We start from the raw sequence: 72,089 nt of genomic DNA on the forward strand, positions 1-72,089 counted from the left end.
TATGGTAGAATACAGCCCAAGGGTCTGGGGGAAGTGGGCCCAAAAGTTTAAATCCAATCTTCACCTAGGAAGGGTCTGACATTCTGGTGTGGGAGATATGACACATGCATCAACTGCAAAGTGCCAATGCTTAGCACAGGTACTGCACGGAATCCAAAGGAAGGAAAGCTGTGCCAACGTTTGGGGCAGAAGGAATTATTTTCAAGAGAGGCAGAGCTCTAGCCTAATCTTCCTTGAAGGCTGGGGGGCCTGGGTGGCTCAGTTGATTAAGCGTCTGACTCTTGATTTCAGCTCAGGTTATGATCTCATGGGCTCATGGGTTCAAGCCCTGTATGGGACTCTTCAGGGACAGTGCAGAGTCTGCTTGAGATTCTCTCTCTCTCTCTCTCTCTCTCTCTCTCTCTTTTTCCTCTCTGTCCCCTGCTCATTCTCTCTCTCAAAATAAATAAATAAATAACCTAAAAAACATCTTCTTTGAAGGTAAGAAGCTAGATTGGACCAGTTCTTGGGATCCTTAGAATCCTAAGATTAGAACGAATCAGAGACAATTAATGTTCATGGTACATAAAGGCTCCACTCTAATAGGTATAACTATAATTATTTGTACCATGAATATTAGTAGAATTTATAAAGGACTTGTGTTTCTAGTACAGATATTTCAGGATAGTTAATTACAAATTCATTTGACTAATTGTATCATACGGGCTAACTGCCTTGTATGTGACTCAATAACTCATTCTGGTGTACGTAATTGTTTACAAATAAATTGAAGATGATTGCTGAAACCTATTGCTGCTAAACCATTAGGATGTTATTTCTTGAACTTCCAGTAACCATCTTCTCACCATTGGTCATTCTGGGGTGGCACATGGGCAATTAAAAAGAGTTAAAACAGGGGGTGCCTGGGTGGCTCAGTGGGGTAAGCGTCTGAGTCTTGATCTTGGCTCATGTCATGATCTCACAGTTTCATGAGTTCAAGCCCTGCGACTGGCTCTGCACGGACAGTGTGGAGCCTGCTTAGAATCTCTCCCTCTCTCCCTCTCTACCTCCCCCTACCCCGCTCACACTCTCTCTGTCTCTCTCAAAGTAAGTAAATAAACTTAAAAAATTTTTTAAAAATTAAAACAGCTATTTGGCAACCATACAGAAGTCCTCTCTTGCCATGCCACCAACCTTTTTGTTTTTAAACTGGTGGATAGGGAGAAGAGTAGATTTTACAGTTCTCATAAAGCAGCTTTGTTATGTTGGGCACCTAGAAAATTGATAAGGACGCAAACACAACCTTCTGCCTGGCAAGTGGCAGAGAGATGAGCGGGTGTCCCCTCCTTGCAGTGTTCCCCAAAGGCGACAGCAGAACTCCCACTGGCCGTTTTCAGGGTGGAACTTAAAGTGTGTCAAATTTAGAAATAGAAACAGAGACAAAAGGCTAATTTCACGTAATTGAGCCGTCCCAGATCTGCAGCTCTGATAATCGCTAGAAAGGGAAAGATTTTAAAAAATCAAAAGAAAGAAGTACAATGGGAAAAGGCTTACTTAAAATTAATGTCACACCTCATTTTCAATTAGTCTCTCATGAACTTTGCCTCACTCCCACACCCGTGCTTGTATATGCTGAAACCTGCAGATGACCATAAAATTAGTTTACATAAAAACGCTAATTAACATACACCGCTGGAGGATAACAAACCCATCTTTTCATCTATTTTTAAATTCTTATTGTGAATCCTTAAAATATGCCCCATTTTAAAGCATCACTGACTCAATTTTAAAACATTGCCAAAACCTGCTTTGCTAATCTGCAAACTCGATAATTCTACCCCAAACCTCAGCACACTCAGCAACAATTTAATAGCAAATATCTCTAGTGGGACCTCGTATTACTAAGATTCTATTACTTTTTATATTACACAAAAAGTGCTAGTACACTCTAAAATATTATAAATAGTTCAGACCGGGCAATGCTTGTCAAAATACGTGGAAGTTTATTTTTTTGCACTCGGTAACCTGGGATTTTTATCTTGTGTGTTTATAATCTATAATGTGCCTCCCATAATTAGTATGAAATGTAGATTACCAATCAACTTCCTAAAGTTTCTGGACATTTTATTTCTGTTAATATGATTACTAAGGGTGATACGTTGTATGGTTAATAACCCAATCCTGCTACTAAATGCAAATTCTAAACATATCTTAAAATAATTGCATAGATGCCGAAAATGGGCTTCTTTAATTATGTTCTTCTTAGACTGCTAAGCAGCCCTTTTTTGATTAAAGGCGTTTGTGTTTATGGTTCTTGAAGAGGTTTAGTTTGAGGTTTTAAGAGACAGCTATTAATTTGGTGCTTACTTAATAGATGTTGTAATACATCTTAAATGACATATAAGAAGTATACATCCTCCTTTATTAATACTTCATATCTTGACAGAAGTCTCTGTAAAACTGTTCAGTTTTTGAAATGTTCGAGTTTTTTCATCATTAATATTAGTCCAACGAGAAGTATATGAAAGTATGTCAATCTATAAATACAGAGGTCTTTCCATATAGAAAAGATTTTATAAGGCTCCTGTCTTTTCAGCGAATTCATGCTAGTTCAATTTTTAAATTGACCTTTCCTCATTTATTGTGCGACCACGATGCTATTTATTTATTTATTTGTAATAAATACTATTCACAATGCAAATCGGCTTTTAATAAACAATTCACACTCTTTAATAGAGATGAATTGCAATACGCCACTTTCACCACGAAGCAAATCCACCGCTGACATTTGCACCAAGTGGGAATTGACGTGCTTGGCAGCATGGACCTATCGGTTTCCCACGCTGCACAAAATGTCCCCAAGGGTCACAGAACGTCTTTCTTTTGGCTCAGCTCTCTGCCCCTCCTCCGCCCTTCCCTGTCTCCCTAGTATGTTCTATCGCTTTAAATTCCCTCTCCACATTAATATTGTTACTACTCTTCTTTTAAAAGCATTTACAAGGAACTATAGCTGTCACAGGAACCAAAATACTCCAGCTTCTTTTCTCCCTGTAGGCGGATCCAACCAGCCAGCCAAGTCGTAAGGAATGGCTCCTTGATGAACCCTGACTCAAACAAAGGAGGGTTAACTGGAAATCTTACATTTAACACACAAAGCGCATCCCGAGCCCTGGAGTGGTCTTGCTCACAGGAATGGAATTTTCCACCTTCCCACTGAGGGAAGCAGAAAACTGCTCTGGGTTCCCTTTGGCAAACGTGCAGCCCTACTTCCTTACCATTTCCGTGGCATAATCTGGACTGTGCCCCAGAATGGGATTGACTGAAATGCAAAACCAGGAAGGCACGCTTGGTCTCTGATCCACTAGTCAGGTGCCTGGAAGCGACAAAAGTCAGAATAGCTTTCGTAGGTTGACAAGCAGATGCTATCCTATCAATTTCTTATGCAAACAGTTCTGACAAACCCAAAACCCACTACTGTTCCAAAAAGGCATTTTTGCTACAGGTGTAGTATTCAATAAGCTTGATGCCCAGTGGCTTGGAATCATCAAAATTCCAAGGTCCTTCTTTTACAGACACAGAAAATAAGACACAGAGAAGTTAAATGATTTTCCAAAATTTGACAGCTAGCTAGAATGCTCCTGCTTTTCTTTATAGGCATTTTTTTTTTTTTTTGGATGAGACTTCATCAACTTTACTGGTTTTACAGCTACCAAGTAAATTAGACCACAAGTGATGATTGCAGCCAGGCAGGTGGGGGCAGAGCGAACAACAGTGTGCTCAACTTTGGTTTCAGAAGTTAATGGGGGTACCTTTATGTTGTTGTTAATGAAAATACCTGCGGCCTGAATAAAAACTGTTGAACTCAAGGTTAGCCCCCTCATAATGAGAGTCTCTAAATTCTGACTCCAAAACCAAGAAAAAGCCATGTACCTATAGATCATGATTTGTGGGGAACCGTGAAGAGGGGATACATGGATTAACACACAACCAATGCCCCCCAACTCCTCTTCCTGGTTATTACCAAGTCTCACAACCTATGAGTGTTTCTCCAAATTCTCTCTCCTCCCTCTAAAACTCCTTCGAGGCATTTATCCACTCTCCCAGGGATGCTTCTGCTCTCGAACCCTGCCCAACTATGTTGCTTATATGAAATAGGCGGTTCTTCTCTGGGCTTCTCAAATCTACATTTCTTTTTTTTTTTTTAATTTTTTTTCAACGTTTATTTATTTTTGAGACAGAGAGAGACAGAGCATGAATGGGGGAGGGGTAGAGAGAGAGGGAGACACAGAATCGGAAACAGGCTCCAGGCTCTGAGCCATCAGCCCAGAGCCCGACGCGGGGCTCGAACTCACGGACCGCGAGATCGTGACCTGGCTGAAGTCGGACGCTTAACCGACTGCGCCACCCAGGCGCCCCTCAAATCTACATTTCTACTTTGTGTGTGTGTGTGTGTGTGTGTGTGAGTGTGCGTGTGTGTGGGTGCACGGGTATGTGTGTGTGATACATCCTTGCTACCTTTCTAATCTTGAGTCATATAAATAAAAAGAATATTTTTATATATTTTCAAGCTTCTATAACTAGAGCCGATGTCAACTGTGACAGTAACTAGAATAAATGGGTTGGCTGTGTCATGGAAAGATTTTTCGACTGGACTAGAGAGAGGATAATCTTTCCCTGTCCTGGTCCTCAGTGTCCACCTCCCCGCCCCATCCCCACCAGATTAACAGAGGGCATATTTAAGTTATTAAAGTTATTTCCTCCTACTAGTGACATCAGTTATGATGGAAGATGTTCAAGCATCTCCCTTCTGTAATGAAAAAGATTAGAATCTACTGTTCGTGTCAGAGGATATTTATGAACTCTCAGAGTCCTGCTAATTATACCATGTATACAATTCTATATAAATGAACCAAGCAGTCAAAACGTCCAGAATGATACTATAACCAAATAACAATCTGTTCAGCTTTAGGTGCTTCTTAACCCTGGAAGTGACCCGCAAGGCTCTTGATTGAGCCTACCCAAAAGCCTCACATGCGTCTGCCCCTTCACATTCCTTTGGTTAAACCAGTCAAGTGTTAGATCAAAACCAGCCCGCGAGGAAGTTGTTCAAGAGTTAAGTATCGATGCCAGAGATAGAAAAAGTAATGAAGACATTTTGGTTGTAAAAAGGCATTTGGCTTTCTGCCATTGGCCAATTTCTCCATTCAGTAGTGACCACTGAGCCTTCCTTATCTCTCTTCCATTGTTTTTCTACTTTTTTCAGGAATCATATCAGTTCTGACAAAAAGAACTCGAAATGGTCTGAAAGGTTTTCATTAGGCGCTGAGGATACAGCTGTTGGTGCGTAACTCAATTCTCATACCCCCAATCCTGGCTCATCAAGGGGAGATGCAAAGTGTTGTGCTATAGGTGTGTAACAGCAGGTGAGAAAGAATACATTTTAGAAAGGCTTCATCATGAAGTATCCAAAACTAAGGTAAAGGCCCCCAAATCTTAAACTCTTCAGAAAACGCAAATGCAAAGATCTGAGATTTGGGGTTCTGAAGGATTTTGTGACCACCACATGTTACTCTATTTGACAGATAAGAATATTGTCAACTGAAAGGGCGAGGATCATTAGTTCTCTGAGATTTTTAAGAGATTAAAATGAGAAAGAGGAAGCATTAATTGGTGCCATTTTAAAAAGTAACCTTTTCTCTGCACAGATCTTCTTATATAAGCCAATTTCTAGTTATTGTATAAATATTAATGCCATGGATCTATTCAGGAAAATAACCATGCTAAGTTACAGAGAATATCTAGTAATGCTGACTTTTCTTAAATACTAAACTGTCAGCTTTTTTTTAAGTTTTTTTAAAAAAATTATTAATTATTTATTTTTCGAGGGAGAGAGGGCAGGTGTTAGTGAGGGGGAGAGAGAGAGGGAGAGAGAATCGCATGAGGGGCAGAGAGAAACGGAGAAAAAGAGAACACACATTGATAGCACGGAGTCCAAAGCGAGGCTCGAGCTCACAAACTGTGAGATCGTGGCCTGAGCCAAAGTCGGATGCTTAACCGACTGAACCACCCAGGCACTCCTAAACTGTCGGTTTTTAAGGACCAGTGTCTCAGCAGAGAAGGTGCCCAGGCTCCCTGACAACTTCAGAGCAGGACCAAACTGGGAGGGCTAAGAACATAGAGCCTCTATTGCCTTCTCTGACAGTCTTTTCTGGAGGAAGCAACAGAATCCTAGGAAAGAAGCAACCTCGGTCCAGTTTTAGATCTGCCACTAAGCAACTGTATGGTCTTGGGCAAGACATCCAGTCTCTCAGTCTTGATTTTTATGTGCAAATTAAAAACTTTAAAACCCCTAAACACTTCCTTCCAGCTCTGAAATTCTGTAAATTCACTACGCAGAGCTAGGGAGTGATCTCATAATCGCCATGTGTGTGCTCAGGGCAAATGTTTGGTCCAAACACAGAATTAAGAGGGCAGGAAGGGGTTAAGGAGGTAAGCATGTTGGAACAGCAGCTGAACATAGGAGGGCCCCAGCTCCTGTGTATTTCATGTAGCCATTTTAGTGACAGGAGCGGTTATAGAGAAAGGCGTGTCGGTTTTCCAGGCGAAATCAATAGAAACCAAGGTATCCGACTCAAGAGTTCAAGAAGATTGGAGAGAGGAGATGGGCAGGATGAGGATGACAGTGATATGGGACCACACAAAGACATAACTCAAGGGGCACGCACGAATAGAGAGATCGGCCCAATACAGTCATGCCTCTGTCATCTACTACCGGCATGGAGAATTTTCAAACTTCTGGCTCTGGAATTCTCTTGTGGCAGCCACTATTGTTAAAAGAACCCACGGCCATTTCCTTCTCTCCCTGCTTCCTGTCCCCCTACACCAAATCTCAGGCCAGCATCAGCTGCAGGTATATGGGGTTCCTTCTCAGACCCAAAGTGCAAAATCGAAGAATCCCATGTTGTATTTAACACCCGGATGTTAATTTTAGTGTTTTGTCCAGGGCCACAGCTACCTGGACACAGATTATACAGCTGGCTTTCAAAAGGGAGTAGCCGGGTGATGTCGGTGCTGGGTAAACCAACACTCCATGACTGCCTTTCTACTCATCGTTTCAACACAGAAATGACAGAGGAGGGGAAAATGAAATCCACTTGCAATGAGGAAGAAAGACGGACACACAGCTAGCCACACACTCCTACCTCATTCGTGAAAGGAGGAGCCTAGGGTAGCAGAAACCCTGCCACACCACCCAGACGTGGCAGGCTGGAGATGCAGGGCCGGTTTGTTTATGGAGTTTGATGGTTTGCTCACTTAAAAACATTTTTTTTCATGTTCATTTATTTACGTGGGTGGGCGGGAGGGGCGGAGAGAGAATCTTAAGCAGACTCCATGCCGTGTCAGCACAGAGCCCCCGACACAGAACACCCCCCCCCCACCCCCGACGCGGGGCTCGATCCCTGGAACTGTGAGCTCGTGACCTGAGTTGAAATCAAGAGACGGATGCTTAACCGCCTGAGCCACGCAGGCACCCCTACTTGCTCACTTCTTAATGAAAACAAAAAAGTGGCATTTTCTGTGATTTCTTTGTTTTTGTGGTTTTTCAGAATTAAAAATGTATTACTTTCATTGTTAGAACACTAACCCATAAATATCCAGCTAGTAGTTCAAAGTATGAATTTGATAACTACTATTCCTAAGAATACATGAATTTCTTTTAAAACATGATATATAAAGTAATATATATATGAGTGTGCATATATATTTTAAAGGAACCAGTAGTTAGCATAGTATTTCAGAGGAAAAAAATTGTGAATATTGATTTCTTTTTCCTGATGAGATATTACCTGGGAACCACAGCCAAGGTAGGACTCTTTAGACTACTTTATTCTTAACCTTTCTTCACATGTAAATTCACAGACATCAGACTATAAAATACACTTGCTGCTTCTCCCAAGGGACCTGAAGTCTGGTACAAGCTCTTATTTTGAAAATGAATGGTTCTTATACCGAAAGCACTCCAAAAATTCTTGGGATAGCCCATTCACGAGTTCAGTCATATTTACAGACCATTAAGTCTTCCTGTGTCTAAAAACAGACTCTTTCCTGGTGCCGTTTAGTGAAACTCACTTTCTTCTGCTCTGTCCAGTGAGGTGAAGAAGGCTAGTTGCCCAGAGGTTAATTTTGTCTCTCTTCAGCCTCCTCTTCTCCAGGATAAATAACCCACCTCCTTTCCTTGTGTACATAGTCTCCAAGCCCTGTCGTCATTTTCCTCTTTCTCTGCATGAATTCTATGCAATTTTCATACGTATGTTTTAAGTCACAGACGCAAAGTGTAGTGTTCAAATAAGAACCCAACCTACGATGAATTTACACAAGGATTATTTCCTAGCTACACATGGTCCTAACACAGTTCAAGATAATATTGCTTTCTTAATGCCATCACTAGGTTAATGACTCGTGTATTTCTGGAATACCAGGTCTTTTCCAGCCAAGTTTATGTCAAATTATACTCCCCCTATAGCCCTTTCTCCTACCACCAACTACTCCCCCAAAGAAAGTCACTGTTAATAAATTTAGATGTTAGTTCTTTTAGTGGTTTTCACTGAAACTTCAAGTAAATAATATATCTACACCTCTTTCTCTTGATTTTTCAACCTTAGGCAGTCAGTAGCTAGTGACTTCTCTACATGAACGATGAAAACGTTCACTCATTTATATGCCTTCCTTCTCTATCTTCTCCCCAGTTTAGGTTAGTTCATGATATTTTACTTCTTCAGTTGAGGAGCTGCATACTTTTAAGTGATATAATTATACTTTTAAATGTATACTCTTAAATGATAGGATTATCCCTCCATTCCTGGATCCAGCAGGTTTACAAAATATTTATTGACCTTGGTACTCTAAAATAAGGAAGTTAATACAACACTCTACCTCCGGACATCTGTTAGGGTACAGCTTTTAGACTGCCAAAGTTTATAATATTTACATTCTGTTTTATAAATATTATGACTTCTGATACTATTATTATATAAATATTATTTATTGCAGATGCAAGAAAAGGGAAATTAATCCTAGGTCACCAAACCCATACTGTTCAAGATATAGTGCTCTAAGCATCACCATCAAATGGATTCTCTATCCTTAAATGCCACCAAACCCTTAAAACCATGCCACAGTTTAGTTTACTTCTTATTTGAGTCCTGGCTTTTTGGCAGTTTTAAAAATATCATGACTGGTTGCAAGCAGTTGAAACTGATCAACAATGAATTTGTTGAAAGAATACGGTGTAACTCTCAAAATGAAAAGAAAAGCTAGGGATGAAGCAACTACAGGTTTCCAAGATACTAGATTATGAAACTACGGAGAGAGCTCACCAATTCCTGGAAAAGAGCACCTGATTGGCCTGCTTTGGATCACAAGCTAGGGGCAGAGCACCTTGACTGACAGTCCCGTCAAGGTTACATGCAGTGGTGAAGAGTGGTTCTCAAAAATAAAAGCTGGGGCACCTGATGGCTCAGTCGGTTGAGCATCCAACTTCAGCTCACGTCGTGATCTCCTGGATCATGGGTTTCAGCCCCTCACTGGGCTCTGGGCTGACAGCTCAGAGCCTGGAACCTGCTTCATATCTCCCCTTCTTTCTCTACCTCTCCCCTGCTGGCAGTCTGTCTCTGTCTCTCTCTGTCTCAAAAATAAATAAAGATTAAAAAAAATTTTTTTTAATTTAATAGAACAAATAAAATAAAAGCAAGTTAATATCATCAGAACCAGAGAGAATAGAAGCAGAGTAAGCAAAAGAGTAACATTTATTATGGACAATAACACTTGTTGCATTTTAATTAATAATTTACATAGTTAATTGTTTGATATTGTCCTTCCCCATCAGGTTTGATGTTCCACGGGGAACATAAAATCCACATGCTTAGCACAGTATACAGCATATATAAGCACTTACTAAATTTTTGTTGAATATTGTTTTAAAAAAAGAAATGCCAAGGGTTTCTGGCATATGCTGCATAGACTATCTGTATTCCTTTATTTTAATAACAAATACTTTCAGATGGCTGAATTACATATTAAAGTAGGAAACACTCTTTCCAAAGTTTTCTATTATAAGTGTTGTATTTTAAAATAAAATCACCTCTCAAAACCTCTAGACCATGGCAGGACCCCACGATCTTGTCCACTTCCAAACAACTAATAGTATACAATTACCTGATGCAAAGAACTGGTCGGTAATTTGAATTTTCATTATGCATTCAGGATGCAACAGCCTCTGGATCTCTGCAGCTGGATTTGATAAAGTAGTATTTAAGACCTGATCTAATATCTCCTCTGTAAATCTCCTTGCCTTCCCAAGGAATCAATCCTTCTCCCCCACTCCTCTGTGTGCCACTTTTCCCAGTTCGTAACAAATTCAGTGAGAGTTATTTGTTTATGTACCTGCCTCTACAGCTAAACTATGAGTCCTGTTAACAGAAGAAAGTATGTCAGATTCATCTTTATATCGCCAGTGCCTATCACAGAACTTGAAAGTAGGAAGTATGTTTAAATGTTCATTGACTCTGAATCACCATCAAGCAAGAAAGTCTTTAACAAAGAAATAGAATGAGTTCATAGAAACACTAGTCCAGACTCTAAGGAGAGATTTCATCTTCATTTAAAATAATAAGACCAAAAAAGAAAAGAAGGAAAAGAGGGAGGGAGGGAGGGAGGGAGGGAGGGAGGGAGGAAGGATGGGGAGTTTTAGTTCTTTAAGTTGTAGAGAAATTGTAAGTTATTTTTCAAGTGAACCCATTCACGGATTGGCCAGAGAGGTATAATGTCTCTAAATCAAATGATGACAAAAGCAACAACAAAGAACGCAGAAATTCACCTCTCTAAAATCTCCATTTGTTTCTATCAATCAAGAAGAATGTTAATAAGGAAGTTTCAGCAGGAGTCACTAATTCCTCACCAATGTCAGAAATTTAGTTTCACTTTTCAGAAGCTGCTCGTGGCCATGCTTGCAAAATCAAAACTGTAATTCGTCTCTAGACAATACCTAATTATTACTGATTACTAAGAAATAAGTCAACAAAGATATTTTCCTGTTTACATTCTTATCAGACTGTATCAGAACCATCTGTTTTCAAGTTTGTTGGTTGCTGGGGGTTTTTTTATCCCAAGGGATAAATACTCCACATTGTTCTCCAAATATATGCATGCAAAACTGCCTCTTGCTGCACAGCTGCAATGTTCACTGAAACATTTGGGTAGGGGAAAAAAGAAACACATATTCTTCTGGGAAAGAAAATGAAAAGAAAATTTGATATCTCACTAAATTCACCTTCAAACGAGGGACACGTCTGTCCCATCTCTAAGTACCATCTCCTCACCTGCATGGGTAACTATCGATTCTGTTAAAATATATGTGTAGCTTTAACACATTAACGTAGCACCAACCTAGAAAACATAGTAAAAGACTCTCTAACATGAGAAAGATCCCGCAATTTTAAAACAAATACTATGTGACCTCTTTGTTCCATTGTTCATCAGCTCTAATTTCCTGTGATACACACGATAAATTTTCCTTCTTTAAAGAGAGGCATAATTGTTCCATTGCCAAAGAAGCAAGAGTAGGAGATTAAAATTGTGGTATAGACTGAGTTGCTACATGGCTTCGGGCAAGCAATTAACCTTTGGCGTCTCAGTTACTTCATCTGTAAAATAGGGATAAGGGTTTTAGCACAGGTGTGACGCCTGGACTAATTACTATAATTAGCATTATTGATGGGAAAATAAGGTTGACCACTAATTTCACATCTCATGCTAACATCCAAGATCATTTCTATCTCCTCTACACTGAATCACTTTTTTAAGAAGTCTGTAAAAAAAAAAAAATGATGACAAAAGCCACATATGGAGGCTGGGACAGTACAATTACAATGGTCCATACTCACATAGGCATGTATCCATTAAGGTGGATTATGTTTTGGTCATCTGTATTTCTCACTTAGATGTTTTCTACACTTAGACTAATTATGTAAACTACAAAAATACAAGGAAACCCCACAAGATACCCATTCAACAGGTAACGTGCACCTGCTGCAAAATGCTCTCCAGCTCGTTGGTAGGCGACATGATGGCAAGTACTATAGTGGTTTCGGCTTGAACTATAGAAATTAGGGTAAGTGAAGTCAAGTAAAAATATACACTGAAGACCTCGCTCTTACACTATCAATACTCTCTACTTCCTTGTGCATCATCTGCCTTGCAAGAACCCCAGCTCAAACAGCCAGGACAGAGGACAGGGGTACATGAGGTGCCACCTCTACCAGCATGGGAGGGAGCATTGAAGCTGGGTACAGTAGGGGGTCCTTACACAAGAGCGCAGATAATGACTGTGCTCTGCGTCAGGGAGAGAGACGGAAGACAAAAATGGGGATTCCCTGGGTTCTCATCTAGGACTCCCCCCCATTCTCACTACGTGCAGCTGCTTTAAAAGAAATTACCTTTGCGTGTTGGCGAAAGTGGCAACGAACCACAGAGGGAAACATGAACATTAGAAAGTGCTCCAAAGATCGGTACTCAACATTATGACCTCTGCATCCTTTTGTGTAAACACGTGTTGTTTGCAGATCCAAAATGCCTCTCCATGGCTTCCGATACTAGGATTTCTCACCGCAGAGAATTCTCTTTTCTTGAACTGAGTAGACCTCAAGCTCCAAATCTCCCGTGTCTTTGAAGAAGTTAGCCTCTCGACAAGTCCTTCATACTAAGGACTCTATCCCCTGCCTCCATACTTGCCTCAAAATTATAGGCAACAATTTCCAAATTGGAACACTGAAGCTGTTGCCATTTTCATACTCTCCTCACCTATCATAGGCAACATAACAATTAGCATTTTAGCAGGACTAAAACTGCTAACACAACTTCTTATGTCCTACACCATTAAACTCGATTCGAAATCCCTTCACGATTAACATTCATCTCGCTGTATCGCGCTTGAAGGTTAATAATACCCACCATCTCCGGAGAATGGGGGGGGGAGGGGAGGGGGGCGAGGAGGAGAGCGTAAGCAGGCAAAGAGGAGCCGCGGAGGCGGCGGGAGAGGGAATTTCCCCTTCAGTCCACTAGAGGGTGGCTCGGCAGGCAGGACGCCTGAGACCGAGGGAGGCACGGCTCCCTGTCTGGCTCGCCTGCCTTGACTTGGTAAGATGAACAACATTAGTATTCATCGTTCTCTGTGCTTCACTCTCCGTAGGTTTTAATTTCTAATAAGCCCCTTCACAAATGCCAGAAGTCATTGTTGGCTGGGCCAAAGCGCGACGGGGGAAAAAATATCCACCTACGATATTAGACTGCTTAAAATGACATCCCGTCTAATTCTTCTCCATCAACACTGGGTAAGAGAAATACATAACATGTATTAGCAGAACCTAAGTTTAAGACCTTCATACGTTATGCAGCAGTACGCGTGTGCTGCGGACGTGGCCATGGGGCGAACCGTGCATGTACGTTATAGGGCAGGGCAGTTACATTACAGACAATGCATAAAGAAATGTACCTAACCTTTAGCACGCCGGCCAGTTCTGCTTCATAGGACCGAGTTATCCATGAAATGCAGTAGGACATTTTGTAGTGAATATCCTACTTAATGGACTTTCTTAGACCCAGCCACCTATGCGGATTTATATAACGGAGGAAGAAACAGAAATGTTACCAGTGAAAGAAAACCCGCCAAATTTTCCCTCGTCAAAATATGTTCTAAGAAAGAAGGCATGGGGGAATGAGCCTGTTTTGGTGGACTCCACGCAGAGGTTAAAGCAAAATAGAATACCTTTCTCTATCTGTAATATTGTTCAGTGTAGCAAACCCTTTTGCTTGTTACAGTACAGTAAATGGGGTGTTTAATTTGGGATTCAATGTAGTCTAGAGTCAAGGTGCAGCAGTTTTATTACAGAAATACAATTTTATTGGAGGCTGAAGATTTAATTTCCACCTTACGTAGAGAGCCATAAACGTCATATGCCTATTTTACATTTTGCATAGCATTTGATATATGTAATTTCTGGTCTAATTTTAGAGTTTGAAGAGGTGGAAGAGTCACAATATGTCGATTCAAATTCTCCAACATTTTAGCCACAAATGCCATTGAAAAACGAGCAATTTTCTGTTTCTCAGCCCAGGATTTGAAATTATTTCTTCCCTCCGCTGATTGAATTCTGGATCACATCCTTTCCAGTTCCAACTAATTAGGTTCACCGCAAAGCCACCCACAGAACACCTTTGCGTGGGAGCAAATGCTTCCTTTGTTTCAATTTGTCTACTAGTTAGTATTGTACTTAAAAGTAAGATGGTCACATGATATGGATAGTTTCTCTATTGTGCTTAATATCTGTCTGGGTCACATGTTAATGGCTGTTCCGATGGATGCATTTGGAATACAACAATTTGGAAATGTATTGGGAGGGTTGAATTTGAAGAAAATAATCAAATGAAGTTAGCTGTAAAGCTATATAAACATTGAAGTCCAAATTTGGGAACTGTTTCATTCCCTTTCCTTCAAACGTATTCGTTACAGGAAACACACTAAACACGGCCTTTCCCATCTGTTTCCCTTTGCAGCGTTAGTTCTCTTCAACATTTCATACCTTCTCTTGGCCGCCAGGTGGAGCCCTTTGTTTATGGACATCTGTCCATTTCCTTTTTCTCGAAGATGCTACCAGATAAATAGCTCCAAAGCTAAAATACTGTTGCAAACACGAAAATTTAACACCCACAGATAAAAAAGTAAAGCTTTTCCAGGCGCTGGTATAATAAACCTTGCCTTAAGAGTCCTATTGCTACTAGATTTAATAGCGTACACATTTTCCTATTTACAACTTCTGCACACCAAACAGCAGAAAATAATACTATTGTGTGTGCCATAAACAGTGTTGCTGCAGGTCTGTTTTATGTAGCATCATCGTTTTTATAATCTCAAATGTTTAGCAACTGCGATCAAAAGGCAAAAAAAAAAAAACAACAACCTGCAAACCTATATGCTATGAACCTCAGTTTTCTTCAGTCTTAAAAAATATACACCTCATTAAGAAGAAAATGTTTTCCTTCAGACAAAAGAGAGTGGTAATTCAGCCGTAGGTAATAGAGGGCAATGTCAAATTCTTCGCTTATTCAAATTCATCTCTCTTCTATTTGAGATCCAGTTAAGGGTAAGTCAAAATCTATCTTACCTTTGGTTCTATTTAGCAGCTAATAAAAAAATGAATGCTATTAGCAATGTTTAATTCTTACATTGTTCAATTATTTTGATATCCTTATTTTAAAGAATCAGTTAAAGATCTTCTCATGGACAAAAGGCAGTAATATAAGAAAAAATTAGAGCCCTGATTTGCATGCACAAATAACTATGGAATGAGTTCACCTAAACTAGTTTGCCAATGACCTCAACCTTGATCTGGAAAGATCATTTAGTCACGAGTAAAACATTCACATTCTCTACGCTAACTCTGTCTTGGATCTTTTCTCAAGGTAGATTACTAACTGTGACGTTCCCGGGTCTAGGTCTATTAATAACGTATGCATTTAACAACACTAGGGCGTTCTGTGTTTGATTGAACTATCATTTCTGTTGCATGTTTTTATTTTAATAAGGATTTTCTTTGTTTTATATATATGTGTGTATATATAAAATTTTGCTTAAGCATCTGCAAAGCAGAGAGTGGAGGAGAATTTGTGGGTATGCTTTACTGAATCGGTCTCTGGGCCTGAGAAAGGTGGCTTTTCTTTTGGTATCCAAACTGGTTCTGCAATCTGCCATCAGAAGCTAGCTGCGTAGGAGCCCTCATACAACAAAATGCTGGAACCACCATTTTGCTGTCCGCTCGCACACCATAAAATGGTGGGACAGAAAACAGTTAACACATTGTGCCCGCGAGAGTTGTCTTTGAAAGTATTCTACTCTCTGATCCAAATATTGAGCTGTTTTTTTAAAATATTGTTACCAAGGGACTAAAGGTATTCATTTTTCTTTAATATATAGAAACTCTGTGTGTGTGTGTGTGTGTGTGTGTGTGTGTGTGTGAGATGCTGGAAGAATCGGCAGTATACATTCCACCAAAGAATAGAAAGAACTGGTGAAAAATAAACACTAGAGCTCAGAGGGAAAGCAAACCTAAATAAAAAACGCAGATCCTGAAATTACTTCTCACAGCTCACAAAAGCCTTGTGGTGAATTTGGCCTCGATGCCTCCTTTCATTTCAGCATCCACTCGGTGCAATTTAGAGTTAGGAAATTTAAGAGGAAATTCTTTCTTTATCTTCATCTTCTTTTTTTTTTTCTTTTTTTTAGAGTAAATGTCCTGTAAAAATTAAGAGCAAGCCCATATTTGACTCTCACCTGGGAACCCCACGCTCATTTTTTATAGGAGAAAAAAACAAAACCAAACAAAACAAAGACCCATCGTCCCCTCTTCTTCCATTTCTTCTGCTCTTAGTTTTAGTCATTAAAAAATGCCGCCTTCGCTCTGTTTAAGTGTGGAAATTCTCATTTTTCTGCAGTGCCTCAGACGCTCATAGACTCCTTGGGGACATAGTGAGGAGCTAACCAAGTGCACATGGGAAATGAGAATTTTCGTGGTTAGGAAAACTGCAGCGTTTGGTAATTTTCCACATGGAGTACGCGTCAGCAGTGACTTTTTTCTTTTAAACATAATGACTTTACTCAAGCACTTGGTATATAGAGTTGTAGGTTCGAATTTGAACATTTGAACACGTGGGAAGTTCTTACAAAATTTAACTAGACCCCTCTTTATAAACATTGTCACTGTTTCCGAGTGCATAACAAATAGGTTAGAAGAGGATTCCCTCCCTTCTCCCCGCCACCCCCGACAGAATTATAAAAGGCTACTGTCTATACATGAGAAATAACCCTGGAGGACCCACCAGCCGGTCATGCAGTATGTGGCACAGGCCACCAGGGGCTGAAATGAAACCACTAATACTTTTTTCATAGGATCATTAGCTAGAGTGAAACAAGGTGTCCGAGTGAAAAGATGGGGAGGTTGACCTGGCTCCTTACCTTTGCGTGCCTTCACTTTAATTATTTTTTGCACTAAAATTAAACACTAATGTTCCATTTTACCATTTAAACACGTTGTTACCCAAAGACAATACGCCGCTTTTCATGTTGTTAAACGATTCATAATGTATTATTCTGTGGTTACTATTTATGGCCGGTTTTCAATAGATACTAACAATCTTGTGAAAATGCCAATTTAGATTTAAGGCTAAGGGGAGGTTACTTTTAAAATTTTTCCCTGTTGTACTTTATGAGGCAAAATTAATTGATTGGTTTTGAAATTTGGGTCTTAAGTTAAAATCTGCCTCCAACCAAGATGGGTAGGTCTAGGGTTCACGGAGTGAGTTTGCTTAAGTTCTTGACCTTGTACTGACAGTCACTGGGAAGAATATGTTCTCTTTATAATAGCTGCTTTACAGTTTCAGAGACATTGCTAAGCTCTCGCATGTGCTAATACTAGTTGCCCCCTGTACCTTAAGTAAAGCCAATCCAATACATTCACGATTGTGGTTGGGAAATAAATGTCACGTCAGTAACTCTCAACCAGGTATCAGAAGAAGGAGTATGTGATTGTTTAGTCCAAAAATTAAGTTTCGTGTTTTTAATTGGTGTCATATCCTGTCCCAAGTCTATAGTGCTTCTATCAAAGGCACCCATATTAACCTGAAAGGGAATCATGATAGCAACTCCTTTTATCCCCTGGCTCAAATGTTTGCGTGTGCAACCCTAATTTTTGTTAAAACACTGTCAGGCCAAGGCAACAGGAAATCGTAAACGTGGCTACACCATGAAAATAATTTTCGAGTGCGTTATTTCTCTCCGTGTTCAGAGTGAGTTGTGCAAGCTGCAGAGGAAACTGTTGTATCATTAAACCCAGTGCGACGAAAACAGCCACTGTTCCAGCAAAATAACTACTCTCCTCCTTTCATAAATCTTGATTCCAACTAGACGGAGGCCAGAAATTGACTCTGTCTCTCACATCAATGGCTTAAAACTGTTGCATCACAGTAGTATGTTCAAAGGGAATCAGAACTATCCAACAACTTCAGGGGCAGGGAGGCAATTATAACTGACAGCCAGATGTCTGGCCTGGCTGCTTTAATACCCATCAAGACTGCAGATGGTCTTGAGACCTCTGCATCCAAACAGTGAGTCCCAGTGAATGATAAACAACAATACCACAAATCATCAGCGCAAACCAAAAATGCTGCTGGGACTGATCAAGATTTCAGATGTCAAGAGTTGGCCACCTTCTCTCCCTTCTTCTCCCCCTCCCCCACGCCTGACCCCTCTCCCAAACAAAAAGCTTGTTAGTGGTGGAGGGCCCAGCAGGAAATGTTTTTACACCCAGGGCCAAATGCTAATCCTTCACTGAAGCTTTTAATATATTTAAATGTTTAGATGAAGGAGGCAAAAAACGGATTCCAGTAGAAATCACTCGACATGTGGGATATGGAGATTTCATAAGTTGGTTAAGTCTATATTACATTCAGTGGACTTCCTCTTCAATTTAGGATTACCTTAAAGGAGCACATTCTAATTCAAAGAGAAAGGGGATTGGCTTGAATTATCCTTTAAGCAACTACCAGCATGAAACTTAAATGCGTGTTTCTGGGACAAAGCACGAATAAGTTCTATACCTATCCAGGTGCACGTATTTCTTCATTTCTTCATTTTCACTGGCTGCACATTGTGTTGTCTTGAAATACTTCTTTGGGCATAACTAGACTTGACATGTACTTGCGATTCATAAACTATTACAAGTATCAAACCACGCTCCTCCAAATACGGCTAAAGGATTCTGGGGAAAACTCGGTAACATTCTCTTGGTTTGTAAAGTGGTTTGAATTTTTCACGATGGCATCAAATATTTGCGAAACTGAACGAACTAGGTTCTTCCAGTAAGCAGTGGTGGATTTTTCAGTGCCGTGACTAGTTTTGCCGTTTTCACTCATGTCTCTTAAAGTAACTACACATATGCCTTCTCGAGCAAATTCCTTTCTATGAAGTCTTCTTCACAAAGGTGTTTTGAGTTCCCATTTCAGATACGTCTCCCTTTTGTGATGTTCTCCCTAAGGGCTGCGGTGCACACTCCTGTAGTTATCTGTCCCAAACCCATTTTGAAACTCGGCTTTCTCAATAAAAATGTCAAAACCAGGGGCCTTTCAGAGTAGCTGCTATGAACACGAGCCCTTTCTTCACAGCCGGCCTGACCGTGTCTTCAGTCTCCATCAGAGACCTGCTGCGTGTGGACACGCATAGCAGTTTTCCCAACAGAGACGCATCGAATGCCCTTTTCCGGAAACAACACTTCCAGAAATGTGCTGACCAAGAAGAAACAGCAGGGGTGAGAGAGGTGGCCAAAGCACTCACAACATCTTAACAAGCACTAATTAAATGTCTTTCTTTAAAAATATGGCTTAAGAAAGCCAAATACAATAACTTCTTACAGATGGTTTTAGGAACTAACAAGACCCATAGGAAATGGTGCAGTCATTAAGATTAGTGTCCCCAAAGTCTCCTACAACCATTAGTGACTGGAGGTGCTGTGCACTTTAGGAAGAAATGATGAGAGTCTGTCTGATGTGAAGTGCCCCCCCCCCACCCCGCCCACCACCACCATTTGTCTCTGAAGGGAACTTTGCATCTGTGTTAGTGCATTACACAGTCAATTATTGAAAGAGCTAGTCAATTGAATATAAAAAGAGTATTAGCAGCCTTGAAATCTAGTTTTCTGTTGGGGGCCAAAGTTATCGTGAAAAAGGATCGCCAGTACCAAAAAGGCAGGAACTGTGTGTTATCATATCAATACCTCAAGTTCCAACACATAGTGGGCATGTGGTAAGTGTTCATTCATTTATTGGACAAATATTCCTTTAGTGGTTACCCTGTGCAGGCACGGGCGAAGCTTTGGAAATAAAATAAACGAGAAGACAGATAAGGCACCTACCTTTTAGAATAGATAGCCTGTGTGAAGATGTTTGTTAAAGGGATGGATGGATGGATGGATGGATAAATGATCTAATAAAAGTATTTCTCAGACGCACTTCTGACTTTCCTTTAGGGATAGGAGCCTTGGGCTGAGCTCATTCAAAGAAATGTAGAGCCAGGTTCCCAAGAGAGATGGCTCAAGACAATCCCCGTGGCAGTGACTGGCTTCAGCATGGGCTTGGAAATAGACGCTTCCATGGCCATCTGAGTTTCAGACGAAGGAGCTACTAGTGTGAAATGAAGTTTAAAGGATCTTAGAACCCGTTCAAGATTACTATTAGCACTCGCGTTCTTAATGGGATCTGAAGACGCGCTTCTGGTAATAAAGGAAAACAGAGGCCTAACACTCAGAAAAAAGATTTTCACCTTCAAAATATAACTAAAAGACTAAAAGGTAAGTGTGTGTCCGAATGTATGATTCAGAAAAGACCTCTTGTTTCTAGCTATGTGTGTAATCCCCCTCTGGAAGACGTGTCTTGACAGCCCCCAACTGCTTTTCACTCTGGCAGGCTTCTTGATCTCTTTGCTGTTTTGTTTTTCTTAAAAAATTCTATTCCCGGGGTGCCTGGGTGGCGCAGTCGGTTAAGCGTCCGACTTCAGCCAGGTCACGATCTCGCGGTCCGGGAGTTCGAGCCCCGCGTCAGGCTCTGGGCTGATGGCTCAGAGCCTGGAGCCTGTTTCCGATTCTGTGTCTCCCTCTCTCTCTGCCCCTCCCCCGTTCAGGCTCTGTCTCTCTCTGTCCCCAAAAAAATAAATAAACGTTGAAAAAAAATTAAAAAAAAAAAGAAAAAAAATTCTATTCCCATTTGCCATTATTCAGCTGCTTAATGCTGATGTTCTACAGCTTGTAGACGCAGGCTTCATGATGCAAACTGGCGTCCAGGAGCAAAATGACTGTTTGGAACCAGTAAGACCAGAGGGACAGGAGACCGTCACACCCGCTCCCCAGGGCAGTTGGCTGAGTGCTTTGGGGACGTGGGCCCTGTCACAGAAAGCATCGGGTAAAACTTGTTGGTGGGAAACTATGAGTCAACCTAGCCTGGCCGTGGGGGAGGTGGGGGAAGGGATTCACGGGGAAAACTGTCTAGGTGTTTTCTGTAAAACAACTAGTTAACTGGATGGTTGCTGGTTGCTTTGCAGTATGATGAGAGAGAATTTCCAAGTTATTGGGTTGATGGGCCAGCACCGGACCCCACAGAAACACCTGTGCCAAGTCACTCCGTTTGTCAACATGACTCACCAACCACCACCACCACCCTTCACAAACAAAGAATCCTTACGGCGACCGGTGGGAGAAAACAAACTCGCTTTGGATGTGGTGTGATTTATTTCATGCATTCACTCTACAAACACTAAGAAACTCTTCAGTGTCATTTGCCGAGTAACTCTACCTGGGCAACTTGGCAGGAAACAAAGAGCTGCTAAAGAAGCTATTAGGGGAAAACATTAAAATTATAGCATTACAAATCAAATCTTCAGGCTTGGGGACAGAGTTGGGGGAAAAGTTGCTGCGTGTGGCTACCATTCACAAGGTGATTGCTCGCCACAAGACCGCACTGCGCTCCATTCCTTCCTTTCATTTTGTTGTTTAATGGCTACAACGAATCTGTTAAGTAGGACTCATTATTCTCATCTTATAGATGAAGAAACTGACGGCCAAAGAGGTTCAGTAACATCTAGTAAGTGGGAAGATGTGGTTTGCACTTTCAGTCTCTGCAAACCTCCCTCCAAAGCCCACAGGACTCCCCGGCTTCTCTCACATGCTCTACTGCTCACATTTGAGGCCAATTAATATTCAAGTCGAAATTTTAGGTGATTGTCACTAACGCATCTCACACATGTGAGAGTTGAGTGAGTGTCTTTTTTTTTTTTTTTTTTAAATTTTTTTTTCAACGTTTATTTATTTTTGGGACAGAGAGAGACAGAGCATGAACGGGGGAGGGGCAGAGAGAGAGGGAGACACAGAATCGGAAACAGGCTCCAGGCTCCGAGCCATCAGCCCAGAGCCCGACACGGGGCTCGAACTCCCGGACCGCGAGATCGTGACCTGGCTGAAGTCGGACGCCCAAGCGACTGCGCCACCCAGGCGCCCCGAGTGAGTGTCTTTTAAATGCATATGTTAAATGCAACATTCACAGGTATGGTCCAAAAATGTTAGTAATATTTTATGAGCTCCAAATCTCATTCTTTGTGTTCTCTTTTACATCAGACCTCTCTCAGAGGGGCTATAGACACAACGTTTCAGATCAAAAGTTGTTGATCTTGAGGGCATTTTGCTAAGTGAAATATGCCAGACAAAGAAAGAGGAATGCAGCGCAATCTCACTTACATGTGGAATTTTTAAAAATCAGATATGGTGGAAACGGGGATCAGATTTGTAGTTGGTGGGAGTGGGGCAGGTGGGTGATTTAGGTAAAGGGGGCCAAATGGTACAAACTTCCAGTTGTAAGATAAATAAGTCCTGGAGACGTAATGTACAACGTGACAGCTATGGTTAGCAATGCTGTATTGTATATTTGAGAGTTGCTAAGAGGTGTGTGTGTGTATGTGTGTGTGTGTGTGTGTGTTTGAGGTGGGGTGCAGAGACAGAGGGAGAATCTTAAGCAGGTTCCATGCCTAGCGCAGAGCCCAATAAGGAACTTGATCTCATGACTGTGAGAGCATGACTTCCACCAAAATCAAGAGTCGGGTGCTTAACTGACTGAACCACCCAGGCTCCTGGAGGGTAGATCTTAAACGTTCTCCCCATATGTAAGAACTATGTGATTGGATGGGGCCCCTATGTGTGGTGATAAATATTAACTAATCTTATTGTGGTAGTCATGTTGCAATCTAGACAAAAATCATTCTGGTGTGCATCTTAAACATACACAATGCCATATGTTAATTCTACCTCAATAAAAATGAGGAGGGGGAAGGTGTTGCCTTTTCCTCTCCCCAACAGCACAGTCTTGCCTATGTTCCTACAGCAGCTGTGATGGTCAAGGAGCCCACATACGTGATGCCTGACAGGGAATGTCCCTCAGGGGTCTGAGGTGCTCGTAGGGAAGAGGAAAGAGGAGGGGAGGAAAAGCAAAGCTAGCAAAGCAGAGGGAGAAGCAAGGCAGAAGGAGAGAGAAAACCGCTCTCCTGTCTTCCTCTCGCATCCTTGTAGCCAGTTCTGTGGTCACATCACCAACAGCCGGCCATTTGTCACCATCTTCCAGGTGGCCTCCCCCCTCACCCAGGCTGCTTTCAGAAATGAGCAAAAGAGGTGTGTGGGGGCAGAAGACCCAGAAATCTTGGCTTGTCATCTGAAGCTTTTGAACCCAGGCAAACCGTGAGCCTCTCTGGGTCTGTTTCCTCATCGGTAAAAATAACAAGGTGTGCTTCACCAAATATTGAACATCTAATGAGATTGTGCATTTTCAATAGTTTCATTGAGTTATAATTGATACATGATAAACTGCATATATTTAAGAGACAGCACATTTAAAAGAGCATTTGTAAACCATAGAATTTTCTTCTCCACCAGGCTTAAAATCTCTCAGTAGTGCCTGAATTTTTGAAGATAGTTTCTGCTTAATCTTTTTGATGTTTGTTTGTTTGTTTGTTTGTTTGAGACAAAGCACAAGCAAGGAAGGGGCAGAGAGAGAGAGAGAGAGAGAGGGAGACAGAGGATCCAAAGTGGACTCCCAGCACCCCTTTATTATTTATTTATTTATTTATTTTTATTTTTTTAAGTGTTGAGACAGAGAGAGAGAGAAGAAGGGAAGGAAGGAGGGGGAGGGGCAGAGAGAGGAGGGAAGGAGAGACTCCCAAGCAGGCTTCACACTGTCAGTGCAGAGCCCGACATGAGGCTTGAACTCACAAACCGTGAGATCATGACCTGAGCTGAAATCAAGTCAGATGCCTGACCAACTGAGGCACCCAGGCGCCCCTTCCTTCCTTCCTTTATTCATTCATTCATTCATTCATTCATTCATTCATTCTTTTTTCTTTTTTTTTCTTAAATCTGCTTAATTTTTAAGAGCCTTCATAACCAGGCTGCACCTTAGCTGGTCAACCTCATTTCTCACCACTTCCTGATGCAGTCACTCTGATACAATAAGACTAACCTTCCTCATTTCACATTCTTTCAACTGGCTTTTTCCCTGGAACACTACCATAAACTCCAAGCTCCCACCACTCATGGGCCAACACCTTCATAGTCCTGCATTCATTCAGCCCTTGACTGAGCACAGACTGCCTGCCAAGCACTGATCCAGGCCCTGGGGGTGCTTCTGTGAGCCAGCAAGACAAGTCTGCTGTCCTCAAGGACCTCCGAGAGGGCCCTCTGCAGTCTACCTGGTGCTCTCTTGCCGGAATCGTCCCTCCCTGGACAAGTCCTCCCAGCTTCCAGTTCCCTCTCCTCTATGAAGCCTTTCTGAATTCCTATTAACTCATGATCTTGTCCCTCTTTTTTCCCTACGGCACCTGAAGGCTGTTTCATACAATTCGATGTGTGTCATTTTATTTCATAAAATTCCCACAGATTGAAAGCACCGTGCAGGAATCTATTTTTCCACATCCTCACAACCCCGGGTAGACGCACAAAATGCCTATTGATTTCAGAAGAGTACGCCAGAAAGGCGGGGCATGTGGGAGAAACTTTCTGAGGGAACAGAACCCCCCATGGCCACTCTGTGTCACATGCACGATGGGCTGGTTGGCTCCTTGGGAAGGGCAGCACCAGCGAGGACAGACTGATTCATGGCTTGTCCAAAGCCAACCACAGGGGAAGCCACGCTCAAGGACATGTTCCTGCCGCCAGCGAAAGACGAGTGTCTCCTAGCAACCAGATTCCAGTGGCTTCCTGGCCTCCAGAGTTTGCCCCTGCTCACTGCTTTGTTGCCTCTGGGTTTGCATTTTGGCATTTGCTGACCATGGCATTCATTCTTGATTCCAAAACTTGAGGAAGAATGTCTGATCTGCAAGCTAGCTGACTGGACTAGCTCTGAGAACCATTTCATTCATGACATCCTTTCGGTAATGCTAGAACTTTCAACGAACAGAATGTTTGCTCTTAGCTTAAAAAGGGTGAATACATTTTCCCCCAAGATTGTTATTTATATCAGAGCAGCTGGTTTGAAAGATACATAAAAAGGGAAGAGCATACATTCTTTCCATTAAATAATCAAAAAGTACTCAGACATTTTCAAAAAAGATACACTGTCATTCAAAACCTGTTTCAGCAATAAACTTTAACTTGGCAAATTCACAGATGCAGAAGGAAAGGCAAGTCGAATTTGAAGAAAATGACTCAAGGTCCTTAAAAGTTTGGATGGCTAATAAAATTATGTCTGCTGCAATATATGGCCTCAGCATCAATTCTTTCAGGGTTCTTTCTAGAGATTTCCAGCCTCAGCTCTGTTGTAGGTAGTGCTGCGTTTTTAAACTAGCAGGATGAAATTTAGCAGCTAACGTAGCCTTTTTTGTTTTCTCTTGTTCTAATCAAATATTCATCAAGACACAGTCAGTTACTCATCCATTTTTTTAAAAAATGTAGTTCAGACTTCATGGTGAGGAGCTCAAAACCAACTCTAAATATAGCCTTAATTCCCCAAGCCCCATAAATGCGCGTGAAAATTCGGATGACTTTTCTCTTTCAAAAATAACAACTCGGAGACTGAAAGGTGAATGAAGTGTCTGCGTCATGTTCTCAGAGGACTGGTACCCCCTGATACCCGAGCCAACCCCGAACCACCGCTGCCTGAAATTGCCTTTGATTCGCGAGGAGCCACCGCTGCCTGAAATTGCCTTTGATTCGCGAGGAGCAACCCCAGGCTTGCAGAGCCCCCTGCTTCTCCATTCGCACAGTGAGCTTGGTCTCTGTCGAGTTATGAGTCCTTTGGAGGTATCTCTCCGTTTCCTCTCCCTTTCCCTCCCCTTCCCCCAGCAAGAACAGTCACAAAGTCTCAAGTTGAAGATTCATTCTAACTATTTCAGTGGTGGGGGAGGAGTCTCACTAAACCTAAAATCGAGACTTTGAGGGATGGGTTTGTACTAAAGCAGTGTCGAATATTCCCTAGAACAACTTAACGAGCTCTTTGATACGCTCTTCTGGGGCTCTGTGCACGTTCGTTTTAAGGGTGCAGAATTCATCACGTGGTTAAAACCAGGCACCCCTGCATTACCCACGGCTTGCTCGTTGAGCGACCTTATTTGTGAATCGAGGCTTTTCTTATTGTCTCAGGTTGTTCTTCTTTCCCTGAAATGGTTAGGACACCCACCAACTCTCTTTGGAGAGTGGGTATCCTCAAAGTCCCCCGGTGAAAAGGAAAACCTGTGCGGTCCCGCACTTGTCTAAGGTCTGGTTCCTCACTCTCTTTTCCATGCAACTCCATTCACGTGTTGCGTGAGGACTCAGTCAGCTAAGTTCAGCATCGTCATGGCTTTTCAAAGGGGGAAAAGTAATCCTGACTTCTCTGCAGGCCCTTTTTAAGCACCAGTTGGGGATAGCCCCTGGGAGGCAGCGCTGTATCTCACTCCCTTGAGCCCAGCATTCAGATCACTGCACACGACACAGATGATTCAAGAACAGTGGGCCTAGGTTTCAGCCTTAATCATTTTCCATTTTCACCAGGGCTTATACAATCGTAAATGACCAGATTGCTTAGGGGTTCTATAAAGCCAAGCAGACTGGGAGGCAGTGTAGAATAGTGGTCAACTGACTGCATAGCTTTTACATTCCCATGGCCCTGGGTTAAACTTCCACGTCTGTCATTTCCTAGCTGTGTGACCTTGGGAAAGTCCCTTGACTTCTCTGAGCTTCATCTGCCTTACCTGTAAAACACACATTGATAACTCCCTGTATGAAGGTCAGCGTGAGGAGGAAGTAAAATGACATATCGAAGAATTCAGCATAGTGCCTGCAATTGTTGCTTATTAAATCATAGATTATACCGGAGAATGCTTTGATATGTATTGGTACATTGATTTATCAGTTTTCTGTTACTTCGATACAAGCCACTGTGCTTAGTATAAGGACTTCCTCCCCACCCCTCACCCCGACCCTGCAATTTGAACCCTCTCTTTCCCTAAAAACTATAAGCTAATTGTTAATTGAGAAACAATATAGAATTCCACAGGAAAAGTAAAAGAGCAGTTGGGCACAACTTTTCCTGGGGCTCTATCTATTCTCAGTAGCGTCAGGTCGAGACCTGAGGCTGATAACATGTGTCCCCATGGGTCACACCTGAACAACCAGTGCAGTCAATGAAATAGCATTCAACACTCATCCAACAAGCATTTATTGACATCGACTATGTGCCAGGTGATGGATATGTCAATCTCCCTGGGGTTTGTTTTAAGCAGTGCTCAAGGTCTGTTTTAAACATTTTCATATAAATTAACTCTTTTTTAAATTGTTGTAATGTTCATTTATTTGACAGAGAGAGAGAGAGACGGAGACAGAGTGTGAGCAGGGGAGGGGCAGAGAGAGAGGGAGAAACAGGCTCCAGGCTCTGAGCTGTCAGAGCCAGAGCCCGAGGTGGGGCTCAAACCCACAAGCTGTGAGATCATGACCTGAGCTGAAGTCAGACGCTTAACCGACTGAGCCACCCAGGCGACCCTAAATGAGCTCTTTTCACCCTTCAACCAAAGGTGGGAGGTACTAGCATTGGTCCCATTTCACAGATGAAGAAACTGAGCACAGAGAGGTAACGTGTCCAAGGCCACACAAGTATTATGCAGAATTGGATCAAGACCCAGCAAAGTAGTTGTAGGGTCTTTCCTCATCATCCCCATGTCTTACTGCTAACTGCATTTGTTCATCTGAGCGGCCAATGTCATGCCTCCAGCTTGGTTTCTTTACTCCCCTTTTCGAAGCTGGATTCCCTAGTTGATAGGATTGGGGCTTCACTCTTTCCTCTCTGCTCTGAATACCTCAGAAGGGGCTGTAAAATCCCCCTGGACGCTGGTTAGGCCCTCCATTGATCAAGCCATGTGTCATCGGTTACTGTGTTCAAGACAATCTCTTGCTCTTTCGAATAAGAATTATAAACATACTTTGATGCATTAAAAATATCTACCTTAGGGGAGGTTTGCTTCATAATCTAATAAAACAGATTTCTAACTTGCAGGTTATTACAGCCTTTGAAGTATTATTTAAATTGTCCTAGACACAAATTACTTATAAAATTGAACTGTCACTTTATAGCAGAATTAAAATTAATATGCTCCTCTTGATTCCCGTACTTGGGTATAAATTCCCTTATGTAAAATGCTCTGAAATTTGGAAAGCTCAAAATCTGCACCCATTTCTCTGTCCACTCTTGTGTCTCTTGGTAAAAGGGAAAGAATACAAACTGTCAGTAACAACCAGAGTGAAGGAAGAATGTTTATTCAGAGCCAAATGTCACTTTCTTTCAGCTATGTTAAAAAACATCACTTGAAAAAGAGGGGGAAAAAAACCCTCTCATATTTGCAAATGGAAAACACTATAAAAAAGAGAAAAATGGCTGCCCAAATAATCCCAAGACGTAAATTTTTCTTAAGGGGTGGGTGCTATCCTTCATATGCTCTTTTCAGAACCTAGACCGTCCTGCACACACAGTAGACTATTAGACCAGGCACTAAGTTTCATCCCTGGTTAGCAAATGACATACAAAGAACAAAATTGCTCCCTTGAAGTTGAAATCAAAGAGCCCTGGTGAGCAGCCGTATGTCCATCAGGACGGGAGAGCACACACATGTGGGTGATGGAGGCAATCCAGAGAGGGGCATGCCTCCCAGGGGTTGTTTTAAACAATGACAGACTGCAAAATCTGAAAGTGATGTGTTGGAACATGAAACACACACGCACACATGCACACACACACACACACACACACACACACACTTGTAAAAAAGATCACCAAAGTCCCTCAGAGCCAAAGTTTAAAAGAACACGTGCTCTGGACGTAGTAACAGTAATTTCAAAATCACTCCATTTATGACTCTATTCCTCATCTCTTTGATCACTTTGGCACACTATTCAGGAAATAACAGAAAAAGAAATATGAAGCTGGAGACAGAAAATTTGATTATAAAACAAAGCCACCCACCTTGCTTTCGGGGTCAGGAAGTACAATGGCCTTCTTTTGCAGCAAGAATGAACTTAACACCAGTGTGTTAAATAATCATGTTATATTTAAAGGAAAAGGAAATGGTTCTTTAAAAAAAAACTGCAACATCTCAGTCCTCTTAGCAAGTCTTACCAAAAAAATAAAAATAAAATAAAAGCAGCATACTGTGGTTCTTTGGCACAAGGCAGAGAGCGGCGTCTTCAAGTCACTATTTCCCTGTTTTGCAAAACCGAACAAAAAGCAACGGCAGAAGATGCGGGGAAGGACCTTCAAACATCTCTTGCCCTCCTGGGTCCCTCCCAGTGCCTCCTCTCCGTAAGGGCTGTAGCAGCCGCAAAGATCAACACCAATGTCACCATCGGCTGCTTAAATGCCACAAAAGTACACTTAGAAATGAGAGGAAAGTGACTGACACGGATTTGCTGAGCCAGCCCCACTGCCACTAGAACAGCCTTAAATGCCCACACAAGGAGAATAAAAAGAAAAGCACATTTTGCAATAGAATAAATTCTTTTCTTTTTTTTATTGAGACCGCGGAAAGTCACATGACCCTGCATGTAGCCTTTTAGGAAAGCAACCGAAATGGTAAAGAAAGGCGTGGGGGCTGCCTCCTTCCTCCCGCCGCCTCTCAGCCGGTCCCGCCGCGTGTCCGCATTCTTCTGGGCGCATCTGTGGAGCTATTAAGTGGGATAATCCCTCTGGCCTTTGATACATTTCTGGACATGATTATTTCATTACTCGCAGTATATCAGTAGGATCATAATAAAAAGGACTTCTGACAACCTGCCAAGAGTTTTGTGGCCTTGTAAACACAAAAGTGCTCTAATAAAATTTTATTAAGTGTTAAAAAGTCATAAAAAGTGAAATAACATAAACTACAAAATTTACTGTCCTCAGCAAATGCTGAAAATATCGTCCACAGTAAAATTAAATTAGCATGTAATAGACAGAGAAGCAGTGTGGAGTGGATTTAAAAGAGGATCCAGGGAAAATGACACTGTAACCCAATCTGGGTCACGGGGATTTAATTCGGATTCTTCTCCCTAAATGTGAATAAATGTGCTGATTACAGACAAGAGCTCCGGGGTTATTGGAGTCTCACACATTGTCAATACTTTGGGAGAAATAATATATTGCAGATTGTAATGAGCGGGGGAGCCCGAGCGAGCGCGGCGCGGAGCGGGCTAGGGGCAGGGCGTCCACTAGGGCGCGCTGCGAGACCGGGAATCCCCGCCCGGCGCCCGCGGGGCCGCGCCGCCCCAGCCGCGCGCGCACGCCTCGGCCCTCGCCCCCTCCCCCGAAATCATATTTAGAGGGTTTTTTTCTTTCTTTCTTCATACCCCCCTCCTGTGACATTTTCTCCAAATCGGATAGTGAAGTGTAAGTCGAGCTTCGCCGCAGGCAACCCTGGGTCTCCGCCTTCAGACTCAGGGTCCCTGAGTGGGGTGCGCTGCCCCAGCGCTGCTAACCCAGGGGACCGGGTGGGATCCCCCCACACACACCCCCACCCAGCCGAGCGCCGTGGGCCCGGCCGTTCCACCAAGTGAGGCCGAGGAGCCCACGTGTGAGGCCCACGCCCGTCTCGGGCCGGGGCACTGGTGCGCTCCGAGCACGACGGGTGGCCGGCCTCGCGGCGGGTTCAAGTGCACGCCCGGGGTTGGAGCCAGCGGCTCGGCGAGCGAGTTCTCTCCTGCTCGGCCCCCTCTCCGGAGTTCAGTGTGCCCCGCTGCTCCTGGGACCCCCTCTCCCAGTCCTCCCAGTCGCGATGAGCCGCCGGCCTGGGGCGCGAACCCGGGCGCGCTCCTCCCCGGGCCCCTGCCCACGGCGCGGGCTCCTCAAGAGCAACGTGGAGGCTCCGCCTGGAAAAGAAGTCCGACTTCCTCTCCGCGCTGCTCTGGTGCGATCTGGAATCGGCAGGAAATGGCTCGAACACCCGTCCCGCGCCTTTGCAGTCAGCCCTCGCTTTGCTGAAGGGAAGCAGCTCCCACCAAAGTCTTACCGCCCCCTCCCCCACGAAAGACCCGCGCAGGTTTGTAAAGAAGGGTGCGAGATCTGAAAAGTATTTGTCTTCTAGGGAGAAAGATGTTGGTGACGGAGCCCAATGAAAGATGGGGTGCTTTTTAGGTAGAGATGATCAGTGGGCCACATCTTGTTTTGCAGCTCCAAAATGATGCAAACGCGGCCAGCTGCGGAGTCAATATTAGGAGCGTATTGATGAGAAGTTAGTGAAATAGGAAATAAATGGGAGTGACATTTCGTGGCATCGTTTTTCCTCCCGGATGTTCAAGGTTTTAAGCTACACTTAACAATTAGCTACATTCTGCCAGAAAGTAAATATTAAGTAAACTGGTTGCCGAAGCTCAGAAGAGGTAAGTGCAGCTTCCCATATAAGACCTTCCAGTTTCCTGTTGAGGCTTGCACAGGTTACTGGGATGAGGATACCTGGTATTTGTGATTTGACAGATGGCAAGAACGTTTGATTTTGATGTGGCAAGGTAATGTTTAAAGCAAACGGAGCACCCAAGGATCTTTTTGATAAAGTAGTGTTCACTTCTAGCCCGAAAGAAATGTAACTCATTTATAGTGGTAGTTATAGCCCCATATTTTAGATTTTTTTTTTGTTATAACACACATGAAAAAAAAAGCGGTCTTTTAATAATTTTTTTAAACACTGTCTATTGTCATTTGCGAAGTATTGAATTCAAAATAGCCTGGATGGGATCCTTGGAGTTAAAAAAGCAAACAAGTCCATTTAACTACGGTTTGACATTTGCTAGCCAAGGCTTTGAGAGCTACTAAAAACAGAATTAGAAGAGCAATTGAGCCATTCCCTGCAAACAGCAATTGTAATGTGGTCAGTCAGTGTTGCCTTTGAAAACGAACGCCAAGTATGTTTATGGAAGTACGGAAACAAATATTTTACTGCATAAGATTTTCTCAGTTCAGACTAAAAGTTTTGTATTTAAAATTTTATGATACACATTTTTTCGTTCATTTATGAAGTCCAAAAGGAAACTTTCTGTGTTCACATTTCAGATTGAAGTTCATCTGTCCTTCAGAAAAAGTATTTTCATAACTACTAAAAACACCATCATGACTAGTATTTTTAATTCTCTTCAGATAGATATATGACTGGTGTAATTTTTTTTTTTTAAACAAGATTAGTACAGCCCTACTCAAGGAGTTTAGGGGAGTGAACAAGGTTTCCAAACCTGTAAGTGCATCTGTGTAAAATGGTAAAATCAAAGATTTTTGTAAGGAAACTTGGGAATTAACACATTTCAAATGAATATAAAAACATTTTTGAGACAGGTTTTTCCCCACTATTTCTGTCTTCCAGAAAAAAAAATCAGAGGCTGTTTTCCATTCTATAGATCTACTATAATTGGGTATAAGAAAAATTATTACATAACAACAGGTCTATCAAGATGGTGGATACTTTGAATGTATTACGAAGGAAAAAGAGCATCTTGGCCTTTGGTATGTTGGAGGTACTTGAAAAGGCAAGAAGTTTGTAGAAATAGTTTACTACTGAAATCGACAAGACCATTAAAATGTGCAAGTAATTATATTCTAAGTGGATGAGAAGTATTTTTTCCAACTGCTTTTTAAACTTGAAAAATTTTGTGTGTACTTTAATTAGTACCTTTGTTAAATGTTCCAAATATTTTGTTATATGAGCTGTATGATGAAACTATTATTGGACTTTGTGGTTTTCCTTTGTACATGAACAGTTAAGAAATGTTTTATTTAAATCTTCTCTTATATGTACCATGGGATAAATTTGAACATGTACCCTGTTGGGGTAAAGATCAACCCAAGTTCATTTTTCTCTCCAAAACCTGACATTGATCCTGATCTCACAGTTTTTATGTACACAATCTGCTTTTGAAATCAATTTGGACATTCCAGTTTGTAGGGAAATTTTAAGACAGTGCAAGTTGTCCATGGAAGAATATATATTAAGGCAGGAACTAGCTAATAACCAAAATTAAATCAGGAGGTGTGCTTGTAGCATTCACTCATTTGGATGATAACTTTTAAAGGTAGTTTTGCACTCAGGAAGGATTTCCTTGTGCTCTGTATTTATGTATATCTAAAGTATGCTACCCTGCAATGTAAAAACTCAATAACCAGATAGCAAATTTATGTATTTTGAAGGTAACTAAGGCCAAGGCTATGAGGAGCAGATTGGCTCCAAGAAAGAAAGCGAGCATTTAAAATTATATTTTAAAATATAAACTTAATTTTAGTTTCTGACAGAAATCTTGTGGCCAGCTCATCAGTTTTCCAGATCAGTTTTAAAGCAGCATGTAAAAACTACCTTTTCCACATTAGAAGTTCATATTTAAGTTTCCTTAGCTGCAAAATCACTCTGAAACAGAGTGTTTTATGTTAAGGACCGTTCATGTGTTGGTCCCATTGATTACATACGAATGTATAAAAATCTTGTTTAAAGACCAGTAAAAGTGAGGAAATTCCAAGTCAAGTTGGCTAATTCCATTCATAATTCATCCCGAGTGCCTGACTTAAGAAACTTGCAAACAGTTTATAGCTATACATACAAAATCGGTTGACTTGCTTTGTAAGCGGGGAAGCAGGGTCAACTTTGACCTCCTTGTTCAGAGAGGCTTAAGTTGATAAAACTATGGAATGTAGGTTAAGCTTTTCGGTTACGCACGAATTTTCCAATCTCACCCTTTTTTTGATTTTCACTTTTTGAAAAAGTAAACAGGGAAGGACAACTTTTGTGCTCTGAAATGGGATTGACTTTCACCCACCCATTTCCTTCCCGCTTGCACATTTGTTCAGTAATACTTCTGAGTGCTGGGAGAGCGAGAGGCCCTGCAAGGAGAAAACAGCATGCACCGTAGCTCTGTCCCCTTCAGCCATGCCTATCCCCAGCCCTTTTATTCTGAGAGAACTGGACGCGAATTTAGTACTCCTATTAACATAGTTCAAACTGCTGCATCTGCGGCCATAAGTCCTTTTGGGGATTGGCAAGAAATCCCTGGAGACTTTGCGTTCTGAGTGGGGGTGGGGAGCTACTGGGGAGTCCTGTGCCTTGATAATGGGGAGCTTCTGGGCTGACCTTCAAACTGAAGCAGTCATCGCTCATTTTCCAAGGCTGCACCGTAGGCCAGTGCCTTCCCCGAGTTTTCATGTTCAGGAAGACATTAAGACATTTTCAGAGTTTCTTAAACATTCTGAGCTACTGTAATCTTAAACCAGACGAATTTTAAGAGTGAAAACTGGCCCAGAGAGAGTCTTTACGTAGTAACCTCAATCTGATGTGAACTCCAGCGACTTTTTAAAAATAAGGTCTTGAAAAGGTGGGTTTCTGGTGGAAAGGCTGCGGTCTCCTTGGAGTAGGGATCCTCGAGACCCGTTAATATCCACCAGACACGCTTCATTAAACTGGAACAAACATGACTCTGAATCACCGGCTCCCCGTTTTCCTGAATGTAGGTCATTTCGTGTCCTTACAATTTAATGTCCGAAGGGATTTCCTGTCTTTGAAGTGTAGCACTTTGTCACCTGTTTGGATAGGCTCCCTAAAAGTAAGGGCTCTGTTCCTACTTTGCAAGACTTAGTGACTCCATGTTCCCTGGCTGGAGTTTCCCAGATCACTGAAGGCCGCGCACTGCAGGTGTGGGTCTTTCCTTTACAAGTCGGCGCCTGCAGATCCCATATTCCAGACTTCATTCCTCTAGGTCAGAGCCTACGAGAAAAGCCCGGAGCCATCCACTCACCTGGGTGAGGCCATAAAGAGGTAAGCTTTCATAATGAGGAGCCATCTATCAAAATTCATAGCTTCTGAGAACCGGAATAACTAGTGCTTAGGCATTAGAGTCTCTTGCTAGAGCAAAACACAACTGGGGATAAATGTGCCACAGTGGGCGACACCCATTTAAGTAACGACCCACGTTCAAATGTGCTTTTAAAAATGTATTATTTTTACCTGAGAATGCATATTACTTCATCACCTTTTAGTATATGGATCCTACAGTTAAATATTTTTAGGGAAAATTTGCATATTTACGAGGAAAATGCGATTCCCGTTGAATAACGTGTTAGGAGACGGCCATGAATTGATTCTAGGAACTGCAGGTATGCTTATTTTTGCCAAATGATGCAACATGTGCCAAACCTCTTTATAAAATATAACACACCCTGTGAAGGAAAAGGTATTTGTGTAGATTTAAATGACCATTTAGCCTTAGTATGTCCACCAACTGATCTGTTAGTTAGGCACATCCACCAACGAATCACTACAAAGACTCAACTTGTTCTCTTTTGGAGAGGTTCACTACTTGTTTGAAAGCTTGGGCACAAATCAGGCATCTTCACAGGATCCCTCACCAAGAGTGTTTTCATGTGAATATTAAGTAAACTATCAGAAGTTTACACATTTGGGGTGCTTTCTTTTCAGAGAACTGGATGCTCGTATACATGAAATTAAGACCTTTTGGTTAAGTAAGAGGGAGAAAATCAAGATAGATTTCTACACAGTTCCGGTTTAAGGTCGTGATCAGAGAAGAAACTGAGCGTGCCTAAAGGAAGGAGTATGGGGCTAAATATGTATCTGATTTTTCATAATGAATGGAAATGCAATTTTGATGTCTAGACATTTTTCTTTCGGTGGGTATGAATCACTTTGATCCATTTGATTTCTCGGGAAGAAATTGTAGCCGTTGTAACTGAGTCCATCCTACTGGGTTGCTTTCTCACGAGTGGCATAGGAATCATCTAGGAAGAAACATCACGTGCACAAAGCATCCACCCAAGGGGCACACCTCTCTCATCTGTCACAAAGCAAATGGTAGGCTGTCCAGCAGAGGAAGTAGACTCAGATTCATGCACTTGTCTCATGTTTTTGGTGATCTTCTCCCTGGTCCCTGCTCTTGGTAACTGTAAGCCGTGTGTGTGTGTGTGTGTGTGTGTGTGTGTGAGTATCAGATGGATTCTCTAGCTCCCAAATGAAAATTCTGTCCTTAGTCACACACTCCTGCACCTTTCACATGGGGAAAATGTTCCAATTATTCCTTGATTACATCACAGATCATATGAGAACCAGACGGGTGGAAACAGGGTACAGAGCAGCTGAATATCTCTGCAAACTCGGAGCACTTAAAAATACTTTGAAGACACACAGCTGCTCTCTCTTTTTTTAATTGTTTTCAGTAAAACTCCAAAAACCCCACAATGTGTACCTTAAAAGCATCAGGAGTATTTTAATTGGGTAATAACCATCCATATTTTCCTTCTGATAAAAGGATTTAAGAATGAAATTTTATGATGATTATAAACTGTATTACTGACCCAAGGGACAAGAACAATTATGAAAAACATGTCCTACATATTTGGCGTGATGTGAATTTAGACTTCGAAATCATTCATCTTAAATGCTCCAGCAACTTATTAAAGCTTATAAAATAATATTCGCATAATGACAACAGGGTAACTTACAATCATGATTGAGATGATGTCATCAATATTGCAGTGGGGCTCCTCACCAAAGACTGAAGCTGACTTGGTCTTTGCCCCTTGGGCTTCTGATAAAACTAGATATACAATAAAAGAGGTCAAAGACGGTAACAGATTTTGTGTATCCGAGATCCCCTTTTGGTCGATGACTGTTTTACAAATGCTTTTAGCACATCATATCATTTCCCCTTCTCCCCCTCCTGTTCTCTTCTCTTTCTTTCTTTTTTTTTTTTTTTTCTTTTCTCCTCCAGTTAAAATTACCAACCATGAGAAGGAAAAGTGATTTTTGGCAAACATGAAACATTGGTGAATCGGAGTCTGACTACCAAATTTGGGAGTGGATCTGGACAAAATGAAAGTTTACATCTAGCAGCTGAGCAGCTGAGGATGAGTTCGGCTCATGTGAACATGAATCCCCAGGTGAGGGTAAACCACCACACTTAGCCCAGCTTCAGCCAGGCCCCAGGATGAGAGTCCTCTCTGAGGGCAGGAGCATGTCTAGCTTTGAGTCAGTGCTTGCTGCCGGCCCTCCTGATACATTAATTCTCACAATAACCCTTTTCTTTTTTTTAACATTTATATTTATTTTTGAGAGAGAGAGAGAGAGAGAGAGAGAGAGACAGAGCGTGAGCAGAGGAGGGGCAGACAGAGAGGGAGGCACAGAATCCGAAGCAGGCTCTGGGCCCTGAGCTGTCAGCCCAGAGCCCGATGCGGGGCTCGAACCCACAGACTGTGAGGTCGTGACCTGAGCCGAAGTCGGACGCTCGACGGACTGAACCCCCCAGGCGCCCCTCTCACAGTAAACTTTCTGAATGAATTTAAGACCGCTAGGGAAATTGCCAGATTTCCATGATGTGGGCGAGAATGGGCATGCTAAGTGGAGGGGCTGCCTGTATCCGAATTTGTCTTAAGCCCAGCCCTGCAGAACCCCAGCACTTGTTCCTCAGACACGTATTCTATGTTAGCAGAATTAAGCCCTTTCGAGTATACATGTAGCTGTAAGTGGCTTGTACCACTGACGTATTAGTACTTTTTAGCATGACCTGCCTCTGTTATGATGATAGAAAATAGCCAAAGATTTAACCTCTGCCCACGGGCCTGGGTTTTGTTCCAGCTCCATTGTGTGACCTCTGGCAGGTTACTTAACCGGTCTGAGCCTTGGTTCCCTCACTTATAAAATGAAGGCAGTGACACCTCTTTGCAGTATCAGTGTATTAAGTGACCTAATATTTGTAAATCTGGAACACAGCTTGCAGTCAGTAAATACATATTATAGGAGTTGCAAGGAAAAAAACACGATTGAATCTTTGATCTCGCCTTTTCGTTACCTAAAATTTTAGAGATTGTTCAAGAAAAAAAGGGCAACTAAATGCACAGGTATAACACTAGCATCTGCTTTCCACCCAGAGACATAGCCCCGACCTCAAACTTGAGATTTCAGTGTGAAATCCCATCATAATCTGAAGGAGAAAAAAAATTTTTGAACACAAAAGAACTTAATTCTTTTTACTCCCAAGTGATAACCTTTACTAGGCAACTCAGGTTAAAAAATGACCCACAGGCCTTGAAGTACACTATTTACCTAGAGAAAGGAAAAAACAAGTAAGGGAAAAGTGTTTGAGGTCTATGGATAACCCAAGAATGGCAAAGCCCGTGCAGCTTTTTTCTGATTTGCATTTTACACAAATTCTTGCGGGAAGTGGCTTTTATATGCCAAGTTTCCTTCTGTGGTTAGTTTCTATGGGCACTTCATGAACTCCTGAATGTAAGGACCTGGAATAGAAATACTCACACACCTGCAGCTAGCGTGGTATGATTGGCATCCCCATCATGTTGTCACTGACACACAAAATAAACTTAGGATAATTGCTGCGTAGTTTAGGCAACAGAAGACCTACAATAACTGTTATGTCTGAGTGTATTGTAACAGTCTGACAAACCGTTTGATCTCCAGAAATAGAGCTGTTCCTACACATGTCATTCCATTGCTATCCTTGGATAGCAAAACCCACCGTATTGAGGTTTGTGGTCATTATGTTTTTGGCCACACTTCACTGAATTTTGAGCTTGAGATCTTACTGGATATCCTTGTGGCAACTGCTTAGTTGGGATTTGAGATTTGCTTTTAAATTCTGGATAGTCAGGACGCCTGGGTGGCGCAGTCGGTTGAGCGTCCAACTTCAGCCAGGTCACAATCTCGCGGTCTGGGAGTTCGAGCCCCGCGTCGGGCTCTGGGCTGATGGCTCGGAGCCTGGAGCCTGTTTCCGATTCTGTGTCTCCCTCTCTCTCTGCCCCTCCCCCGTTCATGCCCTGTCTCTCTCTGTCCCAAAAATAAATAAAAAACGTTGAAAAAAAATTTTTTTTTAATAAAATAAATTCTGGATAGTCTGTCTTTGCTCTTTACAAGTGCCCAGTTGTCTAAGAGGACTTTCCAATTTTTTTTTCTTGATTACACTCAACTAAATTATAGGCAAATAGTACCTCTAAAGCTTAGGTTTTTCCTCTCTGGTTTTCCCTGCTGACCTACATCCATATGCCTAGATGTCCTCACATCTAAAGTATGACTCCATAAAGAGTCATTCTAAGATTACAAATTAAAATATATATTCAATCACCTGGGACCTAAATCAAATGGTACCTTTTGGAAGACTCCAGTTTGTTCTCATCCTTTTGTAGGTCGGTGGGGAGAAGGCAGGTGGGATGTGGGGTCCTCGTTTGCAAGGAGAGAACATCCTACTTGGAGTAATAAAGGATCAGGTTATTCAAGAAAGTAGAGCATTAAGAGCTAAATTTTGTGGTGCCTACCTCAGTGCTTTAGGAGATCAAAGGAAAGAAATAGCAACGAGGACAGGAAAAGCTAGGAAGGGATTCTCCAGAAGAGATGGGTTTGCAACTGTGTTTGGGGAAGGTGGGTGGCTTTGGGTGGATGAAAAGAACATATCCAGTAAGGGGGACATAGTGGGTGAAAGTGCTGAGGCAGGAACGAGCTCAGTATGTTCCTAGACCTGTAAGGATTCCAAGTGTGCCGTGCTTACTAGTCTTTTTGTCCAGAGACCGCTAGTTTTCCCAGGGACAGATTTGACAGTCTGCACACACAGAGGTCGACTTCATTTTAGCTTTGTGTCTTGCTTCTCTCAGATCCGGTTAAAATGCTATTCTGGATCGTGTCCTTTCCCCGCTTAAGACCCGGACTTGGCTCTCCATTGTTCAGTCTCCCTTAGATTGCTAGCAAGGCCTTCACGACCCACTCCCTCCCCACCTTGAACTTCGTTGCACCTCTGGCCCCTTCTTGCTCCTCCCACCCCAGCTTTAAGCCACCTGGGACCCACCATATTCTCTTTTGTCTCTGACTTCACATTGTCCCTTCTGCAGGGAGACCAGGTGAAGGCTCCCCCACCATTTGCTCTCACAGCTCCCTGCAGGAAGCATATTTTGTCTTGATTTCTTACCTGATATCTATCTTTCCCACAAGACTATAAACTCCTTGCAATGAGAAACCATGTCGGGTTGATCATGAGTGGCCAGCACAGAGCCTGCCCACCCCACCCCCCATCATTTATTCATTCAGTCAAAAATCCCTATTAAACACCATACGCCAGGCCCCAATGCAACGGGGAGCAAAATAAGCAAAAACCCTGTTTTTATATTCTGCTTGGGAGAACAAACGCCAAAACTAGCTAAACATAAAATACATACAATGTATGTATTTATAGGCTAGCATAAATGCGTAAGAGAAAATAAGGCAGGAAAGGAAAACAGAAGTGTCTGGTGCCCAAGGAGCTTTAAGTGGAGTGGCCAGGGAAGGCCTCCTGAAGACCGTGACATTTGAACAAAGACCTAGAGGAGGTGAGGTGGTGAGACGTGCAGATACTGGGGAGGAACAGGCGGACTGGGGAAGGAGTAGGTGCAAAGGCCAGGACTGGTGTGCCCCAAGAGCATCCACAGGTCAGTGGGCTGGAGTGCAGAGAGCAAGGGAAGTAGAACGTGAGGTCAGAGCATGAGGACAGTGTGGGAAAGACATTAATCATGGGTATAGGATTGTTGCTTGTTGCTGCTATTACTTCCTATAAGCGCTCTGGATTGGGAGACCCAGAGAAACCAGGCTGTGCCTTTTCTGCTTTAAAGACTATTTCAAGTGACAATTTTGATGATTTGCAATATGGAACAAAGCTCCGCTATCGTAACCCAGTTGAGTAAAAAGATACCAACCTAAGCACCCCCTGAGGGTCTTGAGCAAAATGCAGAAGGACCCTATGTGACATTAAGGGGCACCTGCCCCCAACTCGTGTTTTGGTTGGAGATTTATGCCTGGAGGCGAAAGAGCATGAAAGTTGGTAACTTCAGTTACCAAAGGGTTTGGGTTTAGAGTCCTCCCTTTACAGCAGAAGGCAGAGGAGTGTGCGATTATCTAATGATAACAATATAGAAAATAGTTGTGGTTTGAGTTCCAAGAACTCAGTTTTCGGAAGCCTTGTTCTTTGTCTTCTCCTCCTTTACTTAGCAATTAACTCATTTTATCAGGTGACACTCAGCACCATAAGGAATGAAATACCTAGTCACTCTGAGCCCAGGACAGGAGTTTCAGACATTCCAGAAAGGGAATGGAAGGGGAAGAAATTCCTTTTTCGAAATACCTCTCCATGGCTGCAGACTGCAGGGTTCGTAACGTGTGGGGGTCATGGCAGTGCCTTCTGTGCAGGACACCTGGCCCGGCCGGCCGTGTGGAACGTCACTCAGCACGCCCGAGGGGCTCCCTCGCCGCCCGCGCTCCGCCAGCACAGCCTGCACACCAGCCTTCCTTCTCTCAACACTTGGCTGCCAGCCATCTGGCCCCCATGACCGGAGCCTCCCGAGCAAAAGGTACACAAGAAACGGGCTGAATGCATACCACGTCTTTTTCAAAACTGGCAAACTGGTCATGAGAACAGCCTTCCAAGCCTTAAGGCTTGGGTTCAGCTCTCTCGCAACAAAGAAAAACAAATCTCTGTGTTTGTCCAGAGTCTAGAACACATCCAAGCCCTCTGACTGCCGTAGCACACAGGACATGGCATGGAGAACATAAATGCACCAAAGAAACAGCACTATAAAGAAAGCTATTGGTGCTCAAGAACTACGTAACAAGAAGGAAATGCGAAAAGACACGATATCCGTGAGGGACGTGTTGATGCTTCTGTTCTGACCTAAGGCTCAGACAGGGTTTGTGAGGCAGACATTAGCTGCTTCTCCACATAATGTTATGCCCTTAGCATGTGATTGGAGTTCGGGGGGTCTTTCTTGCTTTTCTCTGATCTTCCCCTTTTGTCATTGTTCGTGAAAGTAGCTGAGCTTCAGGTTGGCCTGAAATCCCGTGGCACTTAGAGCTACATGATCAAAGTCTGTTGTAGGCATTTGGGCTGGTGCCAAAAAGTTCAGGTTGTGCTTCAAACAGGGCTTCGGGCACCTCTCAGCCACGGGCGAGGGGCTGACTGGGTTTGATCTCGAACTGTGCGCATTTGGGGAGTCTCAGGTCCCTTGTTGATAAACCCTGCTTGGCAGAGCTCTGCTTTAATTAACATGGCCCTCGGGCTGGTTCAATTTCCCATGTTTCAGCACCTCACTGGGTGTAACCTTATCTTTCCATTTCGTACGCATGATGGATCTGAAACGGCACAGGTGAAGTTTGTCTTTGACTTGACAGCTGGATTACTTCCAAGTTTCACAACTACAGAAGATAAGTCCCAAATCCCAGCTCTTCTTATCATTTGGCATTTTATGGAGCAGCCGCAGTGGGTGAGATGTTAATATGGCTAGACACGCTTCCAGCAAAATGAACTTACCGCTTAAAAGTTTATGCATCTACTAAGTGTGTTAGAGGCAAGGGAAATAAATGAATGATAGATGTAGTTGGGGGTGACGGTGAGGCGTCTCTGAGAAGCTTGGAAAGAGGGCAAGTGATTGTCGCCAAGCATTAAGCTACTTAAATAAATGAATATAATTGAAGGAGACAACATGTTTCATTACCTTTCGGGAAGAGTGTTCAGATGAAAAAGGAGGACAGTGTCCTGAGGAGCACAAGTCCTGCAAGACGCTTCTCTAGTCAGTTTGAGGCAATCTTTGGTAGATAGTCACACACCCCTTTTCCTTTGGTTACATTTCCATTTCTCTCAACCTTTTTTTTTTATTTAAAAAAAATTTTTTTTAATGTTTATTTATTTTTGAGACAGAGACAGAGCATGAACAGGGGAGGGGCAGAGAGAGAGGGAGACACAGAATCTGAAATGCGCTCCAGGCTCTGAGCTGTCAGCACAGAGCCCGACGCGGGGGCTCGAACTCACAGACTGTGAGATCATGACCTGAGCCGAAGTTGGACGCTTAACCGACTGAGCCACCCAGGCGCCCCAACCTTCTTTTTTTTAAGCCATGAAACCTCATCACCACCCCCAAACTTTGTTTTTTAAATCATGCTCATTAGCATACTGAGAAACTCATTTGCAAAACATACCTGCTCTGGGACTATAGCATGGCCCAAAACACAAGGAGAGGAATCACTCCGGTAGTCAGAGACTCTGTGTGTGTGTGTGTGTGTGTGTGTGTGTGTGTGTATGTGTGTGTGTCTTGAAGTGTTATCTGTCCTTATCATGGTCCACATGGAGCATCTTCCGATACTATTCACTCTCCCTTTGCAGATTTCTAGATAATGACAGCTTCTCAGCTAGTGTGATACCAGGAAAGTGTTGTTAAGGGTAGGAGAAAAGGTATTTCTGTGCCCTGGAAAGGGATATCCTTCACTACAGGTAGTCAACACCTTCACATATTCATCAGTTTCTCGTGAGTTAACGCGAGACCATGACCAGCTTTGAAAGATGTGGGTCCAGGTAATACTTTTGCCACTTACTAGATGTGTAGTTTTCGTCCTGGCTCTGTGGCTCGGTTTCTTCACTTGTATACTGGGGTTATGAAAATATTTTGGAATGGCTGTATTAAACAAGCCAACATATGCTTAGTGCCTGCCACAAATATATTTCATATTGTTTTGTTTCTATTATGATTCCTTATTTCAGAGATCAGCAGATGTCAACATGATTTTTATAACACACTAGAACTCTCTAAACAAGTTCCCCAAAAGGCCATTGTTAACAAAATGTGCATTGTTTCTTTTATTCACCATTGCAGAGATATAGCCAAGCATTCAAAGCCGCCACTCACAAGTGGCTCTCATCTTGCAAAAGCCAAAGAGGTTTATAAATAGAGTCCCTACTTTAAGAATTTTACTTCCTGGGGGCACCTGGGTGGCTCATTCAGTTAAGCATCCAACTTCAGCCTAGGTCATGATCTCGCCATTCTGAGTTCAAGGCCCACATCGGGCTCTGTGCTGACAGCTCAGAGCCTGGAGCCTGTTTCTGATTCTGTGTCTGCCTCTGTCTCTGCCCCTCCCCTTCTCATGCTCTGTCTCTCTCTCAAAAATAAATAAAATCAGGAGACTATAGATGCTGGAGAGGATGTGGAGAAATGGGAACCCTCTTGCACTGTTGGTGGGAATGCAAATTGGTGCAGCCAGTCTGGAAAACAGTGTGGAGGTTCCTCAAAAAATTAAAAATAGACCTACCCTATGACCCAGCAATAGCACTGCTAGGAATTTACCCAAGGGATGCAGGAGTGCTGATGCATAGGGGCACTTGTACCCCAATGTTTATAGCAGCACTCTCAACAATAGCCAAATTATGGAAAGAGCCTAAATGTCCATCAACTGATGAATGGATAAAGAAATTGTGGTTTATATACACAATGGAGTACTACATGGCAATGAGAAAGAATGAAATATGGCCCTTTGTAGCAACGTGGATGGAACTGGAGAATGTTATGCTAAGTGAAATAAGCCATACAGAGAAAGACAGATACCATATGTTTTCACTCTTATGTGGATCCTGAGAAACTTAACAGAAACCCACGCGGGAGGGGAAGGAAAAAAAAAAAAAAGAGGTTAGAGTGGGAGAGAGCCAAAGCATAAGAGACTCTTAAAAACTGAGAACAAACTGAGGGTTGATGGGGGGTGGGAGGGAGGGGAGGGTGGGTGATGGGTATTGAGGAGGGCACCTTTTGGGATGAGCACTGGGTGTTGTATGGAAACCAATTTGACAATAAACTTCATATATTGAAAAATAAATAAACAAATTAATTAATTAATTTAAATAAATAAACATAAAATTTTTTTTTAAAAAAGAATTTTACTTCTTTTTGTTGTGGGTCTGTGATTTTCCAGCCAGTGAAGGTCATAAGATAAGGGCATAGGTAAGGATTTGGCTAGTTAGGCTGTCACATCTTTTTACAAGACCAAATATTTGTGAGTGATGCTAAGCTGGGAACATAGAAAATCGGCTTCCTGGCCTTCCTTGGCCCTGCCAGCCACAAACATACAGTGGTATTTGAGCAAGTTGGTGGTTTTTAATTTATTTGTTATACGTTTAAAAATCTGTTGAAGCTTTTTCTTTATTAACATGCATTATGCTTTCTAATAAACAGACTCAGAAAGTGAAAAATCGACATTTAAGTCTGACTTGGTGGCATTTAGCATACAAACATTGGAAGGCCAGCAAAACAAATTTTCGGATGCAAGTCGTGTGCAGTAGAAAGAAATGAGGAACCATGTATCAAGGATGGCTTATATACTCTCTTGCCACCCAGAAATTCTCTGCATCGCCGCTCTGGGTACGGAAGTGACCGGTGACCTGTGACTGGTTACAACACTGATCCTATTTTCATGGGGTTCTTTTCTGTTTGGCTGACTTATAAGAGTTTCACCATCACCTGGTCCCATCATCATCACAGCCCCATCACCAGCAAGAAAGATGCTTTTCCTGCCAGGACCACTGCTGCTAGGAGAGCCAGATCTTTGGGCCCAGCGAAGACTCAGGACCCCATGGCATGGAATGTGAATCCTGAACAAAATATAGCTGTGTCTTGAACCAGGAGCCATATCTTTGTACTTGCCTCACGCTGTGTCAGAGTAGCCACACCCAGCAGCTGCTACCAAATTTGTACACCTGCTGAAAGTTGTTAAGATTCCCTAAGACTAGCACAGCACTAACTTCTGGAAAACAATGATAGCAGAGTAACAGTTGGGTGGAGGGTCTCCTGTGGGAGCTGACCTGGGAGGTGCTACAAAAGATTGGGTTTTTAGATTTCTAGAAGAAAAGGGGCAATCTGAAAACAGAACCAAAGAAGTCTCGCGTAGTGAAGGGAAATCACGGAGCTGGGGTTGGTAGACTGGAATCTAATCACACATTCAGAAAATGTTGAGCTCTAGGTTTCTTCCATCTATGACTTTGGGTGACACCGTGTATCTAAGTCACAGCTTCCTCTTCTTGAAGGCGAGTTTAATAGCACCTCCTCTACTTCGCATGATACTGTTGAGGCAAAATGAGTGATGATATATAAAAAAAGTGAAAGGATATCTATAGATGCAAGACTTCTATCTTCTCTCCTAGACTCGGAGCTCTTAGAACACAGGGTCTTACATCTGTATACCCAGAAGGCACTTATATTCAGTGATTGGATATACTAATTGTTGACTGTTGACCCTGAAAAAGAATGTTGCCATTGGAGGTGTTGAGTAGAGCAGTAGTAGAAAGCAGGTCCCGGAAGGGAACACTAGCTTGGAGCATGCATGGGAGAAGTGGGCCCCTAAGAAGCTATTGCTGTCTGGGACTATAGAGAAAAGAAAGTTTAGATTGGGACAGGGAATAGCCTAAAGGATTCCTGTCCAGGTCTTTATTCTGACAGAAACTTGTGGGAAAAGGTCCCAGCTCTCTGATGCTGTGAATGCCCGTCTGAGTGAAGCAGAAAAGTCAGGTGAAATCAGTTAGGGTGTTCTGCTCAGTGCGGCTGAGTGTGATGGATGGCTTGGTATGCTGTTTATCTGGTGCAGGTTGGTATTTCACCTCTGTTTTCATTAGACTGATGGTAAGGTAATAATTCTTTCCTCTGGCTGAAAAATCTGTCTTCAGCCATTTGTTGATCTTCTTGAACAGGCACTTCAGGTGCACAGAAGTCACCCTAAAGGAGATTTTGAATGAAAACTTAAATAATGCTGGTCGGCGTCCGTGGAGCTCTGGAGCAACACAGGCCATCTGTGAGACTTGCTGTGGTGGTTTGGCGCACAGAGTCCCATTTACTCAAAAAGAACCAGCCTTGGGGGTGCCTGGGTGGCTTAGTGGGTTAAGCGGCCAACTTCAGCTCAGGTCATGATCCCACGGCTCGTGAGTTCGAGCCCGGTGTCGGGCTCTGTGCTGACAGCTCAGAGCCTGGAGCCTGCTTCGGATTCTGTGTCTCCCTTTCTCTCTGCCCCTCCCCTGCTTGCTCTCTGTCTCCCTCTTTCTCTCAAAAAGAAACATTAAAAGAGACAGAGAGAAAGAGAGAGAAGCAGCCTAAAAAATGGACCAAGGTAACCACACCTCCAGGAAACAAAGAGCCAATGTCATACCTTTGTCTCGAAAATTTTAAGTTTATTTGCAAACTAACTGAAGGCAGGGCAATCTTCATGGGGTGTTTCCCCAAAGTTGTGTGTGGCAGTGGGAAGTGCCCCAGACAGGGATTCAGAAATCTACTCCCTGGTTCTCACTATGGGCAGATTTTTTCCTATCTCTAAGACTCAATTTCTTCATCTCTGAAACAAATAATAGTATATGCAGTGGTTTTAATTGAAAGCTCTTACCAAGATAACATAGCTTTTGGGTTTTCTCGAAGGCTAGTAGGAACACATTGGAAACAATGACAGAGGCTTGTGGCGTTAATGAGTTGCAGCTCTATGGCCCCTCCCTCTTTCCAACCACTTTGATGAGGAGCATAGAAAGCAAGAGAAAGATGTTAGCTCAGTTAGCATTGGTCAAGGAAGCCATCTTCCCACAACTGACAGGATAGGTCCTTCCAAACAATGTTATGGGTTTGTGAGCTGAGGAGTAGGTGATCAGACCTCTACTCACAGAGTGCATGAAGTTGCTTTATCTGCAGGGACCAGCTGTAAAGTTTCATCCACTTAGTAGAGCATAGTCCAGCCATCAGGGGACGTAGTCGGGATCTTGAACTACTTGTCTCCTCTTAGGTTTTCCATTCACAATGAGAGTCGCTTCCATCCCATCAACCTGTGGGGACAGCTCGTCCATCTTTTCTGTACCACAGGCCCCTTATCTTGACAAATTGTTCTTATTTAATATAACTAGGGTGAATGTATATCCTGATTTGTCCTTAACAGCCCTTTTTTGTGCCAGAATAAATATTATAACACTCTCATTAACTTTCAAAATGTTTGGGTTTGGAGAGAAAATTACATGACATCCCAAATACAACAGATTAATTTTTCTGTAGGAACCTTCTCCACCCCCAAGGAATGCCTCATGTATGTCACTAATATCCTCTCTGCCATCATCTTTGTTTATGACATGCAAATACATATAAATTGTTACTTTATAATTTTCACGTGGCAATCTGTATTCAGCAATATAATTTTCAAGGTACTCCTGACTGGATGGGGGGAGTCATTATGAAGAATTGTAATTACTACAATATAATGCTTCCAGTGAGGAAGGATTTTTCCCCAAATCCTTTGGGGAAGATAAACTAATATAACTTCTGTGGCATGTCAATCAAATGTAAGCTGTAAGAATTATTAGTAATTCTGAAGTAACAATTCCAACTAAAGAATTATTTTTATTCACTCCCCCTTCAATTAAGCAATTAGTCAACAAATATTTGTGTAATGTTTCCTGGCTCTATTTCCTGGAAATACAAAAATGAAAGACAATCTCTGACCATAAGGAATTGATAGAAAAATGGGATAAAGAGACAAGCTCGTGAAGACAGTCTGGCTATGGTAGCACAGAACAGAAGGATCCAACTCAGCTTTAGGCCACATTACGGAGGTGCAGGATGCTGGTGAGGGATGGCTTCCAAGAGACATGGAGTGTCTTAAAGGGCGTGTAAGAGTTGGCCAAGGAAGAAAGATATGAAAAGTATTTTCTTCCAGATCTTTTTAAAAAGTTTTTAAAAGTTTATTTATTTTGAGAGAAAGAAGGAGAGAGTAGAGGAGGGGCAGAGAGAGAGGGAAAGAGAATCCCAAGGCTCTGAGCTGTCAGCAGGGAGCCCAACCCAGGGCCGTTTCCCACAAACCATGAGATCATGACCTGAGCCAAAACCAAGAGTTGGACGCTTAACCAACTGAGCTACCCAGGTGCCCCCAGATTGTTTCTAATATTAGGAAATAAAATAAGGAAGAAAATTCAAAAATCAGGAAACATTTCTTTGCTCACATACTGACGTCTTCCTGTTGATTCTAAAGGAAGCTCTTGTTACCAGCAGAGGCTTCTGGTAGTCTGGAGGACTCAATGGTTGAATAAGATTTCACAGTTAGAAGACCCTTAAGAAGCTAGAATTCTATGAAATCACCTTCCAAGTTGTGATCCACACACATATGGAATTTCAAATTTACCAGTAATCATATTACGAAAGTAAAAAGAAACAGGTGAAACTCATTTTGATAATATGTTGTATTTAACCCAATATATCCAGAGATATTGTCTTATCATATAATACATTGAACTATTTTTGCAATCTCATTTCCACATTAACATTTCAAAATCCAGCATGTATTTTACACCTAGAACACATTTCAGTTCATAGTAGTCATACGTGAGGGCTAGTGGCTTTCGTATTGCACAGTGTGGTTTTATAACATCAGAGCTCACTGTGGTCACAAGTAAAAATGAACCCAAAGTGCCCTGACTTGGTTTATTCCTGAATATTAATTCTCTCACATATATGAGGAGCATATACTTCTTCAAGAAGGGATAAACAAAGATTCCACAAAGATCTGTGTTCTTTCCTAAGTATTCCCTTATATTTGACTACCAGCAGTTTATGGCAATATGCCCTATACCTCAAAATATAAATGTTTTCATTGTGGGTACAAAGCATTTTGGGCTTCACAGGTTAATTATAGAGTCCACTGCCACAGGGGCCAGTTTGTGAGTATGATACAATTCAGAACCAATTATTCCATCACAAAAGATGTGCTCTAGGCAACCCTTCATGCGTAACATCACTTATGGTAAGTGTTTCTCTTTCTGAAATAGTTGCATTGCTATCTGTATATGACTGACTACATTTTTGTGGGCCAAGACAGAAGAACGATATCAGGATGAAAGTCCTGCTAATGAGTCCCCTTGGGAAGGCAGTGATCTCTGGATCTCCACTTCTGTACCTGTACAATGGCACTCATAATTTGGGGCCCAAGGTCTTAGTACCATGAAGGTAGGAACAGATACCTCTTATCTTATTCTCAGTTTAGCACAGTGCTGATGTCAGAACAAATTTCTCCATCTCTAAAAGTGTCCGTGAGGGGTGCCTGGGTGGCTCAGTCGGTTAAGCGTCCAAATTTGGCTCAGGTCATGATCCCATGGTTTGTGGGTTCGAGCCCTGCATCAGGCTCTGTGCTGACAGCTCAGAGCCTGGAACCTGCTTTGGATTCTGTGTGTATCTCTCTCTCTGCCCCTCTCCCACTTGTGTTCTCTCTCTCTCTCTCTCTCTCTCTGTCAAAAAAGAATAAAGACATTAAAAAAAAATTTTTAAGTGTCTGTGAGATACAGAGTCATCCAGTGAGTCACTTTTTCTTAATTCTCTTTAATGGGTCACTCACAGTTTGTGACAAGAACGTTACTAATTGCATACCCAGTGCCAGTGGCAGTGTGGAGTCATCGAGGAAATCACTGTTAGCTACAACCCGTATAAAAACGGATTATTCTCTAGAGAGGCCAAATGCCATTCTGAGAGAATGCGGGGCTGGTGCCTCAAAGTTCTTAGGCAGATGAGGTACACAGCCTGGGGCCCACTATGTTAACTGCAGCCTTCTCAGCTGTGAAAAATGAGAACAGCAATCCTTCCTGCTCTAGAAGAGAGTTGTGCTTATTAATTAGTTTGTATTTCAAAGTGCTTCCCAACTGGCAAGTTTCACTATTGAATTAAGGAAAACTTCCTTTCATTTTATCCCCCGCCACATTAGGATGAAAAGAAACTGTGCTCACTGAGGCTGTGAGAAAATTGGAGGGGATTCAGGCAAAAAAGCTAACAAACCTGACTTCCAAAGGTAGTGGCTCATTTCCCCAACTGCAAGATGGCACCCATTAACGGAGCTTGGTAAATTAGGTATCTCAAAGGGCAACCGAATCTGCTTTCTGAAGAATTACATTCGTTTTAGATTTAATTTTTATGATCCCTTCAAGAAAAAAAAAAAGAAAAAAAAAAAGAAAATGAGCCAAATCACACTGTGATGGTGGATTTGAAAATGGAAACTTCCCCTTCTTCCATACGAAGTGGTATAAACACTATCATGTTTTCTTGACACTTGCTTGTATCCCAACTTTTAGATCTTCAGATCACTTTGTCTTTCTAGTCTCTATGCTGGTTTATGCTAGAAATTATGCCCACCAGACTTCTCTTACTAAGTGTTCTATTGTCATCTGAAGATTAATTGTTCAAAAAAAGAGAGTTCGCTCCTACTCTCCTTGTGGGTAACTGTCCACTCACCTTTTTGTTTCCTTCCATCCTGTGGAAACGCAGCTGCCCAGCTGGGACTGTGCTTCCCAGTCTCCTTTGCATCTCGCTGGGGTCATGCGACAAGTTTTCACCAGTGGAAAATGAGGAGAAGGAGGGCTTCTAAGAAGTGAATGTGCCTCTTCACTGTCTCGGAGGGCTGAAAATGATTCTGAGATGTAGACAGAAACCTGAATCCTTTAACCCACAGATAAGGAACATCTGCTTTGGATTATTATCTGAGTAAGAAACACTCTTCTGTTGTGTTAAGCCATTTTTTTTTTTAGTTTATTGTTACAACAACTAATGTAACCCTAACACATACACTGCCAAAGCTGACACTCTTCCCCAAATTTCCTATTATAGTTGTCTTTTGCATGTCTGCCAGACCACAAAATTTCTTTAGGACTTTGATGACACCCAGTATAGTTCAGAGCATATAAGGTATTTTAATAAATGCATGTGAAATGGGGGGAAAGAAGGAAGAAAGGAGGGAAGGAGGGAGGGTAGAAGGTAAGTAAGAAGAAAGGGAGACAGGAAGGGAAGGAGGAAGGAAAGAAGAAAGAAAGGAAAGGAGGGAGGGGGGAGGAAGGAAGGAAGGGAGACAGGGAGGGGGGAGGAGCGATTGAATCAATGTGGACGCATTTAAGGTGACTCACTTATTTTCCTTTAAGCTTTCCAGCTCAACATGCCCATCCCTCCCCCACCCTCCATTAAGTTGTAAAGCAGGGAAATATTTTTCTTTTCTTCATGGCCTTCCAAAGAATGGACACAGAACCACGAGAGAAATCGCTGGCCAGAGGAAAGCAATCCCTTAGAGAAAGCAATCCAACTATCATCACCCTAGAGAGCTGGGCCACCGCCAACATCTCCATCAGCAAGTTGGAAGAGTTGTCTGACTTCCCAACACAATAAAAATGGAGACATGCGCATCCAGAGCCCCAGCCAGCACAATTACATGAAGCCAAAGAACATTATCACTTCTGGGTTGCAGGATTTATGACCAACTGTGATGGAAAATAAAGACAGGGATACTTGCCTGAATTCATCATTCACAAAAGGCAATACGTTTTAATCATAGAGAAGTTGTATATATTATACTTTTTAAATGAAAACCCTAGCAAACAGAGCAGAAACAGATGCCAGCATCCTAGAGAAAAAAGAAACATGAAAAAGATTGCCAGTTTGCTCCTGTTTAGAAGATACGCAAGTGATATCCTTTATTGTTGAAAAACTTTTAAATGCACTGAGGCAAGCATTTCTATCGTGGTGGTTTCCTGGATTTGGGAAACTGTTTCTAAGGAGTAGGCTTGTATTCGGCATAGTGTCTGCTGATCTAGGAATCAAGTAATGAGGATAATATGCCACTTCGAGGAAGCCTGTGATTTCCATGTGCCATGAATATTACTTTCTTGCCAGTGCATCTGCCCTGAACTCTCCTGGAAACATGCTCTTTGCCCAGCAGAGCATTCTTAGGTATTATTACTGTTCTCAATGATTGTCTCCACTCTAAGACGTATACCCACCCTATGAGTGAAGGCTCATGGTGTTCCCGGCCCAGGGCTGGCACATGATGAATACTTAGAAAATATCGAAGAGCTCTGATTAAGTTGTGATTTTATGTAATTAAAATTCTTCACACAGATGATCTGTTTTCACTGTTGGCAATGAAAAGGTAAACCAGTATGGTTTTAGAGTTCAGCTGTTTATCAGAACCAAAATTAGCCTCAGAACCACTGAAAGTTTAAAAAGACTGCTTGAGGAAGGAAGGAAGGGTCTACATAATCCTTCAAACACAAGATTCATTCTATCAATGCTTGGAATAGCTCCTCGAACCCTAAAAGTGAGTTTGTTTCCAGAACACCTGAAACAGAGACCACATTTTTATGATGTTTGCCTTCCACAGTCAAGTTTACATTAGGGAGCTGTATTTTCCTTATATTTATTTTGAAATCATTTGAGTTTTCCAATGAAATAACATTCTCATTTTCTTCCCTCTTCCCAGATGAACACATTTATTGTTTTAATCATGAAGGGTTCTACATGGGACTGTGGTTGGTGGTTGGGATGCTCTGGAGTGGTGCACTTGGAAAAGAATGTGTTATTTGCATTTAAGAAAAATACTTAGTGGGCTGAATGTCTAGCCACTAAAATAACAGTTCATGAAAACCCAGTTATCCCAGATAGCCTTCCAAGAGTGGCAATCAGATTTCCTAGAGTCCAAGAAGAGGATGAGAACTGTGAGGAGGGGCAGACCAGAGGGACAAACTATATTTGGAAGCAAGAGTAGGTCAAGGAACTAGGATTTGAAGTAGAGGAAAATAAAGAGGGAACACATGGGTCATCTCCTCTGTAGATATCCAGTTTGAACCTAATCTTAGTGGGAAGTAAAATCATTATCTGACATCTTGTGGCCACCTCAGAAACATGTTGGTAATTTCAGCCAGAGTCAACATTGAAAAATCACCAGCACCACTGACGGGCTGCACAGCACAACTATGGCCCAAACCTGCCCAAAAAGGTCCAGTGCCATTTATGCTCACGTAATGGGGCACCACGTTGAGACATCCACTCCTGGGCTACACATTCAACTCCTCTCTGGAGCAATAAAGAAATGGCAAAAGGTTACGCTCCTTTAGTTAATCTTCTAAGGTGACCATAGATTCAAAGATTTATTTTTTTTATTCAGTAATGACTTAGAGTTTAAGTATTTGTATATGCATATATAGGCCTATATATAGGCAGGTACATGTACATGCATATATAGGCCTATATATAGGCTTATATATGCATGTACATGTACCTGCATGATTATTATTTATATAAATGTGAATGAATTAAAGCATTCACAGAGGCAGAGTGAGAGGAAGAGAGTATCTTAAACAGGCTCCACACCCGGCACAGAGCCCAGTGTGGGGCTTAATCTCATGCCCATGAAATCATGACCTGAGCTGAAATCAAGCGTCGGATGCTGAACCAGCTGAGCCACACAGGTGCCCCTGAATTACAACACTCTAATCTTAGATGGTGGTGATGGTTGCACAACTCTGAAAATGCTAATGCCCCTTAAATTGTAAGTTTAAATGGATAAATTGGGGGCGCCTGGGTGGCGCAATCGGTTAAGCGTCCGACTTCAGCCAGGTCACAATCTCGTGGTCCGTGAGTTCGAGCCCCGCGTCGGGCTCTGGGCTGATGGCTCGGAGCCTGGAGCCTGTTTCCGATTCTGTGTCTCCCTCTCTCTCTGCCCCTCCCCCGTTCATGCTCTGTCTCTCTCTGTCCCAAAAATAAATAAACGTTGAAAAAAAAATAAATGGATAAATTGTATCTGTGAATTGCATCTCACTGAAGATGTTTTTTTAAAATGAACATATTCATCCCTTTATTTTTCTACACATAAAAAATCATACACTGGGCTCTGTCATTATTATTAACTTCCTTCCTTCTATGCTTTCTTTTCTTTTTCTTTTTCTTTTCTTTTTTTCCCCACTTCTCGCAGTCTTGGTAATCCCAGGGTATATGCCAGGATCAGTAAATGCTGGCTGATGAATTATAGCTTTATTCCAATTTTAAAGCTGCCAGGCCAGGTCCATGCGATGGGGTCAGCCAGAAAAACTGTACCAAAGATGAAAGTGACCCAGAGTGGTGATCTACATGTGTGGCACTCCTGCCCACCAACCTTCCCACTTCTCATTGCCTCTAAGGGTGTGGATGTTTATTGTGGTCTCAGGCACCACCAGGTAAAGATGATGTTTTCAGTGATACCTTCTTCTTTTTTTTTAATTTTAAAAATGTTTTTATTTATTTTTGAGATAGAGAGAGACAGAGCATGAGCAGGGGAGGGGCAGAGAGAGAGAGGGAGACACAGAATCCGAAAAAGGCTCCAGGCTCTGAGCCGTCAGCACAGGGCCAGATGCGGGGCCCGAACTCACGGACTGCGAGATCATGACCTGAGCTGAAGTCGGACGCCCAACCGACTGAGCCGCCCAGGCGCCCCAGTGATACCTTCTTCTAACATGCTATGATGTGGATTATGTGGATGAGATTGGTGGAAGTTGTTGAGAATGTCAAAACTGGTGGTGGTGTCTTTTATTGAAGCATAACTGAAATACAATATCATATTGGTTTTAGGTGTACAGCATATCGATTCAATGTTAATATATATTGTAAAATGGTCACCATAAAAGTCTAGTTTTGTGGTTATTTTAAAACCTGTCTTCAGAGTCACTTCATATGCAATAATTCAGCTGTACACAGTCATGGGTGGTATAATTGCTGTTGTAATTGTAGTTGTTGTTATAATAGATGATAAAATCTTAAAGGGTTATATTCCTCAGTTGCATAGGAGCTATTCATCTCTCTTTCTCTCTCTTTTTTTTTCTGATGGGTTGATAAATCAAGTGAAAGCATAGAGCAATGCTTCTCAAACTTTTGTGGAAGATCTAATCTTACAAAATTTCCAACAGATGGGTAACTTTTATGAAACCAATAAAAATAAATTACCAGTAAAAAAACAAAGGCATACAAAATACATGCTCCCTTTTTAATATTAGGTTCAATAGACATTAAATTATATTTCATTAAATATCAAAACAAATATAGATTGAATTTTTTAAAAAACTATATACATCGTTCATTGAAAACATCTGTAGAGGTACATAATGGAGAAAATTTCTGTTACACTCATAATTTTGATGATTGTGCCATCGTAACACAAAATCACTAGTGGAATACATTCCCATATTAAACACCTATATTCACACTTTTAGCGGCCAATTTTTATATTAATATTTAATGTTAATGTAATGGATGAATTTGCTTCTTGCTTCTTAACTTACCTCATCTAGGTTAGATGGATGACAATGCTTTTCATAGGAGAAAATGTATATCAAAACTCTGTGTCTTCATAATACTTAAAATAGAGAAGCCAGTCTTGCAGGGATGTATACATGGAAACAAGGACAAAACATGATATTCATTTTTAACTTTTTCCAAAATGAATTAGTGATACTCTATTTGTAAACTTTCTCAATTCTTTATCAGCAGTGAGTTCCAGCTATTTATTCTGTAAAATTAGTTACATTTAAGTTAACTTTTGAAGAAAGATAGGGATTCTGTCTTTATATACTTTGGGGTTGTAGTTGGCAAATTAACTTTAGAATATCGTGTTTTAGACAGCCCTACTTCTCACCACATATGACTTACCTCACAAGTTCAACACTTTCTTAAAAATTTTTTTTCTAATATTTATTTATTTGAGAGAGAGAGAGAGAGAGAGAGAGAGACAGCACAAGCAAGGGAGAGGCAGAGAGAGAGGGAGACACAGAATCTGAAGCAGGCTTCAGGCTCTGAGCTGTCAGCAGAAATCAGATCTGAGCCAAAATCAGACGCTCAACTGACTGAGCCACCCAGGTGCCCCTCAAGTTCAATACTTTCTGATCTGGCCTATGTGCTGTTCAATGAAATGAGTTCATTGGCAAGTGCATTTGAATGTCAAGGCAATGCCAAATTGTTATACAAATTTGTACCCACTTACTCTCAATTTCTGTACATATCTCATTGTGGACCAGTAACAGTTGAGGGACCAGCACTGATTCTTAGACCACATTTTGAGTAACACTACTATGTAGATATAGCATTCCTTAACTTATCAAACCAATTGAAATAATCTCTTGAGATGAACACTAGCATAAGATGGGTGTTTGGACTTTAAAAACTGAGATTTTAGAGAGGAGCTAAGATGGCAGAGTAGTAGGAGGACCCTACGCTTGCTTTGTCGCTCAAACACAGCTAGAGAAACATCAAATCATTCTGAATACACAAGAAATCTACCTGAGGACTAATAGAACAAACTGTATAACTAGAGGGGAGAAGAGGGCCACATCATGGAAGGCAGGAGATGCGGAGATGTGATTTGGGGGAGAAACAGATTGTGGGTGCTGTGGAGGGGAGGGAGCCCTGGTCATGGAAAGAGAAGAGAGAGAGAGAGGAACACACGGGTGATCACACAAGGAAAACACTTGCCTAAAGCCTTTGGGAAAATGAGAGGGACAGATTTTTGTAGTTTTTAGAAGCAGCAGGGGTCAAAGACTGGAGTTTTACAGGTCTGTGTCATGGCTGCTGTAAAGCCCTGAGGGTGCTGCAGTGCTCCTGTGGTAAAGGAAGGCAGAGCCTGGGAGCAGACAGCATGATCTGAGGATCCCTTGGGATGCACTAGGAGAGACAGTTCCCCCTTCCTGGAGTGTATCTGGGAGAAGCGGTATTGCTTCTCAGTGAACAAAAGAGTTGGTGGGCACCATTGCACTCCCATGCCTCTCAGCATAGGTGCAGAGACACCTGCTGAGGGTGGCTAACCTGGACACTGGTTCTTCACTGTGCTTTACTCCAAACTCCATGCCCCCGCACTTTGGTGCAAATGCCCTTCTGGGACAAACCTGCATCAATCCCAGTGCAGTGAGACCCTCCCCCAGAGGACCGGAGCAAGTTCGCACCATGCCAGGTCTCTAAAATTTGGTGTTTTAAAACTCATCTGGCCTGCCTGGGATAGACCACAGGTGTACTGTGCTACTGGAAGGGCAGACAGCTCAGACACAAACAAGGTGGAGGCAGGGATCTGAGAGAAGCCTGGAACACATGAGGAGAGATTTTTCACTCTTCCGGGTGGGCTTCCTAGACAGCGGAGGGTGCAAACTCCCCTCTCCAGGGATGAGAGAGGGGAGCTGGTGCCATTTCTCTCCCTTGCCCCTCCCTTACTAACTTCAGTAACCAGCACAATGCCAACAGTGTGCCTAAACAGCTTGCACCAAGCCCCACCCACCTGTGCTCTGCACGTGCTGCTTTCCTTCAGCAAGTGTGCCTGAGATCCAGAGCAGCAGGTCCCTCCCCCAGAAGACCAGCACAACTCCCCCCCCCCACTACACACACACACACACACACACACACACTACATATACTGACCATAGAGTGCTGCAAAGCTTCAGCTCTAGTGGAAACAGCATCGGGTCTCTTTTAACAAGCAGACCAGAGCACACCTACTTAAAATTCACCACACTCTGGCCAAGGTCCAGCACTCCCCACAGCAGGCAAGGAAAAATTCTGCAGAGAACTGACCTGAGGGAAAGAGCAGCCAAAACACAACAGCAGAGTGCACACAGCATACGCTAGAGACACTTCCTGAAGTGCCAGGCCCTGGACAGTATATGACCTCTTCTTCATAAAACCATTACTCTCAGTAGCAAGAAACATAATAAGCTTTCTCAACACAGAGAATAAGAGACTTAGACAAAATGCCAACATGGAGGAATTCAATCCAAAAGAAAGAACAAGAAAAGGTCACAGCCAAGGATCTAATTGTAACAGATATAAGTAATATGGCTGATCTAGAATTTAAAGCAACAATCATATGGATAGTAGCTGGGCTTGGGAAAAGCATAGAAAACATCAGGTAGTCCCTTACAACAGAGATAAAAGACCTAAAAACTAGTCGGTCTGAAATGAAAAATGAAATAACCGAGATTTGAAACTGACTGGATGTAATGACAGGAATGGAAGAAGCAGAGGAACAAATAAGTGATATAGAAGATAAAACTATGGAAAATAATTTTAAAAATAAAACTATGGAAAATAATGAAGCTAAAAAGAAGAGGGAAAGAAAAATTAGATCACAAATGTAGACTCAGAGAACTCAGTAACTTCATAAAGCATAATAACATTCATATCATAGGAGTCCCAGAAGAAGAGAGGGAAAAGGGGTAGAAAATTTATTTGAGGAAATTGTAACTTAAAACTTCTATAACCTAGGGAAGGAAACAGACATCCAAATCCAGGAGGCACAGGGAACTTCCATCAAAATCAACAAAAGCAGGCTAGCATCAAGACATATTGCAGTTAAATTTGCAAAATATAGAGAAAAAGAGAAAATCCTAAAAGCAACAAGACAAAAGAAGTCCCTAACTTACAAAGGAAGACAAATAAATTTAGCAGCAGATCTTTCCACAGAAACTTGGCAGGCAAGAAGGGAGTGGTGTGTTATATTCAACATGCTGAATGAGAAAAATATGCAGCCAAGAATACTCTATCCAGCAAGGCTGTCATTCAGAATAGAAGGAAAAATAGTTTCTCAGACAAACAAAAACTCAAGGAGTTCATGATCACTAAACCAGTCTTGCAAGAAATATTAAAGGGGACTCTTTATGTAGGAAAGAAAGACCAAAAAGTGACAAAGACTAGAAAGGAACAGAAAGAGTATACAGAAACAACAACAAAAGTAATAAAATGGCGTTAAATTAATATCTATCAATAATTACTCTGAATGTAAATGGACTAACTGCTCCAATCAAAAGACATAGGGTGTTAGAATGGATAAAAAAACCAAAACAAGACCTATATATATGTTGCTTTTTAGGCATAAAGACACCTGCAGATTGAAAGTGGGATGGAGAACCATTTATCATACTAATGGACATCAAAAAAAAAAAGCCAGAGTGGCAATACTTATGTCAGATAAACTAGATTTTATACCAAAGACTATAAGAAGAGATGAAGAAGGGCACTGTATCATAATAAAAGAGTCTATCCAACAAGAAGATCTAACAATTATAAATATTTATGCCCTAACTTGAAAGCACCCAAATATATAAAAAAAATTATAACAAACATAAAGGAACTCACTGATAGTAATACAATAATGTTAGGGGACTTTAACATCCCACTTACATCAATGGACAGATGACCTAAGCAGAAAATCTACAAGGAAACAATGGCTTTGAATGACATACTGAGACGGATGGACTTAACAGATATATCCAGAACATTTCATCCTAAAGCAGCAAAATACACAGTCTTTTCAAGTGCAGATGGGACATTCTCCAGAATAGATCACATATACTAGGCCACAAATCAGACCTCAATAAGGTTGAGATGATACCATGCATATTTTCCAACCACAAAACTATGAACCTTGAAGTCAACCACAAGAAAAAATGTAAATGACCACAAATGCATGGAGGTTAAAGAGTATCCAACTAAAGAATGAATGGGTCAAGCAGGAAATTAAAGAAGAAATAAAATAAAACACATGGAAACAAGTGACAAAACACAACAGTCCAAAACCCTCTGGAATGCAGCAAAAGCAGTCATAAGAGGGAAGTATATTATAACACTGGTCCACTTCAAGAAGCAAGAAAAATCTCAAATATGCAACCTAAGTTTACACTTAAGGAGCTAGAAAAAGAACAACAAATGAAACCTAAATCCAGAAGAAAAAGGGAAATGATAAAGATTAGAGCAGAAATAAATGATATAGAAACAAACAAAGAAACAAAACACCACTAGAACAGATCAATGAAACCAGGAGCTGGTTCTTTGAAAAAATTAATAAAATTGATAAACACCTATTCAGACTTATCAAAAAGAAAAGAGAAAGGACCCAAATAAATAAAACCACACATGAGATAAGAGAGATCACAACCAACACCACAGAAATACGAACAATTAATAAGAGAATATTATAAAAAATTATATGCCAACAAATTGGGCAATCTGGAAGAAATGGATAAATTCTTAGAAACTTAAAACATAAACTACCAAAACTGAAACAGGAAGAAATAGAGAACTTTAATAGACCAATAACCAGCAAAGAAATTAAATCAGTAATCAAAAATCTCCCAACAAACAGAAGTCCTAGACCAGATGGCTTCCCAGGAGAATTCTATCAACCATTCAAAGAAGAGTTAATACCTATTCTTCTCAAACCATTCTAGAAAAATAGAAATTCATTCTATAAGGCCAGCATTACCTTGATTCCAAAACCAGACAAAGACACCACTAAAAAAGAGAATTACAGGCCAATATCCCTAATGAACATGGATGCAAAAACTCTCAACAAAATACTTGCAAATCGAATCCAACAGTACATTAAAAGAATAATTCATGACGATAAGGTGGGATTTATTCCTGGGCTGCAAGTGTGGTTCAGTATTCTCAAATCAATCAACATATTATACCACATTAATAATAATTTTAAAAAAAGGATAAAAACTATAAGTTCCTCTCAATAAACACAGAAAAAGCATTTAAGAAAATACAGCAACCATTCTTGACAAAAACCCTCAACAAATTAAGGATAAGAGAAAACAGACTTCAACATCATAAAGGTCATATACAGAAGAGCCACAGCTAATACCATTCTCAATGGGGGAAAAACTAAGAGCTTTTCCTCTATGGTCGGGAATAAGACAGGAATGTCTTACTATTTAACATAGTAATGTTACTATTACCATTACTATTTATCCATTACTATTTAACAGAGTACTGGAAGTCCTAGCCTCAGCAATCAGACAACAAAAAGAAATAAAAGGCATCCAAATCAGCAAGGAAGAAGTCAAACTTTCACTATTCACAGACAACATGATACTGTATGTAGGTAACACATAAGATTCCACCAAAAAACTGCTAGAACTGATAACACAAATTCAGTAAAGTTGCAGGATATAATCAACATACAGAAGTCTGTTGCATTTCTATACACCAATAATGAAAGAGCAAAAAGAGAAATCAAAGAATCAATCCCATTTACAATTACACCAAAAAATATAAGATACCTAGGAATAAACCTAACCAAAGAGGTAAAAGATTTGCACTCTGAAAACTTTAGAACACTTATGAAAGAAATTGAAGATGACACAAAGAAATGGAGAAATATTCCATGCTCAAGGATTGGAAAAACAAATATAGTTAAAATATTTTAAAAAATTGTTATGTGTCAACATTACTCATAGTAATCTACAGATTTAATGCAATCCCTATCAAAATACCACCAGCATTTTTTTTTAATTTTTTTAATTTTTTTAAAATTTTTTTTACATTTATTTATTTTTGAGAGACAGAGACAGAGCGTGAGCCAGGGAGGAGCAGAGAGAGAGACACACACAGAATCTGAAGCAGGCTCCAGGCTCTGAGCTGTCAGCACAGAGCCTGATGCGGGGCTCGAACCCACGAATTGTGAGATCATGACCTGAGCCGAAGTTGGACGCTTAACCAACTGAGCCACCCAGGCGCCCCACCATTTTTCACAGCGCTAGAATGAACAATCCTAATATTTGTATAGAACCACAAAAACCCCAAATAGCCAAAGCAATCTTGAAAATGGAAAATAAACCTGGAGCCATCATAATTCCAGACTTCAAGATACATTACAAAGCTGTAGTAATTAAGACGACAGTACAGTACCATCATAAACACAGACACATAGATCAGTGGAACAGATTTAAAAAACCCAGAAATGGACTCACAACTATATGGTCAACCAATCTTTGACAAAGCAGGAAAGGATATCCAATGGAAAACAGATAGTCTCTTTAACAAATGGTGTTGAGAAAACTGGACAGCAATGTGCAAAAGAATGAAACTGGATCCTCCCCCCCCCCTTTTTTTACACCATACACAAGAATAAATTGAAATGGATGAAAGGCCTAAATGTGAGACAGGAAACTATCAAAACACTAGAGGAGAACACAGGCATCAACTTCTTTGACGTTGGCCATATCAACTTCTTACTAAATACATCTCTGGAGGCAAGGAAAACAAAAAGCAAAAATGAACTATTGGGACTTCATCAAGATAAAAAGCTTCTGCACAGCAAAGGAAAGAATCAACGAAACTAAAGGGGAACCTTTGGAATGAGAGAAGATATTTGCAAATGACCTATCTGATAAAGGGTTAATATTCAAAATCTGTAAAGAACTTATCAAACTCAACACCCAAAAAATAAATAATCCAGTTAAAAACAGGTAGAAGACATGATTAGACACTTTTCCAAGGAATATATACAGAGCGCTAACAAACACATGAAAAGATGCTCAATATCACTCATCATCAGGGAAATACAAATCAAAACTACAATGAGATATCACCTCACACCTATCAAAATGGCTAAAATTAACAACACAGGAAACAACAGATATTGGTGATTATGCAGAGAAAGGAGAATCCTCTTACACTATTGGTGGGAATGCAAACTGGTGCAGCCACTGTGGAAAACAGTATGGAGATCCACAGAAAGTTAAAAATAGAACTACCCTATGATCCAGCAATTACACAACTAGGTATTTACCCAAAGGATAAAAAAATACTGATTTGAAGGGACACATGCACCCTGATGTGTCAAGGTTGATGTATTATTATCAACAATAGCCAAATATGGAAAGAGTCCAAATGTCCATCAACTGATGAATGGATAAATAAAATGTCACACACACACACACACACACACACACACACACACGCACACACTATGGAATATTATTACTAAGCCATCAAAAAGAATGAAATCTTGCCAATTGCAATGACACAGATGAAGCTAGGGTGTATTATATCAGAGAAAGACAAATACATTATGATTTCACTCATATGTGGAATTTAAGAAATGAAACAGATGAACATAGGGTCAAAAAGAAAAGAAAGAGAGAGAGAGAGGCAAACCATAAAATAGACTCTCAATTATAGAGAACAAACTGAGCATTGCTGGAATGGATGTGGGTGGGGGGATGGGCTAGATGGGGGGTGGGCATTGAAGAGGGCACTTGTTGTGATGAACCCTGGGTGTTATATGTAAGTGATGAGTCACTAAATTCTACTCCTGAAATTAACATTACACTATATGTAAACTAACTGGAATTTCAATAAAACTTGAAAGAAAAAAACAAAAAAAATGAAAAAGAACCCTGAGATTTTATGATCCCATGCATTGATGTTAACCTAAAGGGAAGGCTCAGAAAATTGCTGTTGCATTCTTCATTTGAACCTTTTTAATTCATTTTTACCAATGACTTAGATGAAGGTATGAAGTTATACTCATCTGACTTATGTACATATGTGTACATATATATTTTAAAATAATAAGCACGAGTTTGTGTGACCCATATACCAAGCTAACTGTTTTACGATTAGTATTTTATTCAGTCTTTTTTTTTAATTTTTATTTATTTTTTTAGTAATCTGTACACCTAACATGGGACTTGAACACATAACTCAAGATGAGGAGTCACACACTCTTCTGACTGAGCCAGCTAGACATCCCTATTTTATTTAAATTTTAGAACAATAATTTTGTTGGGTAGGTACTGCAATCATCCCCAATTTATGGTTTATAGTAACTTCTTCAAGGAAGTTACTACTTAGCACTACTTAGTGTGGAGTTGGGATTTGAGTTCAAGCCAGCCCACTCCATATCCAGACCTTCCAACTCACCATGACTGGCACAATTGTAAGTGAAAGAAACAGAATATTTAAAGTATTCTCTAGGCAAATTTGCTAGTAAAAAATCAATACTATGAAATTTAAGAGGAATAAATGTCAATTACAGTAAAACCTTGGGTTGTGAGTAGCTTATTCTGTGAGTGTTCCACAAGATGAACAAACATTTCTAATAAATTTTAACTTGATAAACGAACGATGTCTTGCCATACCAGTAGTACGTGATGCCCAACATCACATGATCACTGAGCCAATGGTTCTTGAAATTCACTTTGATATACAAGTGCTTTGGATTACAAGCATGTTCCCAGAACAAGTTATGCACTCTATCAGATAGACTAGCATGAGTCAATTATAGAAAAGATGGTTGAGGAAGGCCTGGCACATCAGAGTCCCTTGGGATCACCTCATATCCTTCCAGCTTCACCTCTAATACCATCTACTACTGCAGCACGTGTCCTTAGAGACACTGCAGACCACCTGCAGTTCTGTAAAGAACCCACCTTTCTGCCCTGCAATGCTTAGGAACCACACTGGGAGAAGACTGCTCAGGTTACATGCAATAGCAACTGGAGAAAACTCTTAACAAACTGGAAATAAGAGCTGATGGACAAATTTGCTTGTCAGTACTTTCATTGTGAGCAATTCTGGTCAGCATTCTACAGTCTCAGATGGTCCTAGTAAGATGCAGTCCCAGCTGCCTGCTGCCTGGACCACTCCATAAAGCACCGTTGATTGGCTTTTCTTTCCTCTCCGTTTCATGCTCCCTGGTTCTCGCTTCTGATCCCAGCCACACAAGTTCTGCACACAAGTTCTTGTCTCAGACTCTACTTTTTGAAAAATCCAAGTGTCTCGGTTCAGGCTGCTTTGACAAAAATACTATAGACTGGGTGACTTATTTTTTTTTAAGTTTTATTTATTTAAGTAATCTCTACATCCAACATGGGGCTTGAATCCACAACCCCAAGATCAAGAGTCACACGCTTTTCCAACTGAGCCAGCCAGGAGTCCCTAGACTGGGTGCCTTAAACAGCAAACATTTATCTCTAACATTTCTGGAAGCTAGGAAGACCAAGATCAAGGCACTGGCAGATTCAGTGTCTGGTGAGAGCCCCCTTCTTGGTTCGTAGAAAACTGTCTTCTCACTGTATCCTCACATGGTGGAGGGGATAAGGGAATCTTATCAGACTTAAGTCTGAAGTCTTTTCAATAAGGACACAAATCCCATTCATGAGGGTGCCACCCTCATGGCCTAATCACATCCCAAAGACCCTACCTCCAAATACCATCACACTGGAGATTAGGTTTCGACATGGTGGTTTCAGGGACTTAATGCTCAATCTATTGCACCAGGTGAAGACAGTGGCCTGGCAGTAAATCATGTAAACATTAGATGGTAATAGATGACAAATTCAGCTGAAGACAGGAACATGATATGGTAGAAAGAAAAAAAGGAGAGGAGAGAGAAAGAAAAGGAGGGAAAGGTGTAGGAGTTGGCATAAAAGCATTACCATCTGAAGACCTGGGAGACATCAGTTGGCAGTATTACCTACAATTCTCAGCATCCACAGAGACTCAGTCCTTCTCATGTTAGGGCTCTTTGAATCATTTTGTGAGTACCAGAACGGTTTGATTGACAACCCTCCAGACACACAACACACAACTTCATGAGCCCAGTGATTTAGTCCCCTTGCAATGCTATTCTTCAGCTCTGGGTCCAGCCCTGAGCAGCCTTCACAGGCCAGAGCTCCCCCACCCATTGAAAGATGCTTAGCTGGGCACTCCGGAACTTACTCCAGGTGTTTGCCATTTGCTTTGTTTGTGTTGTTTTTGTTTTGATTTTTGTTTTCTGTCTTTTGCTTATTGGGCTTTTCGTGAATGGATCCAATGCCATAGTATCCTTTATGAAGAAGTCCTGCTAGAACAATCAATCTGAAGAATGATAATAATAACTTGGGTATATTTTGCATCTCTGTTTCTAATGCTTGATGTGTCTTCACATCTATGGTCTCTATCCTCACGACATCCCTGTGGAAAGGGCTAAAGCAGAAAGCACACACACCAGGATCTAGCCCATCAGGTTTCCAATGTTTCTGGTAGAAAGTTTAAGAGACATTCGACTGAGTCATTGGCACTTTCAAAGTTTTGCATCTTCTAAACTAACAGATCATTTGTCTAATTGTTTTCTTTGTTTTTGGGTTCTTTCCAAAGTTAATTACCAACCTTAATTAGTTCTAGTTATGAGATCTCTAAGAGTATATTCTTTGTTAATATATGCTACTTTATTAGCTAAGTCTAAATATTTACAAAATCTTCTAATCTATTAGTTTGGCTTCCTTGATAATGACTATTTTTATCTCTTTCTAAAAGGAGACATTGAGAGAGCGAGAGAGAGACAGAGAGAGAGAGAGACAGAGAGAGAGAAAGATCTGGCCTTAATCCCAAAGCTTGCAGGAAACAGAAGAGCTTCTTCTCCTTATTTTGTCTTCTGTTATTTATTTTTAATTGGAACCTCTGTGGGCGACAGACATTGGAACAGAGTGAAACAGGTAAATTGCCATGGCATTAGAGGTGTTGAGTGTATCAAAGATAAGGAAAGGACCAAATTTGTAAGCATAAGTGAAGGCCACCTGACGTTTTTCAACATTGATGGTTTTGTAGTACCCAAAAATGACAAATTCTTTTTAAGGTGCCCCTGAATGACCCATTCCTGCCCACGTCTCTCCAGGGTGCCTTGACTGTGCCTACACATTACACAACTCAACCGAGACTCTGAGCCATTTGTCTGAATCTGAAATTATTCCCCCATAGATGCTTAGAGAAGACCCATGGGTATGCTCACTTCAGTAAGAAAATTGGTCCATAGCTTAACTGCTGTGTTTCTTAGCTAAGGTCTTTGGATAAACTCCAAAGCAATAAATCATCACACGTGCCAGGAGAGAATTTTTTGTGATAGTTTGATCTATCTATATGACCCTTATATATACTGTCACAAAATAACAATAATAATAATGGACACCTTGCATTTGTATACCACTGTCCATATTACAAAGTACTTTCTCACTTATAATAAACATGTCAGTAGAGGTACCTTGGACTGACCTATTAATGTAGTATAGTATAGGAGGGTTCTTTCTCAAGACTGTAAATGGAGATAAACAGATCATATGAAGGTAAACAGTAAATGCTAAAAAAATTGCAGAGCATATTATTTGGATAGGGGTCAAGGGCATGAGTAGTCATAGAAAACCAAGTTAAAGTTAAGAGACAGAAAAAAATTATGAATAAGCAGAAGGAAGTACAGAAAATATATACAGAGGACAGTGGCTGCAAACTCAAATGTTTTCATCTGAATGAAGTAACTGTGTGAACTTGTAACTATATGACAATAGCACATGCTTTGCCAAAAAACATTCATATTCAAAATTTGATCTAAATGTTGAGGTAGTCAGGGACGCCTGGGTGGCTTAGCCGGTTACGCATCAGACTATGGCTCAGGTCATGATCTCGCAGTTCATGTGTTCAAGCTCTGCGTTGGGCTCTGTGCTGACAGCTCAGAGCCTGGAACCTGCTTCAGAGTCTGTGTCTCCCTCTTTCTCTGTCCCTCCCCTGCTCACGCTGTGTCTCTCTCTCTCTCAAAAATAAATAAGTGTTAAAAAATTTAAATGTTTGAGGTAGTCAAATAAAGCACTTCTTCACTCTGTATTTGGCTTCTTGGCCTCCATTTTCTAAGCCTTGGAGGATAGGGAAGGAAGAAGCCAGTTGGTGTGGAAAGAGCAGTGGGTACACCAAGAGAACAGCAAGGTCACAGAGAACAGATACCATGAGGGCAAGACCATGTCACCTGCGTGTGAGAGAAGAGCAAGAAAGAAATGGCCAGAAGTGACCCTACAGTGCCCTCTGTCTTTTGGGACTCTGTTTTCCCTCCCAATCTATCCGTCCACATGTGATCCTGCAATAAATGTCTTTTCTGCTAGAGTCAGAGATTCTTCTTCCTCATCCAAACAGCCTAACAGAAACCACCTACATACCCTTTTGATTTTCACAAAACCCCAAATAGTAGAAGGCTGGAAATCAGGGCTTCTTGAGTCTTGTCTAATGCTGCTCTCAGCACACACACAATATTTACCTGCAGCATAGGATAACTGAGAAGCAAGGGTACATGTGTTCTCCTCGCATGGCATTACATTCCAAACCTACTTGGTTACCAGTGGCCTTGAGATCATCTCTTTTCAGCCCTTTAAAAAAAATGTGCTCCATAAAGAGGAATCAGTGATGGTCCTACCAGTACTGGGAGAGTTACCCTCTCAAACTCATCCAATTTAGTCTTCAAAAAAACCACACAGAGGATCTGAACACCTAAATATGTCATCATGTGAAGAATATAAAGTAAATACGTAAAATAATACAGCCATACATTAACTTAAATAGTGCTAATAAATTGTTAGGCTTAGCAGGAAATGGAAAATAGCTAATGGAATAATGAAGAGTTTGTTTATTCCTGGAGCAGACCGCTATCATTCGTCATGTTCCCAGTTCCCCTGCCAAGAGCAGCAGCTAACAGGCTTGCTTGGGGTGATGAGGCGAGCCCAGGAAACTACTGTTTTCTAAATTTTAAAGGAAGTGCGGTTGTCATTCTAGGACTGAGAGGAGCAACAGGGAGAATAATCCACACAAGGGGCCTTTGTAATGTGAACCCACACTAAGGCAGGATTAGTAGAAGTTAGGGATGTGACATTTGGAGGCAGTTGGGTTTGGATTCATGAACAGATTTTTGGAGCAGGGTTGGTTCCCTAACCCAAAGGAAATTAGTCCATAGGCTAGCAACTGACCTATTGTGTGGGTAGCCTTCCTAGTCTTGCTAAGTCCCACTTTCTCTTTTGTAAAATGAGAAAATAACAATACCTAACTCAAAGGACTAGGTACTGTCTGAGATCCAGCAAGCGAAGTGCCAAGCACAGTGCCTAGGACACGAACACTCAACAACTGTTAGTTACCACTAACATGTGGCCAAAGACGCAGCGACATAGCCCAGAAGCCAAAAAACCATGTCTTTAAAGCCAAACTAGGAGGGCAGATTTTTCCAAATTCTAGTCACTATTAGAGTGAAAGAGAAGTCCATTAGTTTATGTGGGCAGACCACAATTCACTTATTCAGTCATTCAGGAAACAAAGTACACTCTTGGATTAAAGTAGAGAAATGGACAACTGGGTGGCTCAGTCAGTTGAGCATCTGAATCTTGATTTTGGCTCAGGTCACGATACTAGGGTGGTGGGATGGAGCCCTGTGTCAGGATGAGCGTGGAGCCTGCTTGAGATTCTTTCTCTCTCCCTCTCCCCCCCACTCTCGCTCTCTCTCTAAAATAAAAATTAAAGGGGTGCCTGGGTGGCTCTGCTGGTTAAGAATCCAACTCTTCATTTTAGCTCAGGTCATGCATGATCTCAAGTTTCGTGAGTTTGAGCCCCATGTCGGCTCCGCTCTGACCCTGAGGAGTCTGCTTGGGATTCCCTCTCTCTCTTCCTCTCTCTCTCTCTCTGCCCCTCTCCTGCTCATGCTCTCTTTCTGTCTCTCTTAAAATAAATAAACTTTAAAAACCTATAAAATAAAAAAAATTTTAATAGAGAAAAACCTAATCACCGTTCAGAAATTGTCAAAACTTAGTTTGTAGGATAATATTTTATTTTGTAACAAAAATTAGAGAAAGAAAATCATTTTTCTATTTGATTATGAAGGGAAAATATCGCAATCACATGTTGATGATATAAGGCAAGATGCATAACATACACCAACAATCTTGCACTGATGTGTAAGTCCTTGTAAGTTAATGCCGACAATGTTGCCAGTGTATCGACGGGCACCGTGAGAGATTTCCCAAGCCCATTGTGAATGACGTGCACCTGTTCCCCACGCTCCCATCTCCCTTGCAACAGTGTGACATAAAGAGGGATTAAAGGCTGAGAGATTACTTAGAGGCTATGTATTTTTGTTATGATTTTCAATTTTAAGGTTCTCGCAGGCAGGAACTGTATCTCATTCATGTTCTCCAGGGTATATTTATGGGTATCAATTACCAAATTAAAGAAATCTTGGAAATAAAAAATGTACAGCTCTTCACTGCAATAACCTCAGTTTTCAGGAGACATTTTCTTTCTTCGAAGTGCTATATGATCTTGAGGCAGGTGTTCATATAGTCCAAGGTCAATTTGAGGGCTAGGTTTTTTCAGCTTGCTTGTGGTGATTACAAGTGAGGCAAACAAACTGGACTAGAAATAGGGGATTTGGGCACCTTGGCCTCCACACTCTTTCTCCCCCCTGGCCCAAGGCCAACTCATCACTCCAGGTAGTAATGGAGGCAGGCAAAACAGAGAGGCCTGACTAGAGGAGAGGCTGGGCACCTTCAGACCTCACTGGAGGCCACTTCCTTTTCAGCTTTTCTTCTTCCGATTCTTTAGAGCCATTGCTCCAGACCCACAAGAAATAGTCTCATAAAGTGCTGGTTGTCACTGGGCACAGATGGGGCGTGATGACATTTTCTCCCTTGTCACTGACGCAAACAGCAACGACTCTGTCAGGAGATAATACCTAGTGCCACATTATTGTATCTTGGAACTCAGATATATGATCTTTCTTATGTCTAACACACAGCAAGAACACATGGAAACTAAAATAAATGCTCCTAATTAACAAATGAAAATACATCTGAGCCAAGTGAGAGCTGTCAGCTGTTTAAGAGGCCTCCTTGGCTGCTGGGGCTGCCCATGACAGATCAAACCATCTAAACACATTATAACCACAAAAGGCATGGGATTTTCAGACTCGTATCCACGGAATGGCTTTTTAGTTCACTCTGCAGAAGAATTTTTTCCTTACTTGTAATAAATGAGTTTAAGCCAAAATCAAATTTTGATACTGATAAAAAAAAATCAGCCAGTACAATTGATAGCACCAGTTTAAGGAATGAAACACTTCTTCATGGAAACAGTGATTCATGAGCTGCTCTTCCCTATAGGAGATGAAGCCATTTGGGCTTTCCTCAGAGATGCTTATATTACTGGCAACGTTTAAAAAAACTTCATTATATAGAGAAAATTCCAGCCTTCAATTTTTCTTCTTGAGAGGGTTCAGCGGCTGCTTTGGTATATGTGTGTCTCTTGGTGAGTGTGTGTGTGTGTATGTGTGTGTACGTGTGTGCGCGCACACACACACACGAGTGTGTTTCATAAAATTAGATTCTAGCAAAGGGAAAGTGCATTTATGCAAAAGCAATTCATCAACCACTTCTGCGCTCAGAATTCACCGAGGTAATTTAGATACTTTAATGGCAAGGTAGTTTAGGTAGGTAGGAGGCGATGTCCCCTCCCCCATCCGACTGCTATGGTAATAGAAAACGTGTGCTCTAAATGAATCTTTTCAGAAAAGTAATTCTAGTTTTAATTATTTATCCACTACCAAATATAAAATATAATTACACAGCCAATGTCCATGGGAACAAATCCACAGCCCAGTGTAGAGCAGAAGAGCTTTCTGCTTTTAGAAATTTTCCATTTAAAAAAGGAGATATTAAAAAAAAATAAGATTAGCCAAATGCAGCTTTTAGTGCTAATCTGATTTTCATGATGTTAGTGTTTAGTAAGAGCCCACTGCTTGCTCAAACACAATGGCTCCAGAA

At 41.6% G+C, this 72,089-nt stretch overlaps 1 long non-coding RNA gene across 1 annotated transcript; it reads left to right on the forward strand.

Moving 5' to 3' along the window:
• The first annotated feature begins 30,983 nt into the window (after positions 1 to 30,983).
• Positions 30,984 to 37,023, forward strand: LOC125173077 (uncharacterized). The gene is made up of 3 exons (XR_007154915.1): positions 30,984 to 31,150; positions 34,836 to 34,894; positions 36,861 to 37,023. It is a non-coding gene; the product is annotated as an uncharacterized LOC125173077 (long non-coding RNA).
• Positions 37,024 to 72,089: the final 35,066 nt, after the last annotated feature.

This window comes from Prionailurus viverrinus, chromosome C1 (genome assembly GCF_022837055.1).
Source record: "Prionailurus viverrinus isolate Anna chromosome C1, UM_Priviv_1.0, whole genome shotgun sequence".
Classification (NCBI taxonomy): Eukaryota; Metazoa; Chordata; class Mammalia; order Carnivora; family Felidae; genus Prionailurus; species Prionailurus viverrinus.